Source organism: Aedes aegypti, chromosome 2, assembly GCF_002204515.2.
Source record: "Aedes aegypti strain LVP_AGWG chromosome 2, AaegL5.0 Primary Assembly, whole genome shotgun sequence".
Taxonomy (NCBI): domain Eukaryota; kingdom Metazoa; phylum Arthropoda; class Insecta; order Diptera; family Culicidae; genus Aedes; species Aedes aegypti.
In genome coordinates this window covers 161,967,448-162,039,536 of record NC_035108.1, presented here as the reverse complement: position 1 = coordinate 162,039,536, position 72,089 = coordinate 161,967,448, and the positions used below count along the sequence as shown (strand labels likewise).

At 37.6% G+C, this 72,089-nt stretch overlaps 2 long non-coding RNA genes across 2 annotated transcripts; both read right to left on the bottom strand.

The window, feature by feature from the left end:
* Positions 1-40,139: 40,139 nt before the first annotated feature.
* On the bottom strand, positions 40,140-40,721 carry LOC110675385. Its single transcript, XR_002499437.1, has 2 exons — positions 40,601-40,721; positions 40,140-40,522 (listed from the first exon to the last, which is right to left on the bottom strand). It is a non-coding gene; the product is annotated as an uncharacterized LOC110675385 (long non-coding RNA).
* A 17,190-nt stretch (positions 40,722-57,911) lies between these two features.
* On the bottom strand, positions 57,912-58,177 carry LOC5572912. Its single transcript, XR_002500133.1, has 2 exons — positions 58,070-58,177; positions 57,912-57,995 (listed from the first exon to the last, which is right to left on the bottom strand). It is a non-coding gene; the product is annotated as an uncharacterized LOC5572912 (long non-coding RNA).
* Positions 58,178-72,089: the final 13,912 nt, after the last annotated feature.

The following is a 72,089-nucleotide window of genomic DNA, read 5'->3' as shown; positions in this document are numbered from 1 at the left end:
CACTTAAGTATTCAACGCCAGAATTCGCACGAGCTATCGGATGGGTTTTGGGCTGCTAGGAGAGACCCATCTCTCATTCGGGTATCAATTACAAAAGGCTCCCATGAGGAACAACCTTTTTTTGTTGTTCGACTGAAGAAAAATACGAAGGATTACCGAAGGAGTTCGGGGTGGTGCGCGATAATTTATTGAATCAATCCTTGAAGAGTTTTTCCTTTCGGGCATTGAGAACTGAGAAGCACTCGAATGTTGAATGTGGAATTGTAGGCGTAACTGAAAAAGTGGTTCCCATTAGTAATTGTTTTGTACGTTCGTGTTTTTTCATGGACGTCTTATAAAACCATTGAAAAGTATATTGCTCGGGTTAGATTCATAAATCGTACGTCCATTTAAGTCTTCATTTCACGGTCCGATGGCGTTTGGCATCAATGGGGTCGAATTTGAGTGTAGAAAATAAAAATTGCTGAAAATTATCTCATTCCATCAGAACTGTTCTTTGAATCATGACCCCGTCAAAAATGTTGTAATTTTTTCTTTTCTACTTGATACCCTTATGTGTGCAGAAAGTAGTGTGTGGTCTTTCGATTCCGTTGCATGCTCCTGTACGGTGAGCGACGGAGTCAAGATCAATCGTGTTCGGTTAACGTGGTTCGAGTGCAAAAATATATTCATGTTCAGTTGAGGATGGAATGCCAACTGGTGAGCCCGTTTTATGCTTATTATACCACATTTTTATCCTGGAAACGCCACTTTTGTGTAGTTTTTAAACAAACTATGGATCGATCGTCACTACCCGAGCAGAAGAAAATAACTACTGAATACCAAGCTGAGGTATTCCATACCAGATAATTTACAATATTTACAACCTGAATGAGGAATGAATGAGCCCTGCATAAGAGGTAAAATACCTCAAATAATATCTCAAGCATATTCTACGAATACCAAACTGATAATTAGATCAGGTATTGTAAAACCTAAATAATACTTGATGGATTTTCATATAGAAGTGATTTTTTTCAATAATAGTTCAATACCTCCAGCAGTCCTCAATATCTATCGAATACCAAAATGAAGTATTTTTGAATGTTTAAACATTTTTTCAAATAACATTATAATACCAAAATGAGGTATTGACAACTGAACAATACCTAATTATGGTATGATACCAAAATAAGGTATGCATAAGTGATTGCGAGTTATTTTTTCCTCCTCGGGTAATCAACACCCTCCCCGTAGTGATTGCGGAGATGCAGAGGTGTTCTCGGTCTCTAGGAGCAACAATCACACACTAACATTCCTTCCACATCCCAGCTGACTGTAAGGACTAAGCCGGCGCCGTTATTGATCAATAATATTATACCTGCTAAAAGGTGCACTTCGAGAGTAAGCGGAATTGAAACAGAGTACATAGCGAAATACTTGAACAAGTCCATGTGATATCCCCAGAATAATAGTAGAGGTGTACTTAGGGGGATTGCTGGTCAAAATCTCAGATTATTTTGGAATAAATATTTTGACAAAATATCTGAAACACAGAAATTGTTTAAAATTCTCCAAGTGTTGTTAAAGTCATTATGAAATTTCTTGAAAAAATCTTTCAGAATTTAAAAGTGAGGCTCAACTCGATAGATTTCTAGATGGATGCTCAGAGATTTTCCCATACGGATTTTTGTAGGAATTACTTATAATTCCTACAAAAATCCGTATGGGAAAATCTCTGAGCATCCATCTAGAAATCTATCGAAGAATTTCTACAGGGATATTTTTTTTTTATTTTCTCGGTGGTTCCTTCGGGATTTCCTCTAGTAAATTCAACGAGAATTCCTTCAAAGATTGCTATGGGAAGTATCCTCACGAGAATTCATTCACAGATTCCTACGAAAGAAAAAAAAGGAAGAATCCTCTGGGAAATTTCTGCAAAGATACATCTGAAAATTTCTTTGGGGATTCCTCCGCGTATTTTCTCTACCAGAAGTTGATTACCTTCAGATACTCCTCCTGAATTCCAGGAACTCCTGGAGAAACTGCTGGTAATATCCCTGAAAGAACTTTTGGAATACATGGAGGAACTCCAGGAGGAATCCAATAAGGGAATTTCTCATTAAGGAGGAGATATTTGTTATTCAATCTTCCACAATACCAAGAGTTCCCGTAGGAATTCCTGAAGGAACTCAAAAAGAAATTACTGAAGTAACTCCAAAAGTAATTCCTTCTGGATGAACACCTAGAGGAATTCCTGTAGGAGCTCCAGGAGGAATTCCTGAAAGAACTCCTGTAATTATTCCTGATGAAACTCCTCCAAGACTTCTGTAAGAATTCCGAAGATACTTCTGGAGGAATTTTTGAAGGAACTTTTGAAGAAATTCCTGACAGAACTCTTGAAGGAATTCCAGAAGTTACTTTTGGAGAAATAACTGAAGGATTTCTTGGAGAAATTCCTGAAGGAACTCCTGGAGGAATTACTATACGGATTTGTTAAGGGACTTTTAGATAAATTTCTGAAGGAACTCTTTAAGGAATCCCTGAAAACAGCCTTAAGTGAAAGTGTTGCAACGATTTCTTACTCTGTGATATGAAATTATTCGGAGTAATACTAATATGGCATTCTCAAAAATTCCTTATGCAAATAAGCTTTCGAAAGAGCTATCGAGATTTTGAATTAGGCGTGTAATTACAGAGATATGTAATTTTTAGAGAGTAAACCTAAACTTCTGAACGGGAGTGTAATCTTTTCCAAGAATATAATATTTTTATGACTCCTTTAGGGAAAAATTAAATCTTCTACAGAAATACGTTAAGTAGATATACAATAAATTTATAAAAGGATTTTTCTTTAAGATTTCTTGTACAAATTACTTGAGCAACCACTCCAGTGATTTCCTAGATTTCTCGAGGTCGAGGTATCCGGGACGCAATTAAATAGAATTTTCGGCGGAACATTTGAACAATGTTTTGTGAAACCCCCATAATAATTATAAAGGTGTTTTTAAAAGAATCTTGGTAAAAATATCTAATTATTTAAAAAGAAATATTTTATACAAAATTTCTGGAACAAAGAAAATTTTAGAAAATTCTGTGACTTATTATAATTTTTTTGTAAAAATTCTGCCATGAATTTATAATGGGGCTCAAAACAGATACTACAGAAATTCCTTCAAGGATTAATCCGAACATTTCTCTGGGGCTTTTTCTGGATATTCCTCCAGGGATTACTCCGAGAATTTCTCCAGGGATTTTTGGAATATCTACAAGGAATCCCTTTATGGATTCGTCTAGGAGTCCCTTCAGGGATTCTTCAAAGGTGTCCCTTCACGGATTCTTCTAGGAGTTCCTTCAGCCATTCTTCGAGGAGTTTCTTCAGGGATTCCTCCAGGATAGCTTCTGGGAAATCCTCCAGAATTTTCTTAGGGAAATTTTAGGATTTACTAAAGGTGTTCCTCCCGGAATTACTCCAAGGATTCATCCAGGATATCTTTCACAGATTTCCCCCTCTGTGTCTGCATATGTCCTTCTAGGATTTTTCCAGTGATTCGACCCAGATTTTTTTCGGTATTTTTTCTACAATAATCTCCAGGTATACCTCCTGAAAATTCTCCAGAAAACTATTCCAGAGATTTTGGAAGTAATTCAGTAACTCCTCCAGGTTATCTTGTTGGAAATCCTTCAAAGATTCATTCAGGATTTTTTCCTTTTGGAATTACTCCAGAAACTCATACAGCCGATTTCCACCTCCAAGGATTCCTAAAGGATATTCCAGGATCAATGAATACCTCCAAGCATTCATCTATGGATTTATACAGAAATTCTTTAAGTGATTACTCCAGCAATATAATAATAATATGCCCAGGAGTGTTTTTCCGAATCCTCTCCAGAAATTCGTTCATAAATTCTTCGAAAAATCTCATCACGAGTTCCCACAGGAATTCTTCTAGGGGTTTTTTCAGTTAGAGTTAGGTGGTGCAAGAGTTCGAATCTAGTGTGGGGCAAAAGTTCGCTGTCCAAAACACAAAATATTGGTACTTTTATCACAGGCACACCTCATACCAGCCGTAAACTTATGTCTGCCGAAAAATACACACAAAAATTTCATAAAAAAATTCTCCAACAAAGGGTTAATTGTAATACATATACTCAAATATAGCAGTTTTTCGCAAAACTAAGTGGAAATGTAAAAATTTGGTGCATTTTTCGCACGATTAGGCAAATTTTGCTCAATTTGAAAATTATATGTGGATTTTAGGCAATTTGCAATTTTTTTCGGGAATTTATACATAGGTCGAACTTTTGCCCCGCTGATTCAAACTTAAGCCCCACTATGGACCAAAAATTGTTTCCAAGCATTTATGCGAAAACTAATACACCTCAAAGCATCCTTATGATAGGCCTAGAAACGCCCTTACATAAAATATTGAAAAAGATTTAATCTTCATTTGGTTCCATGCAACGAAAGTTTGACCAAAAATTACAATATTCACGTCGAAAAACAACAAATAGCCATAACTTTTCTAAATCTCAATAGATTTTTATGATATTTGGAGTGAAAATTTCTTACTTGAATAGCATTTGAACCTCCATGACATTTTATTAATTTTGTTTTGAATTGAGCTAGACATCTTAAAAAGAAACTCTTGCCCCACTCTACTCTATTCGTTACGGTATTTTTTCACTTATTTCACTGATTCCTGAAAAAACTCTTCGAGAAATCCCTCAAAAAAGTTCTGGTGAAATCCCTGAAGGAGCTCCTAGAGGAACCTCTGCAAAAACTTCAGGAAGAATGCTAAGAGGAATCCATGAAAGAACTCTTGGAGGTATTCCTGGAATAATTCCTGAAAAGCTTCAGGAGGAATCCCTGGAGGAACTCCTAGAAAAACTCCTGGAGATATCCATATTGAAAAATCTCTGGAGCAACTCGTTAAGGAATCCTTTAAGGGATACCAGGAAAAATTCCTGGAAGAACTCTGGAGGATCTCTAGCGGAACTCCTTTAAGAATCTCTCGAGAAACTCATGGAGGAATCGCTGGAGATACTCCTCGAGGAACTCCTGAAGGAACTTCTTAAGGAATTCCCGAAGGAACTCCTGGAGGAAACCCTGAAGGAACTCCTGGAAGAATTCCTGAAAGAACTCCTGAAGGAATTTCTGTCAAAAACTTCTAAAGGAACTTCTGGAGGAACTCCTGAAGATAAACCTACGGGAATTCGTGGAAAAACTCCTGGTTGGATTCCTGAAGGAACTTCTGGAGCAGTTCCTGAAGGGACACTAAGAGAAATTCGTGAAAAAACTTCTGGAACAATTCCAGAAGAAACTCTTGGAGTAATTCCTGTTAATAACCCTGAAGGAATTCCTGAAGGAACTCCTGGAGGAATATTTGGCGTAATATTTGAAAGAATTCCTAGAGGAATTTCCGAAAAACCTCCTGGTGGAATTCCTGAAGAAATTCTTAGATTAATTCCTGAAAGAATATTATTACTGAAGGAACTCCTGGACGAAATCCTGGAGATACTCCTATAGAAATTCCTGAAGGAAGTTCTGAAGGAATTCCTTGAGCAACTCCTACAGGAATTCCCGAAAGAACTTTTGGAAGAATTCTTAAAGGGTTTGTTTTTATTTTTGTTGGAACTCCTGGAGGGTTTCCTGGAGCAATTCTTGGAGGTATTACTGGAGGAACACCTAGAGGCATTCCTGAAGGAACTCTTGGAAGAATTTTTGAAGTAACTTCTGGAGTAATTCCTGAAGGAATTTCTGAAAGAACTTCTAAAGGAATTCCTGGAAGAAATACTGGAAGTATTTCAGGAGAAACTCCCGGTGGAAGTCCTGTAAGAACTTCTGGAGAATATTTCTGAAGAAACTCTTGGAAGAATTCCTAAAGGATCTCCTGGTAGAATTCCTGAAGGATTTTTTAAAGAAATTCCTGGAGCAACTTCTGGAGAAATTCCTGAATGAACTCCTAGAGGATTATTAGGAGGAATTCCTGGAAGAATTCATGGAGGAATACCTGGAGGAACTCCTGGTGTGATCCCAGGAGAAACTCCTAGAGGAATTTTTGGAGGGACTCCTAGAGGTATAACTGCAGAAACTCCTGGATGAATTCTTGGAGAGGGATTCCTGAGGGATTCTTGAAAGAACTCTTGGAGAAATTGCTGTAGGATCTTCTGTTCCTTAAGGAACTGCTGCAGGTATTACTGAAAGAACTCCTAAAGGAATTCTTGGAGATTCTTCTGGAGGAATCCTTGAAGGAAGTCTTGGTAAAATTCGTGAAGAAACTTCTAAAAGAATTCCTTGAGGAAACCTGAATTCCTGAAGAAACTCCTCAAGGAATTCGTGAAAGAACTCCTAAAAAAATCCTGAAGAATTCCTGGAGGCATCCCAACAATTCCTGGAGAAATCCTTATTTCTAAAGGAATTGTTAGAGGAATTCCTGAAGATATTTCTGGAATATTTTCCCGAACTCCTCAAGAGATTCCTGGAGGAATTCCTAAAGAAATTTCTGGAGGAATTCGTAAAGAAACTCTTGGGGGAATTCCTGAAAGAACTCCTGGAGGAATTCCTTGAGATATCCATAAGAAACTCCTGGAGCAATTCCTTAAGGGTTTTCTTGAGAAACTCGTGCAGGAATTCCTGTAGGAACTCTTGAAAAAAAAAATATGGGGGAATTCTGAAAAAAAATTAATTCCTTAAGTAAATCCTCGAAGATTTTCAGAAAGATTTTCTGGAGTAATTCTTGAAAGAACTCCTGGAGGATTTCCTGAAGTAAATCCTCATTGATTTTCTAAAAGATTTCCCGGATTTCAGGAATTACTGAAGGAACTCCTGGAAGAAATCTCGAAATAAATCATGGAGGAATTCCTGAAGGAATTCCTGGAGGAATTCTTGAAGGAAACTCCGGAGGATTTCCTGAAAGATCATCTAGAGGAAATGCTGAAAGCGCTCTTGGAGGAATTCTTGAAGATACTCCTGAAGGATTTTCTTGAGGAAACTCCTGGAAGAATTCCTGGAAGAACACCTGGAGAAATTAAAAAAAAATCTTGGAGGAATTAATGAACGAACTTCTGGATAAATTCCTGGAGGAGTCCCTTAGTAACTCCTGTAGGATTTCCTGAAGCAAATCCTGAAGGATTTCTTAGAAAAGCTCCTGGAAATATTCCTGAAGGAAGTCCTGAAGGAAACTTTGGTGAATTTCCTGGAGGAACTCCAAGAGGAATGCCTGAAGGAACTCCTGGGGAATTTTATGTAGGTACTTCTGGAGGAATTCCAGAAGGATTTTTTTAAGGAATTCTTGAAGAATCTCCTGAATGAATTCCTGGAGGAGCTGTTGAAGAAATCTCTGAAGGAATTCATTAAGGAATTCATGGAAGAGCTCTTTTACAAATCCCTGGAAAGTTCCTTCTAGAATTTCTGGAGAAATTCCATGGAGAATCCCTGGATAAACTCCTGGATAAATTTCACGAGGATCCTTAGGAGAAATCCCTAAAGTAACTTTTGGAGGAATCCTTAAATATAGGAGGTTGTCTGGGCATTCTGCCATCGTATTTTATGCAATTTGTGAATTTAAAGATTTAGCCTTACCTCTCTTTCGTCATAAAAACAATATTCAGTGAATATTCGAAAGCAACCTTTTGACAGGTTTTCTGTTCAAGAAGGATTTCCACATTGTTGCCTGTCATGGGTCGTAATGACGATTGAAAAGCGATTAATTGGTATAATAAGTAGCACTGGAGCCTTCCTTAGCCGAGTGGTTAGAGTCCGCGGCTACAAAGCAAAGCCATGCTGAAGGTTTCTGGGTTCAAATCCCGGTCAGTCCATAAACTTTTCGCAATGGAAATTTCCTTGACTTCTCTGGGCATAGAGTATCATTGTACCTGCCACACGCTATACGAATGCGAAAATGGAAAATTTTGCAAAAAAGCTCTCAGTTAATAACTGTGGAAGTGCTCTTAGAACACTATGTTGAGTAGTCGGCTACTATAAAATATCCATCATTTAAAAAGCTAGAGAGAGAGAGAGAGAGAGAGAGAGAGAGAGAGAGAGAGAGAGAGAGAGAGAGAGAGAGAGAGAGAGAGAGAGAGAGAGAGAGAGAGAGAGAGAGAGAGAGAGAGAGAGAGAGAGAGAGAGAGAGAGAGAGAGAGAGAGAGAGAGAGAGAGAGAGAGAGAGAGAGAGAGAGAGAGAGAGAGAGGAGAGAGAGAGAGAGAGAGAGAGAGAGAGAGAGAGAGAGAGAGAGAGAGAGAGAGAGAGAGAGAGAGAGAGAGAGAGAGAGAGAGAGAGAGAGAGAGAGAGAGAGAGAGAGAGAGAGAGAGAGAGAGAGAGAGAGAGAGAGAGAGAGAGAGAGAGAGAGAGAGAGAGAGAGAGAGAGAGAGAGAGAGAGAGAGAGAGAGAGAGAGAGAGAGAGAGAGAGAGAGAGAGAGAGAGAGAGAGAGAGAGAGAGAGAGAGAGAGAGAGAGAGAGAGAGAGAGAGAGAGAGAGAGAGAGAGAGAGAGAGAGAGAGAGAGAGAGAGAGAGAGAGAGAGAGAGAGAGAGAGAGAGAGAGAGAGAGAGAGAGAGAGAGAGAGAGAGAGAGAGAGAGAGAGAGAGAGAGAGAGTATAATACACTGTCGATTTCGCTCATGCACATCAGTGTTCTTAAATAAGTAAAGCTTTAAATCCGAACAAGCATTCTACAATCTTCTTGTGGAAGCCAGTGCATCATTACCATATTTCACATCGCAAGAAACGAAAAAATCCCTTTGCGCAACATCGTTAATCTGCCTGTTGGCTGAATGCTTATCATGCTGCAACATCCACTGTATTTTATTTAGAAAAAAAAACGTCGATAAAAAATATCCAACGTCTTGAATAGATGCAAAAGTTTATCGCCTTTCTTTTCTTCAACGGCTATCTGTTCTGCAGCCAGCATCCTTTGAAACAAGCATCGTGTTCATGCTCCGTCCTGGCTGTTACCCATTCCACACACACTCCGGACATGATCTTCTCGCTAATCTATCGAGTAATATTAGAGATACGGGTAAGATGGGGGGAAAAGCCCCAGCAAACGACCACCGAAGAGGTAATGCGTACTTACAAGCGTCGACCACCGATATTAAAAACAATCTCTGCCCATCCCGTCTTGCAGGAGTTCAGAGCAAAGCTCTGGCGTGGAAAATGGAGTCGTATAAAAAATACTCAACCATGCAAAAAAAGTGAACACAACAGCAAGATGAGAAAAGCCATAAAACCTGTATCAAAACATCCTTTATCATGAGCCACTCGCCCAGTGATAGGGGATCATGGGGTAAAATTCACTAGTTAAGATACATGTGGCAAAACGAACATCAAATAACGTGTATTTAGTGTTATCTTATGCGAATCTAGTTGATTTATGTCTACTCTGAATGATGCTAGGCGTATTTTCAACCTAATTCAAGTAGACTTTTGGAATATTAAACTTTTTTTCAATTATAAATTTTGCGTGAATATTTTTCATGTGGGGTAGACTGCAAAACTTTCCACAACATTGAGGAGGCAAGACCAGGCATGGTAGAATCCGTTCTCATCTGATTTCGAAGCAAGATAATAAAACATCCGATCAGTATCGGTTCGTGATTGACAATGTTTCGCAAGTTGTAACAAGAAGAGCTGTAGCAGAAGATTACAAACAGATTCTTATGATGTGTAGTATATCATGGTTGTTACAGAGAGCGATATTTGAGAGATACTCTCAATTTTCTCAGAACTCAATCAATTCAAAAGGACAAGTTAAAATAGAAAGACATATGCACCACAACAATGAAACTAGATGCACCGTATTAATTTGAAGTTGATTTTATTTATCGGGATCAACGTAACGAGAATTTCGCCTAATCATCCAATCAACATTTAGCCCAGTTTCTAAACATCTGTTTTATGACTGGTGCATGAAAAATATTTCAAAATGACTAGCAAAATGATCTGAAATATTATATCAGAATTTTGCTTTTTGTATTCTTTGTTCTATCGCCCCGTAAAGTTTTTCAAAATTTGTCAAATTGTCAGAGTGTCAACCATTTACATCGTTTAATCATTCTACGGGGAATTTTCTACTCAAACGTTGTTTGTATCTGAGATATTGAAAAAGTGCGCTTTGTCCCGACCGTGCATATGACCCAGACACCCCTATTGAAGCTTTGGGGTGGTGCGATACTCGTGGAGGGAGTGACTGGCTTTCAAACGGTTAGCGTTTGGTGCTTGGTTGGGTGATTGTCGACATTGGTACATCGGAAAATAAAAAGCCTACATAAAGGCGCGTGCGATCGAGATTCAGCTGAGCGAAAGAGCGTTCCATCCACGAGTTGATTTATCAAATTGAAGCTTTATGGCATTTCACGTTACCAGCACTAATGCTCCGAAGACTAAGTGAGAGATGGATGATTTTTCGGATTAGGATGATAATGTTTTCTAACACACAACACCTGAAGAAATGACTGTAATGTTTGAAATGATACTAATAAAAAAAAATAAAAAATATATGTTTCTCCGAGCTGCTCTAAGTATATTTTTATTTTGGACAAATTGGCAGTTGAATAATGTTTTTAAATGCTGATCCAGGATAGTCGACTGGAATGATTTTAACTGTGATATCAAGGCTTTCACAGTCTAAAGAAATCAAAACGGAAAGTTTTCGTTTTGATTTCTCTAGACTGTGAAAGCCATGAAATCACAGTTTTCAAATAATCACAAAAGTTATTTAGCATAGTTTTCTGCAAATGACCCAAATAGTTTATGCGTATGTCAAGCTAAAATATTTCATTTCAAATGAAACAAGATTTGATACCTGGTGTGACAAGTTTAATAAAATTTGGCTTTCAATTATTGGGATCTGTATCATAGTAAAAGTTGTAAATAGTTTGAAGTTCAAAAACAGGTCTGAGAATATAAGGAATGAATTGAACACAAACCGTTTCAAGAAGGGATCGGCTTGATGATTCTGATTATCTCAATAACCCCTAAGCTGAAAATCAAAACAACAATACGACAGCCGCATGTTTTGATTTCTTCTATACTTTTATACTGGATTTTGATTTTTGCACCGAAACAAGTTCTTAGTATAATGACAAATGTCTTTAAAAAACTTTTTCCTGCCACTGCCAAGTAAATTCGAATATAAAATCACTGCACTACAATCCTTACAAAACAGATATCCGTATAAAGAAGAATTTCGTGTTAAATGCTCGCAATGACGTGAGAAAAAATGTACTGAGTGAGAGGTTGTATACTACCACAAGAGGAGGTCATTCACCCCCTCTACCGGCTTTATTATTTTCCCCTAAAATATTATCAAGTTCAAATAGCTTTGTTGTCACTTGATTTCGAGGATATTTCGATACTATAAGCATTTTAAATTTTCATAAAAGTAACATTTAAACCCGATCATGGACTGGCTACCATCTCCTAATCTAATGGAAATATAGTTGCGGGGAGTATTTAGGGAAATCCCCAAAAATAATTACTTACATATTCCTTTGATCAATTTCTGGAGAAGTCACTAATAGGGGTGCTGGATACAACCTATTTGGAATTTGAGAAAGAATTACTTGAAGAATTCCTGACGTTAGTTAATATCCACTGGAATTGTTGAAGGTGTTGTTCAAAAAGTACCTGGAATTATCCACTCAAAAATTAGAGAAATAGAGAAATACCTGAACATGTCCTGCACATATCATTGAAAAAATTTGTCTAGCTATTCAAAATCACAAAAAAAAAATAATTTTGTCTCTTTTTTTTCCTTCAAAACGTGTTAACGTGTTACTTGCTTTCTGGACGCCCAGGGGTCCTCTACATTTCCACAAGAAAACACTGGGAGTTCAGATATGGGAAAGGATTCATTTTGGCAAACGATAAAGATAGGGTTTTGTTCTTCTTCGTCGTAAGCGCTACTATTCGTCGTATCAAACTTTAAATGTTCCACTACGGCGGATATTCAAACTTACCTGCAAGATAGATTCATTATCCAAGTGTAATTTTGTGAAAGCTGTTATGGTTTGTACACTTGTACACCAAAAATGCAATAAAACTACTGTATTTTGGTAAATAACTTCAGTTCAATTATCCACTTTGCACTTTTTCACCAAAATCGCATGGACGAACACGATTTGAGAGAAATGCTAAGCGATCGACTGAGCCACACCACTTTCCAACACAAGTTTCTTCCCGCCCCCGTGGGTGACTTACTTCGCCGGACACTTAGTTTCACTATATGGAAAACCTTCGAACTTCTTCACTGAAGGATTTCATTCCAATCACATGCCGTAAAACTTCAAAAAATCACCAAATTTTACGAAATTTCCTCAACCGCCGCGTATAATTGAGAATGTAAACAAAGTTTAATCCGTCGTACTGAGAAAAAAAGCTTGTGCGCATCAATGTGTGCGCGACGCTCGATGTAAAAATACGGTTTCTTTGATTGTGTTATTTTCGCTGTACTGTGAGCAAATGCCATAATAGTACGGTCAAAAGGAATTGTGTTCATATGTTTGGGCTGAATTTTGATAACGAACAATGAATTTTAAAGAAAATTAGTATATTCCATTATGCTGAAGGAATGGAGGGAGATGCCAGTAGATCTATATATTCTAGTAAAACATTTTATTATAGCGTTGATATGTTGTGTTTTAACCATGCAATACACACAGTGAGCCGTAAGTTGTGAGACGAATCTGGAAACTGATTGCGACGGAGTTGAAAACGATATGACGGACTGAGAATACGGTCAGATGCATTTTCTTTGCATTATTTCCAAAAAGAGATCAAGATTTATCAAAATGTTAGTGTACAATGCTAAGGCCGTTTTGAGAAAGAATTGTTTGGCATCGGTTTGTGTCAGCATCATTCACTGCAATACTGAGAAAATTGCAGTTCTCACTGATCAATGCTTAATACGATGGATACTAGCACATCACCCTATAATTTGAACTGATTACGGTAGTGCGGTTACTAAGAGAATAGGACGAGATCCTGATTTCATTGATCGCTTCATTGCTCGAGCATGCAATAGTGTTTCTTTCAATCATAAACTAGTTTATTGCAGAAAGATTCCTTTTTTTTGCATTACCCTTTATTTTATACAGTCAACTCTCGATAACTCGATATTGAAGGGATCATCGAGTTTGGAAGGTGTCGAGTCATATAACACAAAACCAGTGTAATTGGAAGATACGGAATATCGAATTACGGAGAGTTGACGGTATTACAAAGTTATTGATAATCCCTCTACTTGGATATTTTTGCCGTACCGCCCACATCGTTTCTTTGTCAATGAACCATCAAATGAGGAGGAATTCGCAGTTTGCCGTCCTAAAACCACCAATTAACTAGCTCTGTTCGCTACGATCACGATCTGCAATCGTGCCCAAGCATCTAATGGCAACAGTAAAACCTCCTTACAAATGCGCCGTCGTTACGCAATGCATATATTTCTAGTGTCAATCCTCCAGCAAACCGGCCACTCAATGCCGTAACGTCTGCAGGTAGCCGAACGACAACTTAATCACCGAGCACCCAGATTTGCCTAAACAACACTTAACACCTCATTCAAAGCCACTGCACTGTTTCGAACACAGCTCCAGCTAGTCAAGTTCAACGCTCTTTTCCGTGGAAGCGAACGACAGCCAGCCCCATTACGACGCACAGTGCTTCGTCCCTTGGACAAAAGTCAAAAAATCAACTTTCATATTCGACCGAATCAAGTAGGCCATGATGTTAACATATGTTTTGAGCGTGTAGTACAGATATTAGAAAGTTCGTGCAGTTTTCAAAACAAACCAAAACACCACGTGTTGACAAGTTGTTTCATCGTTCTATATTATTCATTGTTTTCGTGTCAATCCAGTCCCTCTACAATTCGCTTTATTCCCATCCTTATTATATTTTCAAAATGAAAATTGTTATGGACCATATTGAAACAAGTAAGTAGGAGTCATTCCATTCAATTTTCTGTGATATATTTTAACAATTGTTGAAAAAGATGCTTCTGAGCTACATGCTTTTAAATACAGAAGAAAATTAAAACACTTATGTTCTTTTTGCTTATACAAAAAAGTACCTCAAAGTACCTTTCTGAAATCCACTCAAAAATAAAATTTGAAGTATTTTTCAAATTCTGGAAGTGATTCCAGCTGCATTTGTTTGCCAATTGTATGTCATCTTATGGTTTATAGGATATGCTGCCACAACCATCAATAAAGATTGTTTCGAGCAGTAGTTTTCTGTCGCTCCACCCAATCGAAAAAATCATGTTCTGAATTTCATGTACAGTTATGGCACTGATTCTTTCTCCAAGATATTTGAGATCGAGCTAAAGACGTTTTGCAAATTTTATTCTTGCAAAATAAACCAAAAGTGGGCTAAATGTGGAAGATCATACAAAATTTTCGTGAAGAAAAAATCCGACTGGTTAGCAAAACCAGTACAGCTCCCGCGCAATCAGGAAACTGACGATGCAGATATTTCCAGCTCGGCTGCAAAGGCTGGCATGGGGCCTCACAAACCGTTCAATGAATGTTCAAGAAAAACTAAAAAGGGACGTGTTGCAGATCTTATCAACAAAGAGCTCGCATTCGCCGACAATTTATCAAATTCTTCAAGTGGGGATCAAGTACAGGTCATTACTGCAGCTCAGGCATTAGCTTTGAACATTGATTTAGATGTGTCGGAACGAAAGTACTTTGGACGAATTACATCCGAACTTGCTTCCTAGCCTTTATGCGCTAAAGCAAAAGAAACAAAAAATAATTTCGAGACCGATTTCTGCATCAGAAACAGCTGCTACAGTCTATCTGCAACAGCTCACACACTCAATCTGTTCGGTAAAAATAACTGGGTTTTTGAACTACCGAAAAAGTCAGTAAACTAAAAAAAAAAAATGTCAGAAATCGAAAAACAGAGATTTTTCACTGAAATTTTGCAGAGAGTTTTCTTTTTATATCATATATCGATAAAAAATAAAACATGGTGAGATTTGCTTTTCAATTACGCGTGTCGACAGTTTTCATTTTACTGACTTTTTTGGTAGTTCCAAAACCCAGTAAAATTTTACCGCCCCAATAATTTAATCTAAGTATGCATGAATTGTACTGCATCCAGTATCATGAAGGATATCTCGTTGGAAGCTTCTACTGCTGTAAAACTGGTTTGCAAGTGAGGCTTCGATGGAAGTTCAGGACACAACATGTACAAATAAACATTTTCGGAAGCAGGAAAATCGGATGAAAGTTTGCTGGCCGGAACAGGCCGCAACCATTGCGACGTTCCGTTGAAAATGATCGAAATAAAAGAAAATAAAACCATCTGGTCAAACGACATTTCAATTTTCTTTTTAGCAATAATTCAGTTCTCGGATGATTAACCCTCTAATACCCAACCCCGCCTTTAGCGGGAATTTTGTGTATTTTTTCGTAGCTCGGAAATCAAAATGATTTTATTTTTGGCTTTAATCTTGACTCATAACACGCATATTAGAGAAGTTTTTTATAACTTTTGAAACTTTTTTGTAGTTTTTAAAATTGTTTGAAAAATTGTAGTCTTATATACCCTAAAAATGCCTGGGGTTCATTTAACGTGTAATATAAAAAATCGTACCTTTTATATTTTTCTGCGATCAACCTATCACAGAAGAAGAGCCTGGTGATATCAAATAATTTCAAACATGCTTTTCCGTTAATTACACGAAAAATAAAAAACATCTCAGAAAAAAAAATAAATTTAATATTTTTAAAAGTATTGTAAAAACTTGAATTTTTATTATTGAAAAAAAAAATCAATAACTGGAAGAGGCTTCAAGAAAAATGAAAAAGGATAGGGATGTTCAAAAATAAAAATTATAAAAATCAAAAACCAAAATTCATAAATTTGCGAATAAAAATGAATCATTGTCCAAAACGTGTTTAGAACGATTTTAGATAACTCAAAATGATGTTTAGATCGAAAATTTAAATTTGGGTATTAGAGGGTTAATACAGTGATACCTCCATGAGTCGATGTTCCATGACTCGATATCGACTCATGGAACCATACTAAAATCAAAATTTCATGGTTACTATGATGGTCCATAGAAGCAGCTTTCCAAAGGATTGCTGTTCCATGACTCGATATTTCCATGAGTCGATGGTCCCTTCAATATCGACTCATGGAGGTTTCACTGTAGCTCGTAAATGAATTGTGTTGCTAATAAGAAGAAACTTTATTTAACTTTTTTTATTGGATTTCATTTTATTCATTGGAATAATCCGTACTTCAATATTTTTATAAAAAGTTGGTTATTGAGACACTTTTATGGTTACGCATGTCACATACATCGTTTATGCGAACGACTCAAGTACTTTTTCATGCATTTTAATTTTGAACATTTCTTCCAAGCGAGCACTGTTCTATGGTGTCAAATGTAAAATTTGACGTATAAGCCACTCATGCCATTACTGATGTAATATGTGTCATTTATGCCAATAATGAGTTTTTTTGTGTATAACGAGATTCTCCTCAACATCGTAGGGCAAAACCGCATAAAACATCCCGTTATGACTTTTGTCCCCAAGTGCCATACGTTCGAAGCACTGTGCGACGCCCATCATCGGCAGTCAAACAGCGCAGACGAATCATCTTGAAAGATTCATCAATGGCAATCACACGCGAAGAAGCGTTGTCCGGGCTCTGCTCGATCCGCGCTAGCTGCCAGCATTCATGGTATGCGGTATTTCAAATTATCTGTAACATATCATTCGAAACGAAATACCGTGGAGTTTCACGAAAGCGTTACGGAATTCAGGCGTTACGTCCCAACTGGTACAGAGCTTGCTTCTCAGCGTAGTGTTCTTATGAGCACTTCCACAGTTATTGACTGAGAGCTTTCTTTGCCGATTGACCATATTTGAATTTTTATATCGTGTGTGTTAATACCCTACGCTCTGGGAGGGGAGAAAATATCAATTAAGAAAAGATCCTCAACCGGTGGGATTCGAACCCACGCTCTTCAGTTCGATCTTGCTGAAAAGCTGCGCATTTACCGCTACGGCTATTTGGGCCCCGGTATATTTGCATCGTTTCGAACCGCCATAAAGAAAGTGCATATCGCATCCCCTTTCGCAGCATCACCATATGCAAGGTATCGTCGACTGGTTCCGAATCGAAAGGTGAAAGTTGATGGGCTGTGTAATTTGGTACTCCGGATGCAACCGGGACTGGTAGGGGACACGGACGGGGAAAGGTGACAGACGATGGCCACATGAAACGGCATCCACTATTAGATGGAACACGGTGCTTTGCAGCAGTCGAATGTTCGAGGCAATAATTGATGGGATGCCTAAACGAGACACACACACTTAGACACATATGCGGAAGCGTCTCTCGGAATTGGCAAATTGAACACAGGGCGGAGATCTTCGGCGGATTGTTGAGTGGTTTGGGTTTGAACAAAACATATAAGTGGCGAGAAAAGTGAAGGTTGTGTGGCTATAAGTTTTTTGGTTACGTGAGCTCATCGGTTACCACATGGATTTGATTGCATAATAAGCGTTATGTAGGCATTTGATCCTAATATGAACAATTTGTGTTCCACTTTTGAAGTTTTTGTGAGACGAATCCGAAAAGAAGAGATATTTGTGGAGTGCTATCAATAATGTTCTTCTTCTTTCATGCGTTATACCCCTGCTGAGACAGAGCCTGCTTCTCAGCTTTGTTTTCTTCTTAGCACTTCAAAAGTTCCGATTGACCATGTCCTGGGAAAATTTTCATCACGAAAAGATCCTAGACCGGGGGGATAAGGGTTTTACCTCAGTGGACCTTGAAGAAGGTCTTGAAAATGCAGGATTCTGATAGGTCAATTTCACGTATTACGGTTGCGCGAAAACAGGATAGTTACATTTCAGATGATATGAAGTTCCATAATCGGTGTCACAACTATCAGGACAAGATCTTTTATATTTTATTCAATACAGTATGTCAAAGTTACAGTTTAAAAAAATATTAAGAATTCAGTGCAAACACAAGGAACACATTGAGTACAATATAGGGTAAATCGCCAAATGTTAAACGGTTAAGATAGAGGTTTTTTTGTTATTTGATTTTCATGGAAATTTTGATAGAAAGGTTGCTAAAAAAGCATTCAACACCGTAGACAATTGTTTAACATTATTTCTGAAATATTTTTAGCACGGGGACATTAACATTACATTACATTTTAATTGAAAAAATATATATTTAAAAAGATAGTTCTATAATAATACCCAATTGTTGAACACATACATAACCCATCTTATCCTAATGTTGAACGATTGTCGCTAAATGTTGACCGTTTTACTCCCGCATTCATTCAACTTGCAAGTTCGCGCTCCTCGTCGGTTGTGAGGCCAGGGTTAGGTCCGCGAAGCACTTTTCCTGACCACTCTGGGCTGAAACGGAAGTGAATCGTCCCCTATGACACTCCATAGACTTTAGCGGCTTCTCCTAATGTACATTATTTTCGACATTACAGCATCAATCGCGAGATTGAGGTTATACTCCGGATAAATCGGCTGCCGATGCGTATTTTCAATCATTGTGTAAACAAACAAACGGTGATGGCATTGATGCCATAGTGAAGATAGTGAAATTCGAAAAAAAAACGAATCAGAATGGCTATGGGAATGGGATGCAATTAATTATACTTTTCTGAATCGCGTTTTTCACCATTGCAACATACACCATTATAGGTGTTCGAGCGAGAATAGGGAACCACCCTATCAGCTTCGATCCAAAGTGATCTAAACGTAGTCGCCGATATGAAGGTGAGCTCTGATCCCAAAAACGGCAGAATCTCTCTCTCTCCCTGATTCGCTATTTTTTTTGAATACATGTCCAACCTTATAAAAGCATATACAAAGAACTAAGAATAATCAGTATCAATTGAATTAGCAACAAGCGCGTTTTATTCTAATCGTTCTCGGAAAGTTTCCCGTTCGCCTCCGGTTGAGCATCCGCCTCGTTAAGGTCTTTCTTTTGGACCCCGCACCAACATATGGTCCTTCGAGCCGGATCGCGAAAATATCGTCGCGAGCCGAAATATCTAATATTTATCATCAGTGCCCACGAATTGACACCGTCGCAGTCGTGCTCCTGTCAATCGGCGAAGGTGATATTTATAAGAAGTGTGTGATCCAGAGAAAAGACTTCGAACAATAAGTGCGCGAAATCCATAACAATGGATAAACTTATCCGCGAACGAAAGTCACTAGAGCCGCGTTTGAAACGAATCGCCGAGACTGCGGTCAAAATCAAGCCTTTAGAAGCTGAAGAAGTGGATGTCCAAATTGAGTTGGATGCATTGTGTGAAGTTTGGGCTTCTTATGGAACGTTGTACAAACGGATTATCAGTGCATGTGAAAATGATGTTGAGTACGATGAGGCCGTTAGCCATCAAGCAAAATTCGAAGAGCACTACAGTACCGCGAAAAATCGGCTTTTGAAAACTTTGAAAGCCATCAAAGGGCGGGAAGACAGTACGGTTGTTCAGCAGGCGTCTCATGACGTCATCAAGCAACTCGCTGATCAACAGGCAGAATTTTTACGAATAATGTCTGCAAACATGGCCATTGCTTCGACCTCGTCAGCAAACAATAGCGCTACCGCATCTCCGCTATCGGACCTGAAGCTACCTCGAATGAATTTGCCAATCTTTAGTGGTAACTACCTCGAGTGGCAGTCTTTCTTCGACTTGTTTGAGAGTTTGGTGGATGCAAATGCTTCGTTGAAGGACAGTCAAAAACTCTATTTTTTGAAGACAAATCTCGATGGTGAAGCTGCGTCGTTAATCTCCCATCTCAAAATCGAGGACGCTAATTATCAAACCGCTTTGGACAAACTCAAATCAAGATACGACAAGCCGAGAGAAATCGCTAACAAACACATTCAGCGATTTTTAACTCAGCAAACGTTGACGTCAGCATCAGCAAATGGTCTACGATCGTTACACGACGTATCGGATGAAGTTATCCGAGCGCTCCAAGCCATGAATCGAGAGGATCGTGATACGTGGCTACTATTCATCCTCTCAGAAAAAGTGGATCCTGATACCAAACAATTATGGTGCCAGAAGATTGCAGAAATGGAGGATTCTGACATCACCTTGCAATGTTTCCTCAAATTTATCGAATCGAGAAGCTTCGCGCTTCAATCATCTCAACCTGCAAGACCAAGAACCGGTATGTCGTTCAAGCCGTTTCCCAAACCTCAGCCTAGAGGGGCATTGACTTACGTCGCCACGAACGCTCCGTTTTGCGACGTTTGTTCAAATCAACAACATAACACCTATCAGTGTGGAAAGCTCCTTCACATGAACCCTGAAGCTCGATTTGCCCTGGTCAACAGGATAGGTTTGTGTGTAAATTGTCTCAAAAGGCATCCGGAAGAAAATTGCCGATCAGCGAGCATACAAGCCTTCGATGCGTCTGTGCCAGCTTCTAATAGTCCAGGACAGCCATTTCAGTCCTTGATTTCGGCGCTGGACTCTCCTGCCAACCTCGATGCGTCCAACGTTCTCCTCGCTACGGCTGCTATCAACGTTATCGACAGTCGCAACCGACCACGCACTTGTCGTGCCGTTTTAGACAGTGCCTCACAAGTGAGTTTCATTACAGAGAGATGTTGTAACGAACTCGGCATCCGAACGCGATCGGCATGTATGGATCTCGAAGGCATATCATCTGTACCAACTCGAGCACACAAGTGCGCCGAAATCGTTATTGCTTCCCATTGTTCAGGCTTTCGGGCGGTGGTATCTTGTATAGTATTAGAGAAAATTACTAACACGCTTCCCTGCAAGCCAGCACATATTGGCAATTGGACAATTCCCGAATCCATCAATCTTGCTGATCCGCTCTTCTACCGCCCTGGAAACATCGATGTTCTACTAGGTAGTGAAATTTTCTTTCAACTACTACAACCGGGTCAACTCTCTCTCGGTGCCAACGGTACCGCACCAATACTTCAAAACACCAAGCTTGGTTGGGTTGTTGCGGGTCGATATGATGATGTGAATCCAATACCGAATTCCCCTGTATCAACATGTCTGTTGATATCTATTGATGATGAACTATCCAAGCAATTACGTAGATTTTGGGAACTGGAAGAGTATGCAGCGCTGTCCAAACATCTCTCGGAAGAAGAGCTGCTCTGTGAGCAGCATTTTTGTCAGTATACCAATCGTGACGAATCAGGTAAATTCGTGGTTAGGCTCCCTTTCTCACAGCATCCGAGAAACCTCGGAAACTCACTACAAATTGCTGAGCGGAGATTGTACCACATTGAGCGAAAACTCGAACGACATCCACGGTTGAAAGCTGAGTACCACGCGTTCATGCGTGAATACCTCGATCTCGGACACATGTCTGCCGTAGATAATGTCACAACACACGGCCTTTCGGTATATCTACCACACCACTGCGTGGTTAAAGAAACAAGCTCCACCACTAAGTGCCGTGTTGTCTTCGATGCTTCGGCGAAAACAACTAGCGGGCTATCATTGAATGACGTTCTCATGTGTGGACCAACTATTCAGGATTCGTTGATCAACATTTTAATACGATTCCGCATGCCACCGATCGTCCTTGTAGGCGACGTCAAACAGATGTATCGTATGATTTGGGTTCACGAAGATGATCGTGACTGCCTGAAGATTTTATGGCGATGGAATAAGGAGGAGGCTATAAAGGAATACCGATTGAACACCGTCACATTCGGCACGAAAAGCGCATCCTTTTTGGCTACCAGGTGTGTGCAGCAATTGATGGAGTCTCACAGAGTGCAATATCCAGTGGCCGTCGAAAAGGTGGAAAAAGGAATCTACGTGGACGATGTTCTGACCGGTGCTGAGACTGAAGAGGAAGCAAGGACTTTGAGGGAACAGTTGACAGAGATGTTCAAGGACGGCGGATTTCATTTGAGGAAGTGGGCTTCCAACTGCCCAGCGGTTTTGGAAGGAGTTCCTGAGGCAGATTTGGAAGTGAAAATTAATATTGAAGAAAGTGAAAGCAACGTGGTGAAGGCTCTCGGAATGCAATGGCAGCCGTGCAGTGACGAGTTCCACTTTTCGTACCAGCCAAACCAGATCCTTCAGCCCACAAAGCGCATGATCCTGTCACAAATTGCCAGCCTTTTTGATCCACTAGGCTTGCTCGCTCCGGTCATCGTGAAGGCAAAGTTAGTGATGCAGCGCATGTGGGAGCAGAAGGTGGCCTGGGATGCAAATCCTCCTGGTGAGTTAACCAATGAGTGGTTGAATTTGGTGCAAAGTTTCTCGCTTTTGAATTCTTTCCAGATCCCTCGCCATGTGATCAACGTGAAGAACTGGTCTCGTCTCTACCTGCACGGCTACTGCGATGCTTCCGATGTGGCGATGGGCGCGTGTGTGTACATTCGCGCCGTCAACGACAAAGGCGATACCTCATCACACCTGCTGTGTGCCAAATCGAAATTGGCCCCCATTGGCAACGGTAAAACAACTATACCCCGATTGGAATTATGCGCTGCGGTCATTCTGGCACGATTGATAACAAATGTTCGGTCGGCTCTCTCCACGACAAGTTTCTACGAGGTGCGGGCTTTCTCTGACTCCAAAGTTGTTCTGGCTTGGCTTGCTGCTGGTGCTTCAAGGTGGAAAACATTTGTCGCAAATCGCATTGCCGAGATATGTTCACACTTGCCCGCCATAAACTGGTTTCACGTTCCCACTCAGGATAACCCGGCCGATTTGATCTCGCGAGGAGCATTTCCAGAACATATAAAAACAAATGTTTTTTGGTGGTTTGGACCAGAGTGGGATCCGAGCACAAGCGAAACATCTGCTTTAGTATGCGCTTTCAACACCAATGAACAACGGCAAATTGAAAGAGAGCACCGTACGACGGCCGTAGCTTTGGCAGTTGTGCATGAAAATCGCTTCTTGGATGGTCTGATGTCGCGATACTATCCCAAACTCAAACTACTATTGCGGATCACAGCACGATTGCTTCGTGTTGGTCATCCTGAGTTTCGTAGCACTCACCGCCTCTCTCCAGATGAAATCAACTACGCTCAGCGAATCTTCGTGCGACATACACAACAACAACAAAGATATCAGCCGTCTACAGCGTGGTCTCCCTGTCGAACGAAGCAGTTCACTTCACCAGCTCCATCCATTTTTGGATGAATACGGTCTCGTCAGGGTGGGCGGTCGACTACAGCAGTCAGATTTGAGTTATGATAACAAGCATCCGATTTTGTTACCCACACACTCAATTTTAACGTCCTTTGTTCTGTTGGATGAGCATCACGAAAAGCTACATTGTGGACCTCAGTTGTTGCTTGCGGCTTCAAGAAAGCAGTATTGGATTATACGCGGTTTCAGTGCGGCACGTAAGGTGTATCGTGATTGTGTTACGTGCAGCAGAATCAAACCAGTGCCACTAACCCAACAGATGGGTCAACTACCAGCTGATCGTTTGAAGCCTCTTCCACCATTTACGATTACTGGCGTAGATTATGCCGGTCCAGTGAGCATCATTGGTCGAAAATGTCGGGCTGCGGTTCCATCGAAGGGTTATATCGCTCTGTTTGTGTGCCTAGGAACTCGAGCGGTGCATATTGAAGCGGTGTCTGATCTGAGTGCGTCAGCCTTTCTTGCTGCGTTTACACGATTTTGCTGTAGATATGGGGTACCTAGCAAAATGTACTCCGACAATGCTTCAAATTTTCGAGCGTCAGCAAAGATCTTACGCGAACTTTATCAGCAAATTAGCACCACCGAGCACAGTAATGAAGTAAGCGATTATTTGGCCGATAAAGGAGTGGAGTGGTTGTTTATTCCGGCTCGATCACCGCATCAAGGAGGATTGTGGGAGGCAGCTATTAAGGTTGCTAAAAGATTGATAAGTCGGATTGGAGATAATTACAAGTACACTTTCGAGGAGCTAAGTACGATTTTATCGCAAGTTGCTGCGTGCATGAACACACGTCCGATTTCAGCAATCTCTACTGACCCAACGGATCCGCAACCCTTGACTCCTGCCCATTTTTTAATTGGACGTCCTCTTGATGCTTTACCAGAAATCAACCATCTTGATCTGAATGTTGGCTCACTGTCCAGGTGGGCTTACGTGCAACGTGTTTCACAGGACTTCAGATCGAGATGGCAGACCGAATATGTGGGAGGACTTCAAAGGTCCTTGAAATGGAATAGTGTATCTCCGAATCTCAAACAAGGCGACTTCGTGCTTCTTGTAGATGACAGCCAGAAATGCCACCAATGGCCAATCGGACGTATATTGGAACTGTTCCCTGGATCGGATGGACTAGTAAGAGTGGTTTCGGTTAAAACATCGAAGGGAATATTTCGCCGGGACATCAGGAAACTTCGTCGATTTCCCTTGGACAGCGATGAGTACGTTGCAGGCAGGAATGGGACTGAAATTACTGCCCGTAATTTGGTGGGCGGATTATGTTCGAGCGAGAATAGGGAACCACCCTATCAGCTTCGATCCAAAGTGATCTAAACGTAGTCGCCGATATGAAGGTGAGCTCTGATCCCAAAAACGGCAGAATCTCTCTCTCTCCCTGATTCTCTATTTTTTTGAATACATGTCCAACCTTATAAAAGCCTATACAAAGAACTAAGAATAATCAGTATCAATTGAATTAGCAACAAGCGCGTTTTATTCTAATCGTTCTCGGAAAGTTTCCCGTTCGCCTCCGGTTGAGCATCCGCCTCGTTAAGGTCTTTCTTTTGGACCCCGCACCAACAATAGGATTTTTTATAATAATTATTCAACAGATATTTAAAGCAAAAAACAATACTATTTTGTGTAATGCAATATTCCATTTCAATATAGGTGTTTGGTATGAAAATAAAAAATCTGGCAATACTGTTGATGAAACCAAGCCTTTCATGTTATGCTAGTGTTCAACAAATGGAAAATGTACGTGAAACGAAAGTGCAATTGAAAATGATTTTATGTAATTAATAGATACGATTAAATTGAACGGATGTTTAGAAAATAACTAAAGTAGACTTTTACTGATATCGTGAATAGGTGCTTAACCCAATATACCTAGTGTGTTTTACCACACAGCTTATTTCATAGCAGCCCCAGCTTAAGTTATTTTTTAAGAGAATTGAAGTTTTCGTTCCACCTACCGATAAAAATTTTCAATAAATATTTCGTTTCAGCAATTGATGTGCTAATTAAATTTATTGTGTCCAATAGTACAGCTAACTTACAAAATAATCTGTATAATTTATTGAAACTGTTTGAAAATGGTTCAATTTTCTGTTTTAACATGGTTTGTACAGATCGTTCAACATTTGGGTAGCGTTCAACAATTAGCGAATTACCCTACTACATAATTGTAATATTTTATTCAGATCTTTTTACACTGTCCGAAAGCTTATTCAAAAAGCTATCTTAGAAAAAAAATGGAATTAACATTCGAATTTTAGGTCGGAAAAATGCAGGGAGTGCACTGAAAATAAAATATATGTGATTTCATTTCAAAACTTTACACATCTCATACTTTTTTGTCCCAAGTTGTCCCAGGCTAAAATTTATTTCCAAGGGTACCGTTTTGATTCATATAACACTCTACTTTGTATGGGAAACATTTCACGCGAAATGTTTCAATTTTGCTGTTCAAAAGTTCTCAATTTCAAGGATCGTTTTAATAAACTTTTTCCATAAATATCTTTGAAAATTTAAAATGCCCAACCTTAGATGTCTCTTTGGTGGTTTAACGATTTTGATTGATGATTTGACTGTTCCATTAATGATTATCATGAGCTGTCCGGAATTCGATTCAAAGTTTCCGGAATATGAGGCAAAAGTGAGGAAGCGTCCGGAATAAGAATCATGAAAAGGCCACACATTTTGATTTATTTAAAACTATTGAAGTTGCGGAAGCGTATTCTTCACACACCGTTCGAAAGTAAAGGGCTTCCGACGCTCGATAGCGTTAAGGTGAAGATGAATCGAAGCCAAAGTTCAAATTTTCAAAAGCACGGATATGGAGAACCGAACATCCGTTCAAGCTGAAAACTTAATCGATTGATCACAAGCTGGTGGTGACCAATCAATTAGGTTTTCAGCTCAAACGGACGTTTTGTTCTCCAGATCCGTGCTCTTGAAAATTTGAACTTTGGCTTCGATTCATCTTCACCTTAAGGAATCATTCTATATGATTTATTTTGTATGCTCTATGCTGGGTTATATTTCCCTGAGTCCTTAAGTGTCCGTAATATGAATCAAAACGGTACTTTGAGATGTTAACTAAAGGATCGTGAAGAATTTGCACTTTTATAATTTAGGGCTTTTTTAATTTTTCCAATATTTATAACCATTTTCTATTCAAAACAGCTAAAAATAATTCAGAGATTAACTACCGTTTTGATTCGAATCCCGGACAGCTTCAAATTCCGGACACTCTACTTTGTATGGGAAAGATTTCACTCGAAATGTTTCAAAATGCGCCGTCAAAAAGTTCCCAATTTGAAACATGATTTTTATAAACATTTTACATAGCAATCCTTAAAAATTTACAATGTTCAACTAGTTTTGACGTCTTTCTAACGGTGTAGTGCGTTTAATTAAAGATTCGACTATTCGGATTGTGTTTTTCAAGAGCTGTCCGGAATTCGAATCAAAGTTTCCGGAATATGAAGCAAAAGTATGGTTGTATCCGGAATAAAAATCATGAAGAGGCCGAACATATTTATTGATTAAAGTGAATTAAAGATGGGGAATGCAAATCTTCACCAACTATTCGAAATTTAAGTGTTTGCAAGGCCTGATTAGACTAAAGTTTTGTACAGAACGATTCAATTTATATGTGTAGTGATTAGTTGTACTTCACTGAAGCCTTAAGTGTCCGTAATATGAATCAAAACGGTAAATATCGCTAAATAATGTATATCATCATTTCTATGTAAGTTCTAACATTTATACAGAAAAACAGATCGGTATCTATTGAAAGTCGTCAAAGGCGAAAGTGCACATAATACACTGTGTTAAATGGATAATGCGAATCTATGTATGTCATAATTCAAACTTAAAAACAACATAATCGTATCCCAAGGAGGAAAGAATACCTCGTAATAACTTATGCATACCATATTTTGGTATCATACCAAAATTAGGTATTGTTCAGTTGTCAATAACTCATTTCGGTATTATAATGGTATTTGAAAAAAATGTTTAAAACAATAAAAAATACTTCATGTTGGTATTTGATAGGTATTGAGGACTGCTGGAGGTATTGAACAATTATTGAAAGAAATCACTTTTATATGAAAATCCATCAAGTATTATTTAGGTATTACAAAACCTGATCTAATTATCAGCTTGGTATTTGTAGAATATGCAGAAGGTATTATTTGAGGTATTTTACCTCTTATGCAGGGCTCATTCATACCTCATTCAGGTTGTAGGTATTGGAAATTATCTGGTATGGAATACCTCAATTTGGTATTCAGTAGTTATTTTCTTCTGCTCGGGATCCCGCACCTTATTTATCCTTAGGCTTGAGACTGAAGAAGGGCAGCCAATTATCACGGAGAAACACAAGGTCGCCTGCACCATTGCTCTGGATATCTCAGGAAGAGCACAATACTGTGGAGGGCACCCTGATACTACATCACAATATGAATTATCGGTCAGCTGTGACTCACTCAGCCTGTGAGGTGCACTTTTACAACCGAACCAGACAGTCCATAGTGTCAATTCTTAGCCAATTGAAACTATCGCTACCGACACTACGCGGCTATTTAGGCTTAATTCTTGATGATTAACTCCTGACGTACCAATCAGTCATTAAAATCCTAATATTTTAGGAGACGTTCACATACCGGAGAGGTCATGCTTCTTCAAAAGCTTCCATGACGTTATATTAACGGCATCATCCGAATCACTTGAGTTGTCAATGAGCTGAATGTATCTATGACATTTGGCCATAAGTATAAAATTTGCAATTTGTTGACAAGGAATTCCTTAAACGCAAAGTAAGAGAAGTTACATTCGAATGTTCAAAGAAAATGTAGCGATGATCAGATAATGACTCGTCATCTGATACATGCCAATTCGTCAACTCGTGACTGATACTGTATGAGTAGAACGTTACATCTAACACTCATTCTCTAGAAGATACCATGAGAGTTGAGCGATTGCACATATCAAGTAATCCAAGATTTGAGCCAGTGTATGATAGTCAGTTTTATATCATTTCCAAATGGTGTTAACAATCAATAGAGGTTAGTGACATTTGAACGCACGAAGACTAGTATACGCTCGTCATACACAGTTTGTTTTTGTTTTCCTCGAAGAAACTTGCACACGCTCTCCAGACTCATCAAAATGCATATGGAAATATTACCCAATTTGAAAAATTTACACCCGGATTCTGGGTGTTTTTCTAGACAGAGTGCATATTGTTTTCCTCTAAGGTTCACAACTACATCTACAGTGTAGATTTTACTCTAGGGCACCCATACCATTGGGCGTGATAACCACTATATGAAAAACTTGTGCTCCACTTTTCAACTTTTCTATAAGGCGAATATCGAAAGACGAGATACACGTGCAATCAATGATGTCAAGAATTATATTATACAACCTAGCTAGCACTTTTTATTTCCATCGAATTGAAAATGATTGAATGAATTGATGAGATATGAGGCTATTGCATATATTCAACACTCAAAATGAAAATAATGAGTTTCTTCTATTCCAAGAAAAACAATTCAATGGACTCCCATCTCCGTATTCTGAATACACATGATTCTGTAAATTCTTTTCCTAAGAAGCTTTTGTCCTTTCTTCCAATGCAGACCGAACTAGCATTGAATCAAGCCTCACAAAAAACATCATTTTGTTCGACCATCTGTGCCCTAATCGCACTTTAAGCTACCCAACTCAGCATTGCAAATTCCTTATCCGACCATTGCCCTCCGACTTCCTCATTTCTCGGCACACAGTGTTCAGCTCGAATCCAAATGCATCAGCTATGCAATACAGCAGCAGAATCCTCCCTATATACCTTCGTAAGAAGACTTTTTTTGTTCACACTACTGCCCGTTTGCATCATGCTCCGAAAAAGAGACAGCAGCCGTCGGTGCAAATTAGAGAATCCTTAAATCTATGCACCTCGCTCACCCCAAGACTGACAGGCAGAAACGTTCCGGGCACCCGGTTCCCCGCAGTTGTCAGAGAATCAAGCCCAGGGAACTGACAGCGCAAGCCATTCGCAGAATTCTCATATTTTATGCAACGATACCAGTAAGAGCAAAAAAATAAATAGGTATACGGAGAAAAATACATTCCTATCCGGTCTGATCCTGCGAAAACCGGAACTCGCTTCCAGCTTCTCAGTTTTGCAATGCAAAATTCTGCGTCATCTAGCAGACGGGCCAGCAGCAACCATGTCGTCGTCGTAGTCGTCTTCTATGTGCAGCGCAGTTCTTCGGTTGACGAAAATCCTCTTCCGTGAATTCATTGTCCTCCTCCGCGCCAAGGGCCAACCAAGTGCATCTGCGCTTCGTTTTCGAAATTCTATTCTGATTTTAGTTTTGTTCCAGCTCTTTGCTTCTTTTTTTTCCTCTTCATTTTGGTATTCTTCCGTGGGATTCTACGGTGCTGCCCAACGTATGATTGCAATTGTCGGCTGGGACTCAAGGACCATTCATTGCTTCAAGTGAGTTGATTTTTAAGCAGTTGTTAAACGCCAGGGTTTAGTAGTGGATTACAACAAAGGAAAATTTGCCTTTAAATGGTTTTAATAGTAGACAACTTTGTCCTTTGCAAAAATTGGCGTATCTATGCGTCATATCTGTTTGAGTCATCATTTCTCATAGAATAATTTCGAATTTCGAAGAGACTTTTGTCTGCTCTTAGTAGGAATATTTGATCACATTATTATTTATACCAATTATTATGCCCATGGTTTTCTGTATAGGGAAAAAACTTTGTGCAATCTCTATCTAACACTAAATGGATTACTTAGTAGAAAGCAATTGCCGCTTTGTCTCAAATTCCAAACATGACTCAGTGGCGATTTCAAAGGTAAGAATTTATATGTTCACAACTTTTTAATGAAGAGGACTTGAATCATAGAAAATTTGATCATCATGTGAAGAATTTAAGTGGTTTTCTTGAAAAATCGTCATAAAAAACGTGTGTTCGGAATGTGAGTCATGTTCGGAATTTGTGTGGAAGTGGCTCGGTCGTGGGTTCGAATCATAGCCGAGCACGTGGATTTTTTTTATAATTTCACCCATAGTTTATCCATCTTTACCACACGTCATGAGTTAATGAATTTTATAATCATACGAATTGGATTACCGAAAGCTAAATATATGTGTTACTCAACATGATTATTTGAACATGGCAACATAAACAGACCATAGCTTTTCAGATGCAGTTCATTTTGAACTAGTAATAGGGTTTCAATCTACTTCGTCACAAGCGCTAAAATTCGTCATATCAAATACAAAATGTTCCACTACGGCGGATATTCGAACGTACCTATATTATAGATTTATTTTCCAAGTGTAATTTTGCGAAAGCTGTTATGGTCCGTCCATTTTTACACCTAAAATGTAAATAAACTACTGTATTTCGATAAATAAAATAGTTCAATTTTCCACTTTTTGACCGAAATCGCATAGACGAAGACGTACCAAGTGGAATCCGATTAGCGATCGACTGAGCCACGTCACATTATGATTCAAATTTCTTCCGCTTCCCTGTGTGTCTTAATTCGCCGGCCATTTATTTACACTATGGGAAACCTTCGTACATCTTCACTAAATGATTTCATTCCAATCAAACGCCGTGAAACTTCTATGATTTAAACAAAAAAAAAATAAATTCCCGACCGCATATAATTAGAACGTAAACCAAGTTTTTCATCCGTCCGGACTGAAACTTGTACGCATCAACGATTTCTTTGATTATAATTATTGTCGCACTACTGTTCGATCAAAAGTTATTGTGCTTATATGTTTGGCCTGTATTTTGACTGGTTCAATTGAATGTTTTTAAATCCTCATATTCCAACATGCAGTAGGAATGAACGCCCAAGTAGCAAAGTTAATTTTATACTATTTTTGATATGTTCTCTAACACCAATTCTATCGAACCAGGAATAAAATCAGTTATTTTTCAAACCTCCGCCAACCCATCATAAATCTCTCATTAGACTAAACAGGCCCATTCTAGAGACGGTGTTGGAGAACAAATTTCAATTATCTCTTCACTGAAACAAGCGTTGCAGTATTGAGAACCATGAACGTGTTTTTAAATTTACTATTCCAACCACGATTGAGCTATCATGAACGCTTTTTATTTGCGTTTTGTTCCCTCTCAATCCAACCGCGTCGATAGCCGAGCGGCTAGCGTTCGCGCTTGGCAATCGCCAGATCCTCTGTTTCGATTCTGGTCTGCTTCAAGTTTTTAACCATGATATAGTAATTTTTACTATACAAATGGTGCCATGGTAAAATTGAATGCACAAAATATTCTAAATAAATGCGAATTTAGTCTGCACAAATCAAGTGGCGTTGTGTATTTAATTTAACCCTCTGATATAGTATTTTCAACCGCAACGCTGTTCTCAGTGTTGGAACTTGTAATCATGCTCTTATGTCAGTCCTCAAGACATGTTAAACAATTGGTGTGGCTAGGATATTTTTCTGAAGGGGGCTTAGAGGGGACCTAGCAAATTATTGTTTTATAAAAGTAATATTGGTTGCAATAATCACGATTTTTACAAGCTTCGTAGTGGCTTAGATATTATTCCATTTGTTTGTGACTTTGTCTCATACCACTGCAGACCAGTAGTATTTGTTAATTTAAATTTTCACTACGGAAATCTCTCCTGGAAGGTCCTCAACATAGTCACTAAAGACTGGACTCGGAAAAATGAGACACACAAAAATGATCACCAAAAATTCATTTGAAATCGGATACTTCTCAAATTTGCAGGGATTAAATAACTATATATCTCATGTAACAATTTTTGTTTTACGAATTACTTCCAGGGTGCTATAAATAAACGCCCATAAAACCACGGTCGAGGTGCTTTTGCCTTCACCGCATTACTCAAAACTTCTTGTAGACTAGAAAGTGTATAATTATGTCACACAAATTAAGCAAAATAGCATTAACGGTAGATATTTTGAGGCCACCCTTTATCTTGAAAGCGATTATATTATCACGTTTTAGAATTTATGAAAATAAATCGATCTTGCCGGATTTATTCCAACGTAAGAAAAAAAAAATGAAATCACATCAGTGATAATTTGTTACTTAGTGCTTGTTGTTTGAGGTGATTTCTTTTTATATACTTAATGGTTAAATCTATAGTGTCAAATTGTGTATGCCTTTTCTGTAAGTGGTATATTTCTTGTAATTAAGCATTTACTAAAAAAAACCGCCAGGTTATGAAAAAAAAACATATTTAGCAATTCTTGGTTTGTTTGGGCAGTTATTGTGCTTGCAACTATATTGACTCAGTTTAAGCATCCTACCATAGCATTCTTAAGCGAATTAATGGAGATAATTTAACTAAAGAAGAATATAATGAATTGAGGCAACCGGAGTACAATTATTATGGCGGAACCCGACAAATGTTGTGTTGTCATCATAAATACACACATAAAAAAACAATGTTATGGTTTGGCATTTGTGTATGTTAAATTGATTTAATGAATGATAGTTAAAAATGATTCAGCTTTCTTTCGCTTTTTATGGTAACCAAGCAGAATTCAACAAAGTTTGACAGTTTGACGTGCTGTTATGAAAAATATATATAAAAAAATATTAGTTTCGCTTTTTCCTGTTATAAATATTTGTAATAGTGCAATGTTAGTGCGGTGCAATGCTAATGGTGTTTTCGCGTCTTAGGAGCCCAAAGACGGATTTCAGATGTATAAATAAGGTAAATTATCAGAAGCCAAGTGGAAGTCGATTAGTTTAGCTTTTATTACCACAAGGAGTAATCTATGAGTCTTTTATCAGAACCGTGAGAAATAAGAATCATTCTGCCACGGCAAGCAGTTTCAATAAAGTTTTGTATTCTGTAATAAAGCCGATTTTGTAGCCACAAAATTGTGACTTTATATTTTGCCTCTAAAAGGTTTTGCAAACAACCAAGAGCTGAATTACAAAATATCATCCTTTGGCAACGTTAAATGTCGCTTCTAACTATTCTAGCGTTCACGTTATTGTTATAAAACATTAATAAATTCACACTAAAGCAAAATTGCTGTTGAATTGCTACTTGGGATTAGCTATGTTTTGGCACAATTTATTTATTGAATTTCCTCCCTCAAACTGGATGCTCGTACATTTTTCTTAACACTGCTCATGAGATCTTGGGCAATCTTTCTTACACAATTTCTCCCAGTTTTTTTTTTTCAAAGCTTCATCGGTTTTGAATGTTTTTCTGCTTTTCTTCAATTTCTTCTTCATTATCGCCCAAAACTTTTCGATTCGACTAAATTCTGGTGTATTTGGACGGTTCGCCTCCTTCGTTATCACATTAACGCCCTTCGCTTCGTACTAATCCATTACATGCTTGGCGTAATGGCACAAAGCGAGATCCATCCAGAACAGCGTGGGACCACGATGAGGGCGGAGGAAGGGCAGCAAGCGCATCTGCAAGCATTCCTCTCGATAAATCTACCCGTTTATGGTATTGGTTGTAACGATCGGCTCACTGTACCGTCCGCACTCGCAGATCATCTGCCACAAAAGGTACTTCTTCAAAAATTTGTCCATCTTGCTCTTCCGGAACTTTTTCGGAACCTCCATGCGGGACGTACCGACAAAAAAAATTCGAGGCCAGGGATTTTTTTGGTGTCCGCCTTGATGTATGTCTCGTCGTTCATGACGAGAAAGCCTAGCTTGACCAGCCACTCATGACACAGCTTCCGCGCACGCAATACGGTCCTAAAGCCCTGTCCCGATTTTAGTGCCAAACGCTTAAGTTTAGGCCAAAAACACATGCTTACTCAAATTTCCAATGTTTTCCGTTGGTTTAAGTCCGAAAAACATTTTTTATGTTATTTTAGATTTTGTCACACCCCTTGGCTTAAACTCAAATTTTGGGTGAATTTTGTTTTCCGTGTCTCTTCCGAAATGTCAGATAGGAACAACCCCAGTGTTAAAACTAAAACCCCTGTGGTATTTTTGTCAACTAAGCGAACGTCAAACATGATCTCAAGTGTCAAGGTTCATTTATGGACACAATTTTCAAATTAATGTTTAAACATGATAAAGCCGTTATTTGAGCGGGAAAAAATGCTAAAGTAGTTGTAGTAACATGCTCTTTCGTGTTGTTGAATAAAAACAAGATTTTATCAAACATTTTAGGACCCAATTTGGCCACCGTGTTTTGCTTGTCAGTCCGGTTTGGTGCCTTCCTGACCTTAAAAATACGTAGCCTAGCCCGCTTCATGGTCTGCTGGACGAACCATTTCGACGAATTGACCTTGGTCGCATCTCAGGTGGAAAGGTTCGGGTTATTCCTAAAGTACTACCTTATCTTTAGCGCCTTCTCTGCGTATTCCGTTTTAGGTTTTCGGCCGCTTCCAGCGCGCCGCTTGATGGTCTTGGTCTCCTGAAAAATCTTCGCAACGCGGGACATGGTGGAATGGTGGATTCCAAGCCTTCTGTCGATCCATCCGTGCGACTAACCAGGATTATCGATCACTGCACCCAAGTTTTGCTGGCTCCTTGTTTCGAATGCATCTTGAAAACTACTTGACAGATCACAATAAAATTTTGCACACATAAACATTGCACTCTAAACAAGTATTACCCACAATTTCATAAATTTTCACCTACGCGATAAAAAGTTACACCCAAAAATGTTCTCAGCGATTTCTAAACAATATGGGGGGTCTGTAGCCTTGAGGTTACGCTTTCGCTTCATAAGCGGAAAGTCATGGGTTCGATTCCCAGCCCCTCCACAAAAAACCCGTCCAGCCACCAGAAGATGCCTCACGGAGGAGCGTGCTTTGGGGAGCACATTCATCCTCCGTCAGTATCAGATGATGACTGAGACAAAATGACCCTCTTCGCAGGCAGCTAGCCTCACTAACAACAGAGCTCTCTCCTACCTGCTCGGTGTGAGTGTAAAAGAGTAGGAGAGAGTGAAAGTTGATGTAAATATAGATAAGATAAAAATAGATCTGTATCGGTAAAGAAGCTACAGATCACCTGATTCCGGCACAGTAGTGGCCACAAGCACAGAGTGCCTTAAAAAAAAAAAAAAAAAAAAAAAATTTCTAAACAATACAAATCTGTCTGAATTTTTCCACATAAAAAATTCTCTAATTGTTTCTTTAGATCACTCTAAAAATCAAATTGATGTTGCCTTACTTCTTTAAAACTCTCTCGAAAAAGATATTTTATCCCTTTTTATAACACATATTTTTCCTCAAAAATGCCTCGAAGAAAATTTTAAATAAATTAAACATTTCTAGTGAAATTCATTCAACCGTTCTTTCAAAAACTGTTTCGCGAATATATGTAAAAGTTTTCGAGCAATTTGTTCATGAATTTCTTTAGAGAATTATATAATTGTTTTCTCTGGGACTGAAATTCTAACAAAAGGATCAAGGATGAAATACCATTGGAAGTAACATTCCGTTTTTTTCTTTAAACAACGCTAACAATTCTCATGATTATCATAAGCATTTTTAAAGACATTTTTCAACAGATTTATAAAAAAATGCAATCCATTTTGAACTTTTAAAAACAATTGTCCAGAAATTCCATCGTTTATTGTTTCAGATTTTAAAAATAAATCTATTACCATTCAAATGAAATTTTTAAATAACATCCGTAAATCTATCCACTCTTAATTTTTGATTCAAAAACTACTCTAAGAATATTTCAATACCGTCGAACGGGACTACTTTTGATTCCGGGGGCTACTTTGGACCCCGAATTTATTTGCAGCATAAATATTGATCTGAGCAATTTTGTGTCTTCAACACTTTTATTAACCAATGTGTGCTCTACCACTAGACATGAATTTTTTAAAAAAACATCAACAATAGCAGGATAAACAAGAATACATTTCAAAAAAGTCCGAACTCCGAAAAGTCACGACTATATATTCACAAGGTATAAAACATTGGCTAGGGTGATGTGCTAGTATCCATCGTATTAAGCATTGATCAGTGAGAACTGCAATTTTCCCAGTATTGCAGTGAATAATGCTGATACAAACCGATGCCAAACAATTCTTTCTCAAAACGGCCTTAGCATTGTACAATAACCTTTTGATAAATCTTGATCTGTTTTTGGAAATAATGCAAAGAAAATGCATCTTATCGTATTCTCAATCCGTCGTATCGTTTTCAACTCCGTCGCAATCAGTTTCCAGATTCGTCTCACAACTTACGGCTCACTGTGATGTATTGAGTGGTTAAAACACGATAGGAGTCATTCATATATTACGTAACGCAAAATTTGCCAATTTTAGACCCCCTCCCTCCCCCACGTAACAAGTTTTGTATGGACAATTTTAATTTTTTGTATGGGCCGTAACACTTTATACAACCCCCTCCCTCCCCCTGTTGCGTTACGTAATATTTGAACGATCCCATATATCAACGCTATAATAAAATGTTTCACTAGATTATATAGATCTACGGGCATCTCCCTCCATTTCTTCAGCATGTTGGAATATACTAATTTCCTTTAAAATTAATTGTTCGTGATCAAAATTCAGCCCAAACATATGAACACAATTCCTTTTGATCGTACCATTATGGCATTTGCTCACAGTACAGCGAAAACAACACAATCAAAGGAACCGTATTTTTACGTCGAGCGTCGCGCACACATTGATGCGCACAACTTTTTTTCTCAGTACGACGGATAGAACTTTGTTTACATTCTCAATCATACGCGGCGGTTGAGGAAATTTCGGAAAATTTGGTGATTTATTGATGTTTTACGGCGTGTGATTGGAATGAGATCCTTCAGTGAAGAAGAACGAAGGTTTTCAATAGTGAAAATAAGTGCCCGGCGAAGTAAGTCACCCACGGGGGCAGCAAGAAACTTGTGTTGGAAAGTGGTGTGACTGATGTCGATCTATAAGCATTTCTCTCAAATCGTGTTCGTCTATGCGATTTCGGTGAAAAAGTGTAAAGTGGATAATTGAACTGAAGTTATTCATCGAAATACATTAGTTTCATTGCATTTTTGGTGTACAGGTGGACGAATCATAAAAGCTTTCACAAAATTACATTTGGAAAATGAATCTATGTTGCAGGTAAGTTGAAATATCCGCCGTAGTGAAACATTTTAAGTATGATACGACGAATAGTAGCTCTTACGACGAAGTAGAATGAAACCCTATGCAAACATTGTTTGAATTTTTCCCAAGTCGTGGAAAGTTATTGGGAGCATCACACAACTATCGAATCGTCATGTTTCATAAAAAAAATGTGATAGTGTTTAGCTAAAAATAGTTATTTTATTAAAATAATTGATCAAAGGTCTTATTTTTACGACTTTTATTTAGTTATTATGTTCTGGGTTGTATATTTTACAACACAAAAAATAAAATAAAATTAATATTTGGAAAAGTGAATAGACATAAAAAGCACATATTTCAATAGGTACTAATGGAAAGTTCACAACATAATCTCTAAAAACAATATTTCCCGTCATATTTTATATGAATTTGCCGTTCAAAACAATTGCATTCTTTTATTTCTAAAATAAACAACCCTTAAGCCAGCTCTAAACTGCTAAGAAGCTAAAAGCATATTACAAAAGCAATCTTTTACTTCGTCACGATCTTGCACAATTTTACTTCATAGATTGCGTTTTTAATGAAAATTACTTTTAGTTACAGGTATTAATGTAATCCCTCTACATTCAGTTTTTGTACATTACTCATTAATCATCGCAGTACCTAGTAGATACATTGTTCGTTTATGTCAATTTAACAACCAAGCATTTGTAACTGACAGTTCTGGACTGTTGAATAGGATTGTTGAATAGGGAAGTTGATAGAGAAGTTGAAAGTTCAAGTTTCATAGTGCAAACTGAAAAGTGTGAATAGCATTATTTGCTGAAATTAATTGTTATGCAGGTGTAATTGTTTCGAGCTTTGCAAATTTCAAAATTATGTTTTTCGATGAGAAAACGTTCCATTACATCACAATGAATGATAATCTATATAATCAGTTTGAAATTTATTAGCCCCTTTTTTGCCTTGAAGGACACAATTTTTTCGCTATTCAAGCATTTTTGTTATTTATTGATGGATTTGCCTCATATTTTGCACATTTGTTACGTACATATACAACTTAAATATTTGTAAGAATTATCAATATCTATCCATAATTCTAAGAGCTACACAGACCTCAAAGTTAAAGAATGGGGAAATATTGTCAAGAGAAGCCCCGTTTGATGGTACATTTGTTTTGAGATTTATTCACAAGTTACTCTACGAATCACTTCATATCCAATTTATATCAGATTTCTTGAGTAACGTATAGTGTTAGTAATGAAAAAAAAAGTTTTGGGAGAACTTAAATAGAATTTGGTTAATTTCAGCTTTGATGGAATTCGGGAAAATTTACAAAATTTCTGTAGATTCAAGAATTACATTTTATACTGTTAAAATGATGAAAAACAGAATAGATAAGTGATTATTTATATTCTTTTCTCTAGAGGTAAAATGTGGATGATAAAAATCTCTTCAATAATTAAACTATATTTCTCAAGGAGTTTCATCAGAATATTTTATAGGAATTACCCTTGAAATCTAGCAGAACTCCTTCCTTGACTTCTGGATTCTCCAGAATTCTACCAGAAAGCCAAAGGAATAGTACTTTTTTCAAAAAAAAAATGTTTTTTTAGCATTGTGGGGAACATTAGGATCTTTTAAAAGGTTAAGTTTTTAGTTGAATCTAGGAACATATTCCGGAACCAAATTTCTTTGGCCGCCATTTTGTTTTTCGCCGATTTACCAAAAAATAAAATTCAGGCTATACAATGCCAGCTAATAAGAAGCTTCTCTGAAAAAATCATTGAAATCGGTTGAGTTGTCTCCGAGAATTCCAAAAATTACAACATGATGTTTTTTGAAGTTTTCAAGACCTTGTCATGACCGGAGTGGTACCAAAACCATAAGAGCTTATTTCTCAAAAACGGTTGCACCGATTAGTTTCATTTTTTTAACAAAAGCCTCTCGTCAAGGTAAAGTTATGAAAAGCCAATAATCGAACATGAGAAAAAATCTGTAACTTGAGATATTCACGTGGGCCATGACTACGTGTCGGTCCCCCAAGAAATTTTGGAGTATCTCCGGATCCAGATGACCAAACCAATGCAGATTATTAAAATTGAAGAGTTTATTGAGAACTTGTAAAAAAATGAGAGTTTATTGAGAACTTGTAAAAATGGTGCAAATATATTGAGAAACAAAAAAGTTAAAGCGATTTGAATATTTATTAATGGCAAAAAATTAAAGCTGCTGGTAGAGGGGTTAAAGCCAAAAACAATCCAAGATCATTTGTAATGGATGAAAGTTATTATAAAACCAAGAAGAATATGCAAATCTACATTAGTATTATCAAAATTATAAACAAAACCGTTTATATTCAAAAAAAAATTACTAGTACGAAGATGAAACGAATCAAAACTGATATCGACTAGAGTGTCCATTTCCCGGCCCTTTTGCTTGTCCCGGGATTCGGGACAAAAATTAAAGCTTGTCCCGGGAAATCCCGGGATCCCGGGATTTTCGAGATTTTCAATAAAACAAGTATTTTTAAAATTTAAGACTTTGTCAATCCCACAGATGTGGATTAGAGGGAGAGGAGGATCCCTTTTGTGGTTCAAACCGGTCCATATTATAAATAAAAAATCTAATATAATACCTATAATAGCAAATTATCTGCAAGGTAAACAAATGGGATGTTAGTAAAAGTATACGCTTTGGCGTTTCTTCAGGAATCGACTTATCGTTTCCTTTCGTTCGATTCCTTACTGTAGTATGGGTTTCAATGCCCCACAGTTATGAATGAATGCTATAGGAATATAGTTGCGATGCTGTATAGATATATGGTTCTCGTAAGTAAAATATGTTTTGCTAAATTTTAATTCTATTTGATAAGATATTCTCTGTTAATTCCAATTTTGAATCATATCTTTGTGCTAGGTATCCATAATTGTGGAGCAACTGCAACTAAACAAAAATCAAGGCTTACCATGACTAATTACGGGCTTTCAATAAATAATATTAAAACAATTCAATAACATTAAATAAATAATATTACAACAATTTACTTCAGACATTTGAAAAGCCTTCACAATTTTGAAGGGAAAAAGAAACTGTTTCAAGATCATTGAAGGTGTTTTAGTGGATCATGTTAAAGTTTAATAACCGAAAGGTTTCGACTCAAGTTTAGGTGTTATTCCAGATTGGCATTCTCAGCCTAAAGGCTTATAAAAACAGCTGATGTTGAAAGGAAACGCAACAACAAACTTTTACAACTAGAAAATAAAGATATGGTTTAAGTATTCAATAGTTTTAATAAAAAGGTTAAAATAATGACATGTTTATACTCTTACCTTTATGATGCTTTATTATTTTAATGAATGAAGTGTGAGTCTGAGGTGAAATTTTTTGTTTTGCTTCAAAATTTAGAGGTCCTTTTCAAGCTTTAAGTTCATGTCGGGAAATCCCGGGATTCACGGGACGTTGGTTCTAAAATCCCGGGAATCGGGAAATCCCGAAATTTCTCAAATCCCGGGATTTTTTGTCCCGGGATGTCCCGGGATGGACACTCTAATATCGACCGAAATAAAAATGGCAACGACGAATGTAGGGAACAGAAAGTGAAAATATCATTGCATTACTTCTAATAAACGATCAAGATTCATCAAAATCCTTATTCACAATGCGGAAGCCATCTTTTTAAAGAACTGCTTGGTATCGGTTTGTATCGGCATCATTAATCGTCGAAAGGTAGCGAATTGAGGAACACCATGGCGAAATAAGATGGAGTGGAGTAGAAATATTAAGGAAATGATTCTTTTTTTTTACTTTCTCAGCAAATTGTTATGATTCCAGAATGAAGATGTCTTAATGAACACTAAACGATTTAATATCACTTACAAAAGGGTTAGGTACAGCTGGGGTAAGATAAAATGGCAAGACACCTTAAAATTATTAGAAATTGAATGACTGGTACATTTAATTAACAAATTCAACAAACTTTTACTGAAGAAAATTTATTAATATTTATTGACACCATGTTCAAAACATTGCATTTCATCTTGCTCCACCTGTATCAACTTTCCGATGTGCCCTATTAAATCCGGGTGCAAAAAATATCGATGAATGTGTTCTAGAAGCAAATCGAATAAATTCTGGTGAGATTGAACACTTTATGGGATTCTAAAAATCTGGTGTGACTAAGGGCCGATTTCTCCACCTTCGCTTAAGCCGTAAACCACGTTTACCCATACGATTAAACCAGGTTTAAGGCCTAAGCGGTGGTGAAGAAACCGCTTATAAGAGAGTTGCCGCTTATGAAACGTTCCTAATAATTCCTTACGACATAATTAACGTCATGGTTTTACAAACATGTTAATTGAAAGATATTCAAATGATTTCTAGAGCTATAGTCCAACTCTGGGGATATACCGGGAATGTGGTGCCCTCAGAAAAGCAGTCATATCCAAATGATTATGAACGCTTTCTTGCAACACTCTCAATTTCATGGTTATACAAAACAAGTTGGATAGAAGACTTTATATTACTTTATAATTACTCCTATATGACTGGGATATTGCAAGTGTGGTGTCCTTAGGTGAGTGGTCATGTTTTGAATGATTTCTAAACTTTTCTTGCATATTGATTTTGTATAGAATAAATTAATTTGAAGGTATTGGGGCAGGTTGTTAATGATTGCTCAGCCCGTGTATTTCTTAAGGGTGTGCAATAATTGGGTCGGTTTTTAGCCTGTGCAATAATTGGAAATTTATTCTATTAAGACTTCCAAAAGTATTGGTGGCTCCGAAAGCATTGATGGTGATTGCTAAACTTGATTGTAACTTGAGAAACTTTATAGTTTTTTTTTGTTTTTTCACAGCAGATTTTTTTTTTTGATAAACATTTTATTGACTTCTAGTGACATATTTCATGGTTTTCTAACATAAGCTTATCAAAAGACATCTCAATAGTTACTGAAGATAAGGAGTGTATCGAAAAGTAGTCGCAAACATTCAAAACAGTCTCAAAAATAATGGGTTGAACCTACAAACAGTTTTTTAATCAGAAATGCTTTACAATGTATTTGAAAATTATGATGTGGTGGTATTGTTTCAATAAAGTGGCATTTTGTATGATAATTTTGCAAATTACTAACAGATGTCGATGAAAATCTTGCACACCTCTGAAAAAATTGATATGTTAATAAATGTGTATGTAGGCACGGGTCATAACGTAGATCAAGAAGTCACGGCTCTCGTAGCAGTTCATTTTATTCATGATAGAGCTTTAAAGAAATCTGTGACTCCTAGTCAACTTCTCTTACGTCATTACAACCGTCCTGTGATATTTGTCTCTAGTCGATCTAAAGTTTGTAATTGTAGAATTCAATTCAAATTTAAGAAATTTAGGTTTAATTCATTTAGTTTAAGAGTATGGAATGCATGGAAGCTAACGATATAATTGAAGCTCAATCGCAACACACAATTTACGTATTAGCGCAGGGAAACAATTCGAGTATAAACTCCTAAACTCATAGGCTGACGATTAAACTTGTTACCATTTCTCTCATCGGTCACACTACATGATTTTCGGAAACAATCTCATCGTGTTGTTTTCTTTTGTACTTCGGTACCTACTTCATCAGAGCAAAAAGATGACAAGCTGTCCGTCAGATTTTCAGCATCCCTGTGGGTATTTCTGCCGCAGCTTCGACAGGTGTAACGCCCCCCGGTACAGTGTAGAATTTAGGAAAAAAGGTTTTTGTTTGTGCCAATATATTCTGTGCCACAACTCTCATGACATAGTGTAAAAAATATTTTGAAAAATTCATCAACAAGCATTTGAGAGCAAATACAAAAATCAAAACAAGTCAATTTTTAAGGAACTCGTTTTTTTTTTCTACACGTTAATGATAATATCGAATGATTGTAATGAATAAAAAAATGTTTTTTGATTAGGAAAGTTTCTTTGCATATTTATGAAGTAACGTAAGCAAAAACTGTTACTCTATTTAATTACCGCTATATATGACAGAGCTTCAAAAGTTGATTAAACAAAAGTGACTTTCTAAAACCGACCTTGTTCCAATAACTGAGCTTTTTTAGAGCAATAATTTTTTTTTTTTTTTGAATTTCTTTTTACGTGCTGTGTAAAGTAAGCATATTTTCCGATAGAATAAGATTTTCATCCTATTTTGTTTGATATACATTTTGTTCAATACAAATCATCGAATCTTCAGAAGACACTTCAAAAATGCAATTTTGTGCACGACTTTATTTTCCATGCTTTATAAACCTTGTTGTATTTATATCAAGACTGCATATTATTCAATATTTTTTTAGTTGCTTCAATATTTGATGACATGATGAAGATTTGCGTGAAAAAAGCTTTTAAAAAGATGAACTATGCTCTGAGATATACCGTTTTCAATGTTTGCGACTACTTTTCGATACACTCCTTATTGATCACATTTTGAGGTGTTATACATGTTGAAGCCATCTGTTGGCCCATACCTCCATTTTTTTTGCGATGAACATATTTTACAATTTACAAAATAGAGTGTGCGGAAGCACTATATCCTTGAAATATCCCAAGAGGTGGCCATGGAAGACATGTTCCAATGATCTGATTTATCAAAACCATAACGTTTGGATTGTCCCCAATGCCAAAGTCATTGAAAAACCCTGGTATGAACTTGTTTAAAAAAAAAAACATAAAATTCGGATAATTTCATAATCATTGCTATGGTGACTACTTCACTGAGGCTCGTACTATGAGAGCTAAAACTATTTTTTAACACTCACTCATCCGTTGAAACTAAAGCAGATTACTTTTTTCCTTAAATTATAAGACAAATTAGTTCCTACATAAATCGAACCTTTACCTAAACGATGACCTATTTATCGTAATATTGCACAAAGAAGGTAAACTCACTTGAAAGCGTCTATTGAGCCAGCAAAAAATACAAAAAAAATATAGAGTGTTGAAGCGGGAGGTGATAAAATAATTAAACGCTCAAGATAGCGGAAGTGGATCTACTTGAGCTTTCTTCCTCCTCATCGGTGCCGAACTTCAGGTTGACACTTCAGCCACAGTGAAATTAATTTTCCTTCAGTCCACACGATCCAGGCGTTGCCATCGGCGTCACCATCATCTGGGCAGCCTTCATACCGAGGAGATGAGGTTTAGTGTAAGACTGACACAGGCTTCCGTTTATTGATTTTCTGCTGTTGGTCTTCCGGCCATAACACCAAATCGTCTCCAGCAGCTGCCGCCGTTTTCTGTCCCGCCACATTATCGGAAAGGGGCGTTTTATTTTTCCCTCGATCTGCCTTCGAGCTCTATCATTTCCGCGATTCATATATAAATATATGGATAGGAACCATCCATACATGACGTAGCCTTTTTTAACTGATTTTTTACATCTTCTTCTCCTTCATGTTGTGAAAATAGAATTTTGTAACGAGTTGCTTACAACATTATTTTTTGTAATTTCGTAGAAGACCACTTGAAGGTATCACAGACCATAACGAGCTACATGCAATGTTGTGTTATTATTCATTGCGCAATTTAAAATTAGTAACGTAATAACTATTACGACACTGCATTATTCTTTGTACGGCAGAAGGCCGCTCGATGACAGATTGGCGTGATGAAAAACAACCTATTGAAATGAGAAATTGCAAAAAATAACTTTTGAGGTTTCTAAAACTTGTTTGGTTGCATTTACAGTTTTGTCGAATACATGGATTGTGTATAGCGAATTCACATGTTCACTGAAATATGTCATCAAATTTATAGGAAATGGCAGTCATTTGCAGCTCAATTTAAATGTCTTAAAGACTATTTTATACCCCGTGAGTTGTAATAATTATCTAGTTTGAATCTAGTGAGGTGAATTGATTCTGTTTGGAGTTCGATTCAACGTGTTAGAATTAAGAAAACCTCTCAACATAAAAACGAAGTTAAAAAACAGTAAAAAATATAAACATCAAAAACATTTTGTCAAACTATTTTTGAGTGCAACTCCGTTCTGAAACTGTACGTCGTTCACGGTCGACCCCGAATCATAAGAGATGAAAAATAGCTGTAGATTTGCCTGCACGGAATGTGTGGCCCATATAACGGATGGGGGCGTTGGGAGATATAGATCGTCATTCCGAAGATCCTAAACGAGACAATGAATGCTGCCGGCTGGCTGTTTTGGAATACATCAGGTTCCGGGAAAATTTGTGCTTCCAAGGATGGATTAGAATGGGATCAGAAGAATGCCCTTTTTCGGAAAGATGATGCCGTCCGAGCATGTAAGGGCAATGTGTGTGTGTTTTTGTGAGTGAAAGGTTTCTGTCCCACTTCCTTCGCCCGGTCCGGTGGTGGTGGAGGGTCAATGAACAAGGTCATGCATTAGAGAGGTCCTCTGCCGAGAAGGCTGACAATGAGATGATGAAAATATGTTTCGGAAAAGTCCCCTTGGCGGGTGGAGGCATAATCGATGATGCGGAGGAATTTTGCGGAAGGAAAATAGCCGCAAAGCATGCTGTTGTTATTCATACCGCAAGAAAACATGGTCCAGGAGTAATGAATATTTAAAACTGAACCGCCGGTCGCGGTTTTTGAGACCCAATTTCATAGGACTTTTTTTTTAACAAATTGCTATATTTCGTATCGGTCTTTTGGGTGTTTGTCAAGAAAGTGATAGTTACCTCAAAAGTGCATTCACAAATTTGACGTGAAATCAACCATTACACAAATTTGTGAACGCTTTTTGCATGCAATGTTATACTATAAAAAACATAAACCATATATCTTTTTAACGGTGAGCATAGTAGACTCCAAAACACTGATTGGTCTTATTGCTGAATAATTGATCCATTTACCGGTTTATAAATATTCCAGTTTGTTAAAAACCTCAAGATTTGAATAGTAAAAATCCAATTGACCAACATTTTCGAACCGGCCAATTATGGACACGGGATTCAAGTATTTCATACAGTTTCTCCATGAGTTTCCTAAGACAGATTGCAGCAGCATTTCAGATTTACACAATATCAGTCATATCGAATGATGTCTGATCATGTTGATGTTGATGACTTCCGAGCGATGGAGTCTCAAGGGGCTCCGTAGCTTGTAGGTTGACGCCTCCGCGAATAGGGAGTCATGGGTTCGATCCATAATGGAGCACGTTTTTTTCTTTTCGCAATTTCAATTTCAGTTTACACATTTGACACGTGTCCGTCGTGTACACATAAATTTCAATCTCAAATCTCAAGAAAATCTATCATCTTATTACAGATAATAAATGTAATACACAATGATAGATTGTCATGAACATTGCTAAAATTTTGACAAAAAAAAAACGGTTTTGAATTTTCGTAAAACGATGATGGTTATTTTCCTATTAAACGTATTGCTTTTGAAAACACAAAACATGAGTGCATTAGTTTTAGACTATTCCAAACAATTAATGTTTTACGAATATGTTTAAGTATTCTTGTTTCTTCATAAAAGTTCCACTGATGAACAATCTTATTGCTGTCAAAAACGCTTTCTTTTGCTTTAGGAATTACACTCGCAATTCCTTTGGGGATGTTTTCAAGGATACTGCCGATGTTTTATTTATTCGTGAATTAATTCAAAACTTTTGTAAAAACTTCTTAGAAATTTTCAACAATTTTTTTCACTTGGGACTATCAAACAGCATTTCATTTGAGACTTTGCCATAATATTTCGAATATTCTGTTCGATTTTATATGATTTTGCCATCAATCATTTCTCTGAAATTTTTTCAGAAGATTTTTAATGAAATGTTTGTAAGAGTTCTTCCAAAAATTCTTTTAGATATATCCATGAGAAAAAAAAACAACAAAAAATCCCAAAGTATTATCTTATGAAATTTTGTGCATATCATTTAGGATTCTTCCAGAAATAACATACCATTTTTTTTTCAAAGATCATTCAAATTCCGAAAGATTTTCAAAGATCATTAAATTTCCGAAAGATCAGGTTTAGAGGGTTAGATCTGAGTTATTAATGAACCGATTTGAATGAAGCTTACACATAATTTGACATAACTGGAAATGTTACATATATTTTAGATGGATTTTTGCAATCACGAGTTAGAAAGCAATAACGATGTATTGTCCAAGAATTATTTTTCAAGTCCTCCAAAATATTTACAATAATTTCCTCAGGAGCTGCATCGGGCAATTCCTTCACAATTTCATTCAGATATTTTTCCACATTTTTAATTTTTGAAATATTGCACAAATCTGTTCAGGAACTCCTTGAATTCACATATTGAAACAAGATTTTTTTTGGGGGTACATCCAATACTTTCTCAAAGGGTTTACCATGAAAATGTAACTCATAATTGTTCTTTGAAATTGAAAAGAAATTTCAAGAAAAAAAAACGCATAACTTCTCGGAAAACATATTTTTTTGCAAGAGAGATTAAAAAATAAAATGCAAGGAAAATCATATTATTTTTTAATCTCTCTTGCAAAAAAATATGTTTTCCAAGAAGTTATGTGTTGAAAAATCTCCTTTCAATATCAAAGAATAATTATGAATTATGAAGAACAATCTGAAGGTATTCATGGTAAAATCTTTTGGAAAGTATTGGATGCAGCCCTAAAATTGTTTTAATATGTGATGACTTACAGAGAAAATACAAAAACTAAGATTAGGTACTTCCTAGGAAAATAAAAAAATCCAGAAGAAATCAATTTGTTTCCAAGATTTGATAGATATAGCTCGGTATAATGTATATTTCAGAGCTTGTAATTAAATTAATAGAAAATTTTAAAATTTCTCAAGTTTTGTTGAGAATTTTAGGAAAAAGAAATTTTTTCAAAGAAAAATTGTAAAGACATAAAGAGAAATACTGGAATCCCAGAGGTCTGCCTGAAGAATTCCTGATGGAATTCCCGACCAGTGGGTTACAACTGAATTGTTACAAAGTTTGGGAGATAGATAGAACGTTTTTTGAAACGAAATATGTTGTAATTTTCATTGATTAATAGTTAAAACAACACATTTTTTTACGAAATTCCCTCTACGTTAAACCAAATTGAAACAAAATATGATTGAATTTAAACAAAATATTACTCATTGTGTTATTTTCCATAGCTGACAACAACACAATTTGTGTGTTTTTTTCTTAACATGAAATAAAATTAACCATGTATAACATCGCCGATTTATTACATAACCCTAAAACTGGAAACTTTTGGCATTCCCCTCCCCCCTCACCACTCCGTAACACTTTTTGTATGAATATCTCTTTTTTCTATGAATCGGAGCGCTTGAGCCAACTTCCTCCTCCCCTTTGAACGATATCCAATTTGGGGATGGCACCTAAGCAATTACATTCAGATTCCTTGTAAGAAATTGTGTTATAAATATGGCTGTAATCAAAAAAAATCTTAAAGCAGCAATTATTATTATAACTGATTTTATTTCAACTGAGTAATAAAATCCTTAACAAACTATGAGGATTCTCAATGAACTCAGAACTAACAAAAATGAAACAAAACTTGTTGTTTGTAACAAATGTTGATATGATTGTGATACAATTTTGTTGTAGTTTACTGATCGGATGCTATAGGATCGTTTTTTCATGTATTATCTGGAATGATTCCAAAGGAAAATTCAAAAAGGAAGGGCTAGAAATATAAATAGATGAAATTGCTAACCAAATTCCAAATATCTGAAGCCCAGGCATAATTTCTTGAGGAACCCCTACATTGGACAATGCCTGGAAATTTTCTTAATGAAATTCCTGGGCGGATCCTTGAAGAAACACAATGGCTCAGGCATATCTGAAATAATTAGGATTAGTGAAAAATACATACTAAGAAAATACTAATATTATATATGACGTAAATTTCATGATGACCAAAAAACCCGATGTAAAAAATGATATGACGTAAAATGATTGTACGACATTTCCGAAAATGACGTTCCCCAAAATGACATTCCTCAGAACGCCATTTTCCAGAATGAGACATTCCCCAGAAAACCATTTCCCACAATGGGATATCCCCCAGAAAAAAAATATAACAAGAGATTTTTAGGCTGTTTAAATCTAGATAAATCGTAAGTAGTAACATTTAACTTAAAATTCACATGGATCGCATCATCGACCAGAGGTGACTCCCAGATCTTTTCCTCCCTCACTAATAAACACCCTTCCCGTGGTGATTATGGAGATGCAAAGGTATTCTCGGTCTCTAGAAGCAACAATCATTACACCCTAACATTCCTTCCCCATCCCAACTGACTGTAAGGACTTGGTCGGCGCCGTTATTGATCAATAATATTAGATCTGCTAAAATTGTACTTCGAGAGTAAGCGGAAACTCCCATCCCTTATTTATTTGGATCGTAGTGCAATTCTTACCAGCTCCGATCAATCACGGAATAGCAACCATTGACATGTACAGTCAGTCTATGCTATGCTATGCTATGCTAGTAGTAACATTTAACTTAAAATTCACTGTGTTTCGGTTAGAGAATGCAATACAGTGCACACATTTTCCTGTAAATTTTATTTGTTATCAATGATGGATCCTACCACCTTTATTCATAAATTCTAAAAATTAAGACAACGCCACATATGGTCAGAAATGTAATTACAATAATTTGGACGATTTTCACATATTTTGACGATTTTATCCTTACACATTTCAAGCTCGTTTAGCCCCTCCTTAGAATTGATGGATTTTGTTCAAATTTTCACAGTAGTTTATTGGAGTCTGACTAATATGGGCTACCCTAGTGCACACAGACTACGATATGTTGTAACTATAAGGTTTTGCTGTAAAAGGAAAATACCAAAGACAATAGAAATTTTCTACTGTCATTGTGTTTCATTAATCAACACAATTATGAAGACTATAAACCTAGGAAGACAGCATATGTTCAAAAGAAAAGAGAATGTGCTATGAAAACAAAAATAACAAACTTCAACAATTTGTTTTGTAGGCCGTGCTACTTTTCCCCGAATGTCGGTTTCCCGAATGCCAGTTCCCCTAATATCCCGTTCCCCCGAATAGCCCACTTACCTGAAAAGTTTTTGGCACTCATATATGTCATGACTTTATACATTTTAGGGTGGTGAACGTACTGGTCTGGTTCTGATGCACCCCTCTATATTTGATTTACGGTTCTTACGAGTTTTACCGTCCTTAGCATTTTTGGCAACATGCGTATAGTCGAGAATGACCAAATACCTACTTCTTTTGATGGCTTATCATTCTTCCTAATTCACCGTCCTGCAATTGAAAACTATTATAGCTCCTATTTGAACTGCTCTACTTTTCTGGGAAACGGGCCATTCGAGGAAATGGCATTCGGAAAAACGGGTCATTCGAGGAACTGGCATTCGGGAACCGACATTTGGGGAAAAGTAGCACAATCTATTGTGTACATACAAAGAATATTACACGGATACAGATCACCCTTTGAAAATTCAATTAGAAAGAACAGCTAATTTTAAAAGAAGGAATAATAACTGTGGAAATAAAAAAAATCAAAAGCTTGCGTCAAGTTTCATAATAAAACATAGTGTGACATAACAGATGTGCTACTTTTCCATGTATGTCGGTTCCCTGAAACACCCCGTTTCCCCGAATAACCTTACTCCCCGAAAACTTTTTAGCTTTTATAAATGGCATATATTTTTGCGTTTCAAGATGGTGAACGAACTGGTCATCTGCCGGTGCTTTCGAGTTTCACCATCATCGGCATTTTTGGCAAGATGTATTTAGTAGAGGATAACCTTATAATCTGTATTATCTTCTTCTTTTAGTTGCTTAGCATACTTTCTAGTCAGCACCCAGTCCCTAAAGACTATTCTTGCACCTGTTAGAACCGCGTCACTTTTCGGGGAGACGAGTCATTTAGGAAAATGGGTCATTCGGAGAGCTGGCTTTCGGGGGAAATGATATTCAGGGAAACGATAGTAGCACAAGCATGTTAAGCAGATGCCGTGGTCTTTGGCCAATCCATGCCCCTCCCATAGATGATCAAGTGGTTTATGAACGGCCCCTTAAATGGTTTGCCTGAGACAAGGGAAGCAAACACTCGCCTTTGAAAAGGTTTTTTGGACTTAATTCCGATTTTATTCGCTTGAGATCCAAAATAATGATTTTACCAAAATAATATTTTGGGTGAATTGACGCCTGTGTCCATTCTGGGGAATGTCCTACAACCCGTAAATGGTATTTGAACTTGAAAGTACGCCATTCCAGTAAAATTACGTCCATTTTTTGTGATACGAACAATATTCGATTCAACGTGACAGAAAATTACATCATTTGCAACTCAAATTCACGGCATTTTCCTCTTCTTCTTGACATTACGGACTCACTGGGACAGAGCCTGCTTCTCAGCTAATGATTACATTATGATTACAGCCAAACCTCTTTTTACACCCCTAACTAGGGGAGCGCAAAAAGAATTGGAGCGTAAGAAGAGATAGCGTAAGTTGGAATTCGGAGCGTAAAAAGAAAGCGTAATAAGAATCAGAAGCGTTAAAAAGCATTTCGTTTGTTCTAAAGAAGTTTTACGAAGATATGGGGTTTATCCGTGGTTCTTCTTAAGGGTATCAATACGGATGACGTAAGCCATAGTCTGACGCCATTTTGGAATCCAATATGGTGACTTCCGGTTTGTGAAAATTAGTTGAAACCCATGATATATGGATATTTTTTTGTTCAGACTGGAGCGTAAGTTGGAATTTTTGGAGCGTAAAAAAAAGTTTGGCTGTACTTTCACAATTATTAACTGAGAGCTTTTTTGCCAGAATTGCCATTTTCGCATTCGTACATCATGTGGCAGGTACGCGGTTACAAAGCAAAACCATGCTGAAGTGGTCTGGGTTCGATTCCCGGTCGGTCTAGGATCTTTTCATAATGGAAATTTTCTGGATATCCCTGGCCATAGAGTATCATCGTACCTGCTCACGATATACGAATGCAAAAATGGCAACTTTGACAAAGAAAGCTCTAAATTAATAGGTAACAGTGGTAGTGCTCATGAGAACACTAAGCTGAGAAGCAGGCGTTGTCCCAGTGAGAACGTAATGCCAAGAAGACGAATTACGGACAAAATAACGTGAGAGTGGAAGGGGGGGGTCTGAAAATCCGAAAAAACTACCACGTGATTTAAGAACAGCCCCCAAGAACACTAATCCGAGAAGCGAGCTTAGTCCCAGAAGAAACGTAACGCCAGAAAAAGAAGAATCAAATTCGTAGTTGGTACTCTCAGTGATAACAACAATCGATATTACAAAATAGTTCTATGAATCTGGTTTATAATTCTCAAATTATTTTCAATATGCACCAATTCAGAGCTCAAAATAATTAAAGTATTTAAATAACCTTCCAAAACAGTCCGATCCCTTACTTGAATCAAGTAAACTCGATATGGTACACTTCAATTCTGTAATAATCGTAACATTCTTCATTCGCAATCATCATGCAAATCTCAAAACCAATCACACACCCCATCCAGCTAGCAACCATTTTCCCAGGTAAGCCGAACTCTCGGCGGGACAACCTAACCCATTCAGGAACCAAAAAAAGAACGCCACGATGACGAAACAATCGAGCGAATAAAAACATTGCGAGCTTCTTGAAAAGAGCTCTAGTCGAGCAGCAGAAAAAATCTGAATGATAAACAAAAGCCTTTCTCGCGTGACTTTACCATCGAGCGCACGTGGCTCGCGTTCTGGAGTGGAGAGAAAGTCCTTTCCCTCCCTAATCATCCACGACATCATCACCCCGGGAAAAGTGGAATTCTGTTGGCCACCGCTACCCGAGCAAAAAAAAAATAATACCAAACTAGGATAGTGCATACCAGATTTGTTAATACTTTTCTCCTCACTGAGACAGAGCCTGCTTATTAGCTTAGTGTTCAATGAGCACTTCCACAGTTATTAACTGAGGGCTTTTTTTGCCTAAGTTGCCATTTTCGCATTTGTATATCGTGTGGCAGGTACGATGATATTCAATGCCCAGGGAAGTCAAGGAAATTTCCATTACGAAAAGATCCTGGACCGACCGGTAATCGATTCCAGACACCTTCAGCATGGCTTTGCTTTGTAGCCGCGGATTCTAACCACTCGGCTAAGGAAGGCCAAAACCATAATAATACCGATTAATTCATTCCTGTTCGGGTACATCAACTTTGAACACTGCCACAGTCCCATGTCGGTTTATACGATACAGACAATGACAAAGTTTCCATTGTCTTATAAGTTATAAGAATGCTTAAGCCGCATTCTTACGGCGCAGTGGCTTCCCTATTGTTTGGCGTCGTCGCCTCCACCGACGCCTCTTCGGCAGTCAGTGTATCCTTTCAAGTTCCGTTGCGGGACGCGGCGGTTGCCACCTTCAACTCAAACTGAAAACTGGTTTTCCTGTTTTCCTGTCTCCACTGACTGTGGACGCTGGCGGTGACACCCCGGCTTTAGATGAAGCCACCATCCCACTCATCTAGGGATTGCTTCAATAATTGATTACATTTTTCACTTAAGGTAACGAAAACACTTTGTAGCGGCTTCATACTAGTTGAGTCTTTTCTTTGTTGAATTTCAATGCTGCTCGTAATTTTCATTTTAAGAGTGAACTCATTACCCTGATAAAAATCTTGAAACAGTGTCGCAAAAAAGGCGTATAGTTGATTTTTTTTATATTTTGAAATTGAATAAGAGGACAAACATGGAATCTATTTTCAATATTTAGTCTTTAATATAATAGTTCTTTAAACATACGTTTAATTCACCAGTTCCAAAACAATGGCAATATAAGTAATCATTGGAAAAAAACTTTTTAAAGGGGTTTATCACAATCAGTAGATAACAATCCGTTCATTAACTAGAGAGTTATACTATAAAATTAATAATAAAAAAATTGTCACAACTTATACAGGAATTAGAAAGTTTACATATAAAACTGAGAGAAAGAAAACGACTATTAAAGGGCTGACATATTATACGGTATTTGAAGTTCAACATAAAAAAATCATAAATGCTTTTTTTTTTTCAGCAAAACCCATTTTAACAATTCTTAAACTTTTTTTTAGAAAATAATAATTTAATACTTAATTTGGTCCATTCATTCTGTTTACAAATTCTTCCTAAATATTTCGATATCTTTCTTATCCCGATATGCCACTTTGCAATATAACTACACTGATCAAATTTTTGAATTGTTGCGTGTTTACCTTTTATTTTAATTCTTTATCAAGGCGAATTTTAGCACATTCTGGCTAGTTCTGATAAGAAGCACCCATGAAAAAGGGATAAGGAAGGAGGGCCAGAGGGGCCAGCCTTTGAGCCCCGCCAAAGGATCTCACCATTGTGGGTTTAACAATTAAAATATTTTTCCGTACACGTGTGTAGGTAAGAGGTTTCTTGCAGGTTGGTTGAAACGATGGCGCGGATGTGCATGAAGCTACGTTTCTGACGGATTTAGCAACCCAGCGTTTTACGTCTGAAAGTGCAACGAAGAGGGTCCCGTACCAGCTGATAAGTCTGCCGCCACATTTCCTTGGATACCACAATGGCCAGGGACTCAGGTAAAGGTGACTGTTCCAGGAGTATACCCTGTATCCACGGTTGAGAAGGCTGATAGGACCCGATCGGAACCGGTGATGATTGGGATTGGAGCACTCGCTTGCGAGATGGCTGCTTCGGCATAGAAAACCGAACACTCAGCTGGAAGACTTTGACAGAGTGTCAGATCGGCGCCGGGTATACCGATATCTATTCCACGTTGAGAAAGAGAGTCGTCTGCATAACGGGTATTTTGTCCGCAAAAGTTCCAGTACGAACGTTCTAAACACCGTGGAGTCAACTTCACTACGGAAAATCTAGGGAAAGTCTGCTTGTTTATGTTTGGAGGGGGTAGCTTCCAACTAATCTCTTCATGCCAGTGGACTCTAGCCACAGAGGGAGACTCTAATTGGCAATCTCGCGGAGGATTCGATCTACTTGATCAAAGATAGCGACCCTATCGTTTCCAGCTGTTTTGAAGCGTAAATTTTCGTGTTGCGGCAGTTGGCGGAATGAAAGTATACCAGCTGCAGTATAGTTCTATAGACGAGTATGTGAAAAGAATCTTCATGTAAGTCAAGCTAAACCTACGTTTAAGGCCTGTACTCGCAAAAATGCACAATCTTTATCCGTGTATAACTTTTTTGTCCGTGGATAAAAATTGATGAAAATCTGGGAATAACTAGATTGGAGTGTATTGTTTGCATGTGCAAAATTTCATAAAAATCGGATCTTTGATTATTGAGATGGCATCGAAACAAGATGAAAATCACCGGAGAATTTTGCACGCCGTCATGGAAAATCCGACTGCGAGCATGAGATGGTTCGGAAGACAACCTGGAATCACCCATACAACTGTTTTTCGGGTGGTAAAATCTTTTGAGGAGTCCCAGACGACCGAGCGGCGGGCTGGAATTGGAACAAAATCAAAGACAGCTGACCCTGTGAAGGCCCGGAATGTGTTGGGTTATTTCAAGCGTAATCCGAACCTTTCGATTCGCGACGCGGCTCTGAAGGCCAAGAGTTCCGCCTGGTGGTTAACGAAAGCGAAATGTGTGGTTATGGATGACGAAACCTACATCAAGGAAGACGAAAATCTGATACAGGAGCTGGAATTCTACGTTGCCAAATCACGGTTTGATGTTCCGGAAGACATAAGGAAGAAAAAATGGACAAAACGCGATCGACGTTGGATCGGTACAGGACAATAACGTTGTTTTTTGATCCAAAAACTGCCAACCCCTCAAATTTACCAGAAGTTCGTCCGGTGGATAGGTTTTGGGCTACAATGAAGGCCAAAGTTCGAAAATCCTCTAAGGTGTTAAAAACGAGCTGGAATTGATGAAATTATGAATGAAAGTGACTAAAAAGGTTGGCTCCACCATTGCACAAAATGTTCTGAGGGGTTTTAAGGGAAGGGGCGAGCTTTCAGCAAAGAGAAAGACATTGAATAAAGAAATTATGCCCAAACATAATTCATATGTATTAGTTTATTCCCTGAAAGTTTCAAGAAAATCCGACTTAAAACAGGTTTTTGGCGAACACTTTTCTCTGGTGCATTTTTTTAGAATACAGGCCTTACCACGTGTTTTCTATACATGAAAACTATTTATATCTAGCAATAAATGAGGTATCGAATCTTAACTCATTGTGATTCAAATAACTGGAAAATGCATTAAATTTTCACAAACGAATATAGGAATTTTCCCTTAACATTAGTAGCTATAAATGTCCCTACTCTGCACTGAGATGCCTCACCCACGCTAATGGAAAACTCCACTTCGATTGAATCCCCTCAATGCCCTCGCAAAAAATATCTTTTGAACTGCCTTAACATTTATGATTCATGTTCTAATTTTCTCCGGTATCTTAAATTCAAAACTCAAATACACGAAGTACAGAAGGTCAACCTGGGCTAATATTGGCGTTCGCTTTTCCCTCTTCCCTTCCAGGTAATTCATTAGCGTTTTCAACACCCTCCGGCCAGGCATTACGGTGATCATGGGACTATGGTAAGCCAAAGCGAGCGAGAAAAAAATGCTCCGGATAGAATAAAAAGAAAACAAGCGGATAAATAGGTTTTTCATCATTTTCCTTCGGCGTCGGTCGTTGGGCACCAGACTAGCTACTACCTTCATATCCAAAGGTGCTGGTCGGAAATTATTCAGATTCACTTTTTTATTCCCTTGTTTCGCGTTTTTTTTTTTTCTTTTTGCAAACTTATTTTCCCTGAAGCCAGGTGGGAACAAGAGTTTACCTTTTTATCATCGCTGTTGTCGGGCGGGCGAAGCCAGGCGAAGAAGATCAAATGGAAAAAGCATCATTATTGTCCGGTGAGCCAAGTGCAAACAATTGACTTATCTGAGTGGAAAACCTGGAGATTTGTTGCCGTAATTGTCATGTCTTCTGCTTTGCGCTAAAGAAATCAGCCATTTTTATTATGATCCTTTCCTAATTAACTCACACTGAGAAAAACTTTTTGATTTTTTTAAATTTATATCTATTTCGTAAAACAAATTTTCGTACATATTACGACCTTTCCATTAACTATTCGAAATATTTGTACTCAAGGCTGCACTTCAACTTTGTGTACATACAAATACGCCGGAACACTTCAAGAACCTAAATGCGAAAGAATCAGGTAAATCCGTTAACTCGTTCTTAAGCCATTCCGTGACATACAAACACCATTCCATTTTTATTTAGATAGACAATGCTGACTTCGTAGTTCAAACAAATGATTTCGTAATATAAAATGAAATTTATTTTATATTCTAGGAGAGGTACTGTAGTAGTAATCAATAAAACGATGCCGACATTTTCAGATTTTCTTTAACAAAATTTCTCTATTCCATTGGCTAACCTTAACTAAATTCGCTACCGATACATCTTGTTCCGATTTCACTTTGGAATATGAGCGCCCTCAGGATGAAAACCTGTTTCGTCGGCAACGTATCGCACCATGTACAGAACGCCATCCGGCCCGGTGTAAGAATATTCCCCTATTATTTTTGCACCATCCGTACTCGAAGCACTCGCTTTAATTCCGTTACTCGTTTCAAATGCGTAGCTGAAGGATCCATCCGGGTTGACTTCCTGTTCTTGTTTCGTGATCGTTGCATCTGCATCCGGTGACGCCGGTTTGGCATGGATGGAAACTATTGCTACGAGCATCCAAAAACAAATTGTCTAACAAAAAGTAGCCAACGTTAGATTGGAGTGTAATGTAACCTTTCGCTGGGTTCCAACCAACAAATTCTTACCACAAATTTTGCCATCTTTCCGTACTTCCTCTGATCTGACGAGAATTGAATATGATACCAAACTCTGGCGCTCGGAAGGCTTTTATATGTGCACATGCCAAATGGATTTTTTTTCTAGTGATTACTTAATTCTAGCAGGATTCGGAATCGGTGTCAGGTCCGGTTTGTTAAAGATCGCCTGCTCATCCAACCGACAAGCACATATCACACAGAAGCAACAATCTTGCAACAACGATAGTCGGATAGAACCCGGTACAGAGATACCTACCATATACCATATAGATACACTGAAATGCATAAACTGAAGGCCGAACGCGGTTCGGAAGATGAGCGCAGGTATGGCTTGGCTTTTGCCTATACCCATACCCAACCAACTCCTCTGAATCGGATGGGTGGATGCTGTTTGCTCGTAAATTTCCAACAAACCAAGCATCGAACATGGTTGTTTGCAATCAAAACAGAACCTTTTTTTCGGCCAGCCAGAACACGATTTTGCCGCCCACCGACGCAAAGTCTCCGGAACGGAACGGAAAGTGAATCTCCTTCGAAGGGTGGTTAGGGTTGCAGGATGGATTCGGGAGAAATGATTCAAGCATGATTCCAGAAAACATCCATTAACTTACGGAGTAAAGTTGGTTGGGCTACAAGAAATTGTTGAGAAATTATCGATGATCTTCTTCTTCTGTCGGGTGTGGGATCACTGCGTCCATTTGTTAGGACTATTGTGATATACCCTATTACTCTATGTACACAATGTTTTCCAGTAGTAAATGTGCCTCCGGAATACTTTGCGCATTTGACTGAACTTTGAACCATCGGCCATTGATGGGCAGAAGTCCTAGGTTGCAGTGTTGTAGTTCCCCCAATCTGGCGTGATCAGCCTAATAAAGCTAACCACCTCCCTGGGGGATGCGTTCCAAATATCAGCTGGCTGTAAGTAGTGCTTGCCAAATATTACGATGGATGTGTGCACTGCAAGAGCAGAGAAGGTGTTGTGAGGTTTCGTCCGTCTCGTCACAGAAACGGCAATTTGTGTTTTGGACGACACCGATCTTGTATAAGTGGTATCTGCTTGGGCAGTGACCAGTTATTAGACCGATGTATGTGCTGAGATCCCTTTTGTTGAGACCTATAAGTTTTTGTGTTTGTGTCGTGTTTATTGTTACGAACCTTTTGAACTGATTCGCATTGGAAATTGTATGCCAATTTGATTGAATTTGACTGAACAACCAGTTGTTCAATTCCGTGTTTAGTGCAGAGTTTGAAATGCCAAGGAATGGCTCTGGACCAATGAACATATTGGTTGATCCATTCCTTGCTAGCTGATCGGCAATTTCGTTACCCTCTAGACCCGTATGTCCTGGGATCCAATATAGTTTAACTCGATTGCGTTCAGCTAGGGATTTCAGTGCAAGAATGCATTCCCACACAAGTTTTGAGTTGCAAGTGAAAGCCTTCAAAGATTGAAGCGCTGCTTGACTATCAGAGAAAATACAGATGGTGGCATGTCTGTAATTTCTTTTCAGACACAGCTGCGCACATTCCTTGATTGCATAGACTTCTGCTGGAAAAACTGTAGGCCACTGTCCAAGAGAGACAGAGATTTTGGTTTTCGGCCCGTATACTCCAGACCCTGTCATATTATTCATGTTTGAACCATCTGTGTAGAATTTAATAGATCCCGGTGAAATGGTGGGTCCACCTCCTTCCCATCCCTCACGAGAAGGAAAGGGCACCGTGAATGGCGAGTCATAGTTTACCACTTTTTCCATCCAGTCACTACATTTCTCAACAATAGGATTTATCGAAAATTCATTTAATATACTGAGGTGACCTGATAAGTCCCCTGACAGTAAGACTGTTGATCGTTTTAGCCTAAGAGCACTTTTCTCAGCATCCAGCTTTATGAATTGATCCAGCCGGGGCAGATTGAGTATAGCATCTAGGGCAAACGAGGGGGTACTACGAACTGCACCGGTTATGGCAATACAGGCAGTACGTTGAATTTTGTTCAGCTTAGCTCTAGCCGTAGCTTCCTTTGTCTTAGGCCACCAAACAAGGGACGCATAGGTTATTCTAGGCCGAACGATTGTTTTATAGATCCACATGATCATACTGGGTTTTAGACCCCATGTTTTACCACAGGTCTTTGAGCAAACCCAGAGTGAATTGAGACCTTTAATTATGATTGTTTGAAGATGGGTGTTCCAATTTAGTTTTGCGTCAAGTGTGATGCCAAGATACTTGACCTCATTTGAGTAAACTAATTGTATTTGGTTCAAGAAAAGAGGGTGGAGTTATACCTTTCGTCTTTTTGTGAACGGTACAATTGTTGTTTTTGAGGGTTTATTTCTAGTTTCTCTTTTTGGCACCAGGAGAGTGTGTGATTGAGAGCAATTTGCATCCTTGATGAAATAACGCTGTCAAATTTGCCTCGTACAATAATGACAACGTCATCTGCGTATCCAACAACTTCAAAACCCCTTCTTTCTAAGCTATCTAGCAGTTCGTCCACCACTAATGACCACAATAAGGGAGAAAGTACTGCCCCTTGAGGGCATCTCCTTGTAGCCATTACAGTAATGCCCGAATCACTCAGCTCAGATGAGATCTGTCGATTTGCTAGCATAGCATGTATCCAGGTTGCAATGCATGGGTCGAAGTTTCTCCTCAACATTGCCGAACCTATAGACGAATAAGAAGCGTTATCGAACGCGCCCTCAATATCAAGAAATGCTATAAGAGCGATTTCTTTTGCATTAAAGGTTTTCTCGATCTTGTTCACTAGCGTGTGCAGTGCTGAGACCGTTGATTTTCCGCTTTGATAAGCAAATTGGGATTTAGAAAGAGGCATAGTTTTCATAAATTTAGAATCTATATTATCGATGATATATAATGATATATTTTCATATTCCTCTTTCTGACATTATACCCCAACTGGGGCAGAGCCTGCATCTTAGCGCAGTGGTCTTACGAGCACTTCTACATTTATGGATTGAGAGCTTTCCTTGCCAATCAAATATCGTATGGAATTTAGGCTGGGACACGGTTATATGAAAAATTTAGATTCTCGCTCCAGTCCACTTTTTGGATTGCATTTAGGTCCCATAACAACTGTGCAAAATTGCAGCTCGATCGGAGAAACTATATTTTACTATATTTTCAACCGTTCAGAGTTTGTATGGGATTTACTATGGGAAAACTTATTTTTGGAAAGAAAAATCGCCAGAGGCCGCCCATTGGCCTCTATAAAATTCTGAACACAGATCTTGATAGGTATTTCTACGATGAACAACATTGCCGAAGACCGCAAAGCAATCCGATGCTTGTGAAAAAAGTTATTAAGCATAGACTATTCGGAAATTTTGTTATTATTGTTATTCCTTTACGTGCTAATCAACGTCGCGCTGCCAATAAATTTTCATTGATTAACTTTTTTCACATGTATCGGATTGTTTCGCGGTCTTTGGCAATATTCTTCATCGTTAAAATACCTATCGAAGTCTGTGTTCAGAATTTTTATAGAGATCAATGGGCGACATCTGGCGATTTTTCTTTGCAAAAGTAAGTTTTCCCAAAGTAAATCCCATACAAACTTTGAACGGCTGGCGCTAAAATATAGTTTCTCCGATCGAGCTGAAATTTTGCACAGTTGTTATAGGACCTAAATGCAATCCAAAAAGTGGACTGGAGCGAGAATCTAAATTTTGTCCCACACTAATGGATATCGAATGCAAAGTTTTAATCCAAAAATGAAATTGTTCAACTATACAGATTTCTGGTCGTTTCTCATTTGTTACGGTGGCCAGAAAGAACCCAAGTAGTTATTCAATTATATGTGGACTAAAAGAGTCACAATGAGTATAAAATCTGAATTGATATATGTATCTCTATTTATAGTGTACACCAATTTAACTATTTATGTTCAGAGTACTAAATGCAGTACAGCTCAGAATAACTATTTGTATTTGTTTTACCATTTTAAAGCTTTTTATATTCGTTGTGTGAAACAAATATGAAAACAACTAAAAATCATATATTTGTATGTAGTATAGCTTGTGCCACATTAAAAACACCAGTGCCTAGTAGCTCTACAGTATGGCCCATGAAAAAAATGCGAAAATCGTCATATCATGCTGTTTTATGATAGTTTTTATAAAGCAAATGTGAATGAAACATAAATGTTAGTTCTTTTTTGTATTGTTTAATCTTTTTGGACTCAGTTTTTTACTTTGGACATGATTTTTATCTGGTACTTTCACTTTACTACAGAGAAATTGGAAGCATACCTTCAAATTTTGTCATGCAGTCATCGAGTTCAATATCTCTGGGATGAAAGCTTCTAAAACATCAACGATGGGGTGAGATTCTTCACAGGCCTTGTCTCCGGCATTCGCCCATATCAAATGATAAAATGGGTTCATACCTGGATCATAGGAGATTTGAACATATTTTCGAAAAAATGGCTAATTTTGGAGAGCCGTCGTTGAACCTTCATATAAGTATGATATGCGGCTCTGTTTTACTCAAAACCCATGAGCTAGTATTGATATAAGATGTCTCTAATCAAAGGAACAAATTTCTCCCTCAAAAAACTGTTACAGTCCTCTATATTTATTTTTTATTAAACTTAAATAAAAAATAAAGCCAAATAAAACTCATGAGACGCAAATGCCCCCAAAACTATGACCCTGGCAAAATATTGTATTGTGACCATGAAAAACACGTTCTCCAAGAACTCCTCCATCTACTGATACCAAACAAACTTTAGACTAACGAATTTCATCTAGAATGAGTCGAAAAAAAAAGAAGTTGTACGCGTTAATCTTAGATTTGGACTTAACTTCACAAATGTTTTCAGTACGCTAAAATAAGTGTTTTTCATAGATGAGTATATTGTTTTGACTCAAAGTTTGGGACAAAGTTTCATGATGGAGAAATGTTTAATAAAAAAGTTTTTCCAAGAGCAACTTTTGATCAATTTTCAAAATTTTAGTTTTTTGTCAAAATAAATACGTTTTGATGATAAAATAAGCATCTTGAAATTATTCTTGACCAATGTTGGTCGAGCAGTCTTCAATAACATAACCTCAGTCGAAGCTCATTCAAAAATTATTTTTAACCGTAATGGTTATCACAATCACTTCTCTGCCATTTTAGAGTGATATCAAGTTTAATGCAACAAGTATTATTGAAATAATAAAAATTCAATTTTAATTACTTATTTGCGGTTCTCCTTCAAGAAAAATAAATCAGCGGAGAAAAATATAGCCTGTTCTTTCATAAACTTATTGTTCTTGATAGAGAATTGCTAGTTACTGAAAAAAAAGGCCTTTCGTGTAGTGATATCAATAATCATCATGGTTTAGAATAATTTCAAGATTTTTGTTTTCTTCAAAACGTATTTATTAAAAGAAAGTTGAAAATCTACCAAAAGTTGTTTTTAGAAAAAAAATTATCAAATATTTTATCAATATTGTTACATCTGTTTCCTATAAAGATTATGTAGAAAAAATATTTTTTTTGTGTAATTTGAAATTTGAGTTTTATTTTTTGAATTTTTCATGATAAAAATAAAGACATTTTTTCAGTGTAAATTTTTTTGTAGTCCAAATAGTTCATTACCCGACCAGACGGATGAAACAAGATTATAACAGAATGTGTTCTCCTGATATGATTTTTTTATATCACCAGTTGTTATAAAACATGTAATTCTAACAAAATTTGCACCAAATTAAAATAAAATATAACAAGCCCTGTTACAATTATATCAAAATTATTACAGAATGTGTTGCAAAAATATTACAAAATAACAAGATTATTGCAAACTATGTTACTGTTTATGACATCGGATGTTATTTGCAACAAACTTATAAATGCGATGTCAAAAATATAACAAATGTTGTTATAAATGTGTTACTAAAAAAATAACAAGTTGAGAACAAAGCCATCTTGATAACAAAATTTTATCAACTGCTGTTATTTTTAATTGCTGCTGATAGGAATGTGTTATGATTTTGTTATGTGGTTCTGGTCGGGTACAAATCCTTCCTTTTTCCCTAAACTCAAAAGATTCGGAACTTTTTTTTTCTAATAAATTGCGTACATAAACCCATAGGCTATTTTCAAACGTTTTTCTTGAGTCAAAATGAACGATTAATATATGGAAAACACTTATTCTACCATACTGAGAACATGTATAAAATTTACAACTATTCGAAGATGGTCGAGTTCTGTGACCGACCCATTTGACATGACGTCGGCTGCCATTGAATTTTGGGGTTATTCATAAAACGAATGTTTTTTCATAAATTCCTAAATTTTTAAATTAAACATCTTTTTAACACAATTTTGAGAACATCAAACGTGTAACAATGAAATCATCAGCAATAGAATCCAATGTACAGATTACTTCTACACTCAATGTGATTTTTTTTCCATACCCGGGCAGACGGAAAAATCAAAATCACATCTCGAAACGAACAAATTATGATCGCATATCTCAATTTGATATTGAAAAGATGTTCGAAAATTTTATAAATCTCAGCGCTATAGCTCAACATCTGAAAATATGTAAACAAGATCAAAATGAGTTCTTTGACATGGAATGAAACACATTCGATAACAATATGGCGGAACTGAACAGTGTGACGCCAAGACAACCTCTGGGAGCAAAATGTAGTCTGAGAAAGCGAAGAACCTGATGCTCTTATTTCCTCGAAATTTAGTCTGATAGGCATAGCTGATTGGTTAGCATCTCTGTGTTTGGATCTGAGGGTCGACGTTTGATTCTGGTTGATGGCTTTTTGATATTTTTTTTTATCTCCGCCATCTGTCAGATCATATTTTGATATTGGTTTGTTGGTCAATCAATAAACTTGCTGTTTTGATCTTATAATATCTTAACTAGATGTTGTTTTATACTTCTCCATATAAATTTTTGATATTATTTTTGATCTTTTATCTCTTATCTCCAACAAACCAATAGCTGAATTTGATCGTCAGTAATTATTTTAGAACAACAAATTATGATCTTGGTCAGCTTTTTTAAACCTTCTCGGGTAGTTTTATTAAATTTCAACCACAAATATATAAAACAAAACCACCCATGTTTCCACCACTATGGTAACCCTACGCAAATCTTCATTTTTCTCCTGTGCATGGCAAACCATTTGAAAGGATACTGTCTGAAAGAGGGATGTTACTCATCTGAGGTAGAGGGATTCCGGAACTGAAAAGAACAAAAACATGAGCTAGAAAACGTGATTTGCCTTATCAAAGTAGGGTATCGATTCGGACGTGGGCTGTGGGCGGCTAGTTACGATTTGCTTGCCCACATGCATGAACGAGGATTTGGCCCGGCTCAGAAGTTTGGGCATGGAAAAGACAGTTTCGGAGGGAAAATCGTAGATTTGTTGCAGCACGCGTGAAAGGCCGGATTCATCGGAATTAAGGGTCGATTTTGAAATTGTACTGGATCGCTTCTCCACATTTTCCGGCTTTCATCATTCCGAACATGTGCAAGCGGTGGTGTGTGTGTATGTGTCTAGATATTTTTTTCCGTTCGTAGAAACATATGAATAATATAACTGTTTCTAATAGAAGTAAACGAATATCCATCATCCATCGATATTGGGCTGCTGAAGTGCTTTGCAAGCCATTGATATGGAAGTTGTTGTGGGAATTCTATTTCGTTTAATCTTCCAAAGTGCTTCAAACATTCATCATCGATTCGCGGATTGCTTCTTAGGATGCTGAACTCGTTTTTTTGGTGAGGGCGGGTTGAATGATGACTTTATCGGGAATTTGTCAACCTGTATCTTAATTGACGTTGAGATATTGAATAATGTGAGTAGAATGTCACAATTTTTTGTTGAAATTTGTGTAAATTTATGTACTAATATCCATCGTATTAAGCTTAAATTAGTGATAACCTGAAATTTTCTCAATATAACGGTTAATGATACTGATACAATCCCAAATATTGTTTTCCTAGACGCCTTTCGCATTATACAATAACACTTTGATAAATCTTGCTCATTTATTAGAAATAATGCAATGAAACTATTACTTACCGTAGCCTATATTCGTCGAATTCATTTTCATATCGGTCGTGATCAGTTTTGATTCGTCTCACAACTAACGGCTGACTGTGGTATAGTGAGTATTCAAAATACACCACTTAAGAGACAGGAACAAATTTAAATCATAATGTGGTGTGGCTCAGTCGATCGCTAACACTGCGGAACACGTTTTTGTCTCCAGCATCAAAATACCGCTAATCACTTAATAAGGGTTGCTGAATCCATTGCCGTTTTCAGAAATATCATAGCACGTCTAGTTTTTGAGATATCGACTGTTGAAAATGCCAAAAATGACTATTTCAGCCAACTTGCATGCAAGTTTGCCAGCTTGTAAGGTAATATATTGGCTTAATTTGCCACAGAATTCAAACTTTAAGTGTATAACAAAACTTATCATTAAAGTTTGCAATACTTTCGATACGGAAAAGTTATTTTTTGATGGTTTAGAGAATTGTTCTATGTTGCCATATAGAAGAAACGAGGAATTTTGTATGGAGATTGCAAACATGTTGAAAAAATCGATTTAATCGAAATTTAATCGCACAATGTCAATCAAATTATGTCTGAAATGAAAGTTCAAGTTCTAATTTGCATGTTTGGTGAATTAGATTACAAAAAAGTTTGATAAATTGTACCTTTAATTTCATGTAAACATTAATAAAACCAGTGTTTTATGCAACTTTGGCGACCTGTAGCTAAAAATTGTGACGTGCTGAAACATTTCTGAGAATGGCACCAGATCCAGCAACCCTAAATCTACACATAATTTGATCCTTGAGACACGCAAAAATGTCATTTTTGTTACGCTGTGTAATCAGATTTCGCTCGGTACGTCTTCGTCCATGCAATTTCGGCGGAAAAGTGCAAGGTGGATAATTGAACTGAACTCATTTATCGAAAGACAGTACTTTAGTTGCATTTTTGGTGTACAAATGGACGAACTATAACAGTTTTCACAAAATTACACTTGGAAGATGAACCTATATTGTAGGTAAGTTCAAATATCCGTCGTAGTAGAACATTTCAACTTTGATACGACGAATAATAGCGTTTGCGACGAAGTAGATCCAACTCCATTGATTTGAAAAATACTTGTTTGACAATGCTCGTGAAATGTTATGTTGGCTATATCCAGGTTTGCCTGAGAATGAGGAATTCAGATCTTTAAACGTAACCAGTGCTCTCAAAGTTTTATGAATATCATTTATGGTCATTAGGGTTATTGAAATAAAGACTGTGAGTTCAACGACCGTTCAAGGTTATATAAGAACTTCTTTGGGTACGTAAACAGTGAACTTCTAGAGGATTGTAGGCAAGGTTGATTTCATTTCTACGTAAAACTGAAAGATTTAGCGATGGACATTATTAGTATTGTATTAGTTTGATCACATTTATTATAGTCATAAACTTTTCGATGATTCTGCCAATCTGCCTGATATATGAAAACGGTACAAGTTTCCATTACACCAAAAAATCAGTTTTCGCGAATCGAGGTGACGATAAGCCTAGCAGCATCATAATCTGCCCTGAGGGGTGCTTTCATCGAGTTCATTCCGACAATCAATGCCAACATGTAACTACATGGTAGCACCCATGCCCAAATGCCATCACAAAAAGCAAACTTTGGCATAGTTTTCAGTTTGCGAACATGGCGCGTAATCATGTTTCTAGTACCTACCTTGCGTTTTGGAGCCCGTCGTTGGAACGCACAGAAGGCACCCTGATGATACCGTAACGGGACGGTTCTTCGACATTACCCGGAAAACCATTACCCGGAATGAAATTTACCGGAAGACCATTACCCGGAAAACCATTTACCGGAATGAATCATTTACCGGAAAACCATTACCCGGAAGGACCATTTACCGGAAAATTATTTCTCTATTTCTCGCCTTTTTAATTAACGTCCTTTTAACCGTTTTACGGTACTTCAGGTCAGTATTTTGATTTGAAATATTTTAAATGATAACGGTAATGAACAGGAGATGTTCTTCCTTCAAAAAACATAAGCATTGAAGAGGAGTCTAAGATACTTCGTACTTGATCATGTCAATATGCACCATCTTCATATATTTGCATTTCATAGACGATTCACCCTTCTTTTAAAAATAGGCTGTTCTTTCAGCTTATCTTTCAGCTTGTCTTGGCTGAACTGGCTAAATTTAGCTACAACTATGTAACTTTACTTTCGACATTCGACCGTCTAGAAGGTTCTCCAAGTGTCCAAATGTTAATAAATAGGCAATGGTTAGAATTTTTAACACGATTGGTTGTGCTACTTTTCGCCGAGTGTCAATTCACCGAATGTTGTTTCTGTAAACGTCAATCAACCAAATGCAAATCCTTCGTATATCCCTTTTTCTAGAATAACCCATTTCGGGTCATCTGATATTCACCCTTCTTTATTTGGTTGGCGGTTCTTTCGAGTTCCACCGATCTCGGCATTTTTGACAAAATGTGTTTAGTCGAAAATAACCAAATACCTTCTTCTTATGATTGCTTACCATTCTTTCTAGTATATTATACTGTATTCGGGGTACAGACATTCAGAGTTATGACATTCGTAGAAAAATAGCACAATCAAAAAAATTCAAAGGAAAAGTAGATCTATTGAGGTTTAATATCTCGGAATCCAGAGGTGGACGTCACAATGGCGTTAAGTGTCCCTACTCTCGATCACCAAGGCACTCTTAGTTTCGTCTTGATTTTTTAGATTTCATCAAACCTAAAGACTCCCCTAAATCAAGGCGTTTTTTTTACGGCGACAGCGACATGCGCTGCATGCACAGTTTGATGAGCGTGGCTAACCCACAGCGACGCAATTTCGCAGCGATTTTTGTCACGTCAGTCTAGATGGTTCCATATAAGAGTGCTTGCAACGACTCAACAACGAAATCACGTCGATTTTTTGTCGTATTTGCTTAAAAAATCGTGTTGATTTGCGGGAGCTGTAAAGCTAAAATGAGAATTGCACTGTACTGCACCGTTTTTTTTTTTAATTTTTTGATGCAATATTTAAATTAGATTCTAAATTGTTTTAACTGAAACTATCATAAATCCAAACATTTTCGAATGCTGGAATGTTCCATTTACTCCAATGCACCCTACCTTAATTGATAGGCGATTTTTTCGATTTATATTGACCTCGTTAATATTTGACATCATGTATATATAAAACAGAAAAAAATCTTTTCATTATGTTTATCCTTGCCTGTAATGTGTAGTTTTATAGCCCAAATTTGAAGACATAGTTTTTCGATCTATAGGGAGCCGGATCCTATTCTTGACATTTTTGATTCACTTCGGCAGTGGGTTTTTTCGAAAGCTACTTAATTCATATTTGGCCACAATGTACGTCGTACTGTAGTGTTTCTTTTTGCAAAATTTCAGATAATTCTATCCAGAAAAACCTCCCTCCCATGTCAAAGTGAATCATGGAAGTGCCCAAGTAGCTCTGCACCATATCAGGCGATTCTTTTCTAGTTTAATCGCAAATAAATGACATGCTGATCAAGCTGAGGTTGGTAGTATTGAATACCGCCGGTTCAAAATTATTTATGGTTGGCAAACTTGACGACATTTCAGAGCTGGAGTACCTTACATACTTGTCAAACTATGATCGAATGTAAAAGTTGTCGATTGACATAGGCTCTCAGTTATTAACTGTAGAAATTCTACTAGAATAGCTTTGTCCTAGTTGAGTCGTAACGCCGGCATAAAGAAAACATATTTGGTCCATAGCTGTTTGAAGATGACTTTTGAAAAAGTGTTTATGGAAACCGAGGCAAGAATGTCCATGGTTAGCGTGACATAATTTGTGCTCAGCATCAATGAAAGAGAATAAATATTGTACACAAATGTACTGAAAAAGGTCGTCGAAAATGGGAAATTTGGCTTTCCGGGTAATGGTGCATTCCGGTAAATGGTACATTCCGGTAAATGGTTTTTCCGGGTAATGGTACATTCCGGTAAGTGGTATTCCGGTAAATTGCATTCCGGGTAATGGTATTCCGGGTAATGGTATAGAATCAACGGGACCGTAAAAATCTCCATCCCCCCTTGTCGCCAGGACCTCATAAAATTGTTCTATCAGAGTTTCATTGTAGCATAGGAATTTACCGTCAACGTCGCTACGCGTCCACTCGTTCAACAATGCACGGCTCTCTCTCTCTATCTAGTTATGTTGTTAGGTGGTGATTAGGGTGTCCCACAAGAAATCAATGCACGACATGGTGCTCAACACTTAATCGAAAAATATATTTATTTGTAGCATTTTCATGGGACATATCAAGATTCCGCCGGATCAATTTACGATAAATTGTCAACAATTACCATTTCAATCAATCTGATGGAATCCCCTATTTGTTAGACAGTTGATATGTTGAGGAATGAGCACCATGACTTTTCCAACATTGGTTTTTCCTGGCACACCCTAGTGGCAATGCTGATGCACATAAAAACAGGGCACAGGGCACATTCACGTTCCTAGCGTGTGATACCCCACCCGAAAATTCCTCAGCATTGAATACCGAGAGGATTCTTTCGTTTGAACTCGCGAAACCGTTTCATGCTCCGACGACTGGTAGACAATCTCGGTTAACGGAAACGACTTCCCGCCGACCAAACCACGTAGCTAGATGCGGTGTATTGGCAGCTGTGGCGACGACGACGGTCGGTGACGATGCCTGGAATTGGCGGTGATGACATCTACGGGGGATGACTATGTGCAAAGAGCTCGCTGCTGATGACACGATGCGGCTAACAAAAAGACTAAATAGCGCAAATGTTCGGTAAAATGTAAATTGCGATATTAAAAGGAGACATTCTTCGGTGGTCCGGATACCGGAAGTTTTCCGAACGCGGGTTGATAAACTCTCTGAATGGCGCTGCGGTGGTTTTCGATTAGATCGGGAGAAGCATTCAGGAGCAGAAGGAACGATAGCAGTTTTGGCACATATGTGACCAACGCAGTATGAGGTCGGGCAAATTGAATCTGTTGAAATTTGGATTTAATTTTATTCAATGAGCTTTGTTCGTCACATGAAGCGAAGGAACAGATTGTACTCGTTTGTACATGGTAATCGTACCATAGACGAAATCTGTCTGCCATCTCAACTATTCTAGAAGATTGCCGCAAAGAAGCCATTTGCATCTTTGAATTTAATTTTTCTCTACCTATTCTTAGGCGGTGTTTTTGATACGATAATTTCACCTACTTAGGGGCGATCATTAATTACGTAAGACAATTTTCGTGATTTTTCAGCCCTCCCTCCCCCCATGGTAATATTTTTTGTATGAAAATAAAAAATAAATTGTATGACGCGTAAGAAATCTGAAACCCCCCCTCCCCCGTAAACCCTTACGTAATTAATGGACAGTCCCTTATTAGAGAGAAAAAAAAAACACATTTAATTTACCTAACCTGCTTAAACTAATTATAAAACACATTTATAGTGGCAATACAAGATTGCAACGATTTTTTGTCTAGAATTATAAATAATTTTATATATGGGGGGATAAACCAAACTAAGCATGGTCAACAGAAAATTGTTGCAAGATTTTCAATTACTCGGAATCAGTGTGTAAATCTGAGATACCTATACAAAGCTATACAGATACACATCTACCACTCAAATTGATCAAGAGTTGTTGTACAGATTGAACTTGGTTTCAATTACCAAAAAGTGTCTACTATTCCCTAACTTTATATATAATACAGTCCAATTGAAAGCAAGACAACACTTAAAGTGGGTGTCATCATATCTAGTAAGAGATCTAACTACATGCACAAATTAAACGAAATAAACCTGCAATGGAGCAGCCCTAACCCGTCTGGTTGTGACTCTGATTGTGATTCTCTGCTTTTATCGACCAAACCAACCGCCACAACCAGGTCATCCAAATGGAATCATCTAGCATTAGTATGGTAAATTAGG